Here is a 72,089-nt window from a genome sequence, read left to right on the forward strand (position 1 = left end):
CAATGCAAAAACACAAGATAAAGTATTAATTTAATAAAGTAATAATTCTAAGTCCTTTGTAGAGTAGGAGAGTTGCTTTGTCTTCCTTTCTATATGAATATTGATACACTTATTTTAAAGTACTTGTAGAAAACATTTTGTAATAGCAGGGTTTTCTCAAGATAGTTGATAAGAGAAGCCTTTGCTGTGGAAGTCTCTGATGCATGGTCAAAGGGCCTTAAGTCAAAAAAATTACTTTTTCAGGAGAGCCAAAACAAAGTTCAAAGCTCTCCATACCGATTATATATTATAAAATGTGACTTAAGGCATATTCATCATTGCACTCAGACATAAGCCCATAATACCAATCGAAAGAGTGTGTTGCCCTTGTCACAGTCAAAAAATTAGTTAAGCCCCTTTGACCCTGTACGAAAAATTTGGTCGAGGTTATTTACGTTTCATTCTACGGTGGATAATCAGAGTTCACACTATAGCAAAATCCCTTTTATAAAGTGAAGATTTGAAATGTTGACAGTGCACGTAGATGATTATTCCGAGTTTCCTTTCTTTTTTTTTTCTCGAGAATGTAACATGTTTTCCTTCTTGACTAATTTTTAAACAAAGGTGAAGAAGGAAATTTAAATACGAATATAAAATTGGCATAAAAATAATCCAGGAAAGTGTGTCAAGCCTTATACTTTTCACATTTTATGGTAATGACACAATGATGTATATATCTGAGAATGATGCTTCAAATGGTTTTCATTACATAGGAAATATTTGCTAATAACCACAAAGGATATTGGAGAAAGAAAAATCGATCCAAGGAAAGAACATGTAAACTGCTAATTTGAAATTACGCTTTTGAACAAAGAAAAAAAAAGTGACTTGTCACTTGATTTCCTTGGATTCGTAATATGTATTCAGTGACAGTAAGTTGGGTTTGTCTTCTGTGTAATGATTTACAGTATCTTAGTTGCTAACAACCGGCTAAATTAATATATGCAATTACTAACAAACCACATGATGCATTTAAGTTGCACAAACAATATGATCTCTCAACATAAAATATTAATCGTAAATTAAATAATGTACGCCAATGAATTATAAACTCTGAAAATGTGTGTAAGAGAAGTCAGAACTTATATATATAATTATGGTGGACAAAATTTTAAAATAGGAAAACTTCCTGTTGGAAATCTGTAGTTAGAAAGGCAAGAAAAAGTGGCTCCTCGTATAATTAAAACAAATGGGTACTCGAAAGGGTAATAGTTTGACCAGAGCCATTCCGAGTAGTACAATATTCAGTGATAGTATATGATTTTTGTTTGAATTCTGCAATTGATTTAGCAACATGCTGATTTTAGATAATAACCTTCGTTTGCATTCATAATATAAAAGTTAGTTTTATCATTGTAAAGATTCTAGAATTTTTAAAATAGCAATCCAGTGTTAAAACCTTAAAGCAGAAAATAAGATACAGAATGCTGTTCATATTGGCATTAAATTTCCAAATATTCTTGTAAGTTCTGTCGTAAACACAAATATAAATCAAATTTATGGAAGACATTAGATCACATAAACGGGAAAACTGTGTAACAGTGCAAGACTGTGAAACTTCTTATAAAATTATGGTGTCACTTGTTCATAATGAAGCCGCATACGTGTATACAATTTCAGGAGGTTAAACAGGCTTGGAACATACTTTTAAATCAGGATTTTTTTTTTAAGTTGCTGTACTGCGAATTTAGATTCAGATTTCTAAGCCATTAACTGAAGTTTGGAAGAATTTAAATACTTTATAAAATATATATTTTATTGCCAAAACTTTTAACTTATTTTCTTAAACATTCTGGAACAGTCAAGCTGCCTACAATGAATGAATGCGGCTAACCTAGTGATGTAAGAATGTATGTTTTATTCATGAGAAATGGTCTGATGACATCATCTAAATGTACGTTATTTTACTACTGTCTAGTAGAAGTAGGGGCCCAGTAGTTGGCAACGCACCGGTATATTAACACATGCAAGTATGTTGGAGTAAATATGCTCCTTAGATAGATTCACACATTTTTTCTTTGTACATATTTTACACGTTAAAGCACATCTTATATTTTATGTTCGCTTTACGACATGCATATGATCATTTTATAATCTAGTGGTTGTGAATTTTTAAACCATATTCAATTCGATGCAATTATCTGCTTTCTCTGTCAAAATTGAATAATTGTATGTAAAAAAAAGTATATCTCATAGCATGTTTGATCCCTCAGTTGTATGCAAAATATCAAAATAATATATTTAGGTAATTTTGGCTTAAAATTCGTGGGCTTAATTGAAAGCTAGAATTACAATTGACAGGAACATTAAGCGTATTTAATGAGGAACCAAACATACTATTAGGTGTGGAGCTTTTTATTGATTCTTATATTCATATTGAATAGTTAACGAGAGAATTGAGTGAAGACATCGAGAGGTTTTCTATTTGAAGCTGCTGTTTATTGAAAAATGTTCAAGTATAAAGCACAAAGTACAGTTGGATTTCTCAGATAATCTTTTAAGGAACCATCGTCTTTGTGTAATATTTTTTATCGCTGTTTTTCATATATATATATATGTATGTATGTACTGACTGAAGTATTAATTTCCCTAACCAAAGAAAAAGAAGTTAACACAATATAATTCTTTTCAGGTAATTTAATTTAAGGATTTTTTTTTTTTATCATATGCAGTTTTAGTGAGTACATCACAAGTAGATTAAGTGCAATACTTTTATTATAGAATAATAATTATTTATTATTGTTTGGTAAAGGATAAATTATATATTTGATGTTGAAGATGGAATTAAAGAACTGTGATCCTACTTACTACTATGTTTGTTTCATTGTAGAATTCATTCCTACTTAACCAAGTATGTGTAGCTTATTGTGTATCGCATACCACAAATTCTTCACCTCAAAGAGTATGGGGTTTCTTTACACCATAGGAAACTGCACATTAGTAATGCAAAATCTAGTCTGTGTAGACTTAACAGTAAGGAATTTATATTCTGTTTATAACAATAAAATATTGAGTTTGAATACGAGGAATTGAGGTATCTAGGAAACAGAGGCAAAGAAAGCGAAACAAATAAATGAAAAGAGTAGCGAAGAAAAAGAGGAAGGAAGGAAATAAGGCATATAAGAATGAAAGCAAGTTGTACATTATAGAAGCCACAGTGTGAAACATACCTGGAAAGGGACAAATCATGCAACTGTAAAAGAAAAATAGAGGAATTTTAAAAACTAAGCAAGAACTCGTCGATAAAGTCAAAAGAGTAAGACGAGTTATAGTACGGCCGCTGTATCTCTGGCTCTGACAGCTATACGAAAAAGAAAGCGAGGGTTGATACTACGCTGACCCACCTCCATAAGGCCCAATGAGTGACCGAGCTGTCACCGCGCTCGCATGGAAACCAGACGTTGTTGCCGCTCCGTGTTCTTCATTTTGTTTGTGCATAGTTGAATGAAAAGTGCTTTGAGATTGTGTTCGGTTATTGCGACTTCGTGTTTTTTTCTTTCTTTTCTGTTTGAGCAATTGGGTATGCTGTTAAGAATATTGTAATTAATGGGTGACAATGGCTACTTCTTCAGAACTGAAGCCAAAGAAAACAGGAGTGCATAAAGGACAAAGCCAAGAATTGATATACAGACTTCGTGAATATTTTGAGAAAGAGTGCGATAATGGTGGCCCTCTTCCTCCTGACCAGGGTGATGGACAGAGTGGCTGATGCCCTGCGTGTGGGAAAGTCCACTGTTAAGAACATAAAAGAAAAATGTCCTAAAGAACTGAATTAATCTTCTGCAGTTTTGGTTACTCCAGAAGAAGAAGAAAAAATCGACCCAATGTTAAAATGTCTCTAGATCGTTTACAGGACGAAGCTATAAGCCAACACAACTATCAATATTATATAAGGAAAGAATTTCCGACTCGCGGTAAGCTTTTTAAGTCCTTGAAAGAAGCAGGGCTTTTCGAGGGAAGGAAAACAAGCTTGAGTGTTGTGTCAAGGCAAATTGGTTTTAGGTGGAAGAAATTCTCCGGAAGAAAAGTTCTTAGATAAAAGCAATACTGTTGCGGCTCGTTGTAAATTTTGAGCGTGATGAAAATGAATCCGGAAAACTTAACGGCTGGACGAAACATGGGTGAATGCAGGACATACGAAAGTAATGCATGGATAGACGATACATGCGAAAGGACAATGAAGACGCCTATTGGCAAGAGAAATTGACTTACTTTGCTTTATGCCGGGACTGTTCGCGGATTCATACCTGAGGCAGTGTTGCTTTTTAAATCAAAGAGCACTCGTGATTATCACGAGAAAATAAATTTCACACCAAATATTAACGAGAATTCCGTAATCGTGCTTGACAACACGGCTTATCATTCCGTTCAAACGAATAAACCTCCAAATACGAATAGCAAAAAGGAGGACATGATAAGGTGGCTTGAAAGAAATAATGTTCCTGGAGTATCTATCACCAGATATGAAGAAAGCCGAATTAATGGCATTAATACAAATCTATAAGCCGAGACAGCCATCATATGGAATCGATGCAATTGCTGAGGCTCACGGGCATACAGTTATTCGACTTCCACCATATAATCCACGAAAATTCATCATTTATTAATCAATTCATTTCGATTGTATTTGCTTGCTTTTCCTGTTTATTCTTAGTGTGTGCGGTTAAACCCACGACAAATTGGCAACATTGTTTCTTCCACGTGTAGAACTGTCAGAACCAGAGACGCAGCGGCCGTACTATAACTACTTTACATTTAGAGTGTAAATTCGACAAACAATTAAGCATTTGAGGGATTAATGAAAGGATAGCGTTCGGGATGATTTTATATAGTAGAAAGTTAGAAGCAAATACAAATATATATAAATGAAATAAAGATACTACATACAATGTACACCCATACTCATTAAATTTTGGGCGTACTCTACTCTAAATGTAGGGAAATCTTTAGATAAGGAAAAGGAATACTTTGCTTTAGAACTGGTGAATTAGTAACAGCATTACTCGCTCCCATAGTAACGTTATCGATTTCATTGCTCTATTAGCAACATGTAACACAGTAAGAAAATTATCTATCCGTTTAGGAATGTAGTCAGATGCATTAATACCAACCAGAGGAAAACGTGAATCAACCTTGAATTTAGAAATTAGCAGAATAAGTACTATTTTAAATTCAATGTTTTACAGTGAAGAAGAATGAAGTCATTGCGATAGGATTCTTCAAGAAGTAAATTATGGAAAGTTGTAAAAAGTCATTCTTTATTTGATTTTTCTTTCGGCCCAATACTGACCTTTACTTCCTATGTAAACAGCACTTATTTCGTTTTTATCATGCACAATGAATTGATTCGGAACTTTGATAGTGCATAACTTGGAATAATAAGCCTGCATAACAAAATATTCCACACTCTTATATAGCAGGTCAAATTCTACCATCATGCCAAGTTTCATCCCAATCGGTTGAGTTCCGTTGATGATTTTTGTTTTGTATATGTGACTGAAAATTTGATTGCTCATAATTCAGAAACCGAAAGCCTGTACGATATATTATTTCATACGCCTAAATAGAATGTCAAGGTCACCAACATGCCAAATGTGATCCTGAACTCGTACGAAATATCCTTGATTTTTCAGGAAATAATGAAATCAAGGATGAAAATACGCAAACAATTTGATAAGTTCCCGGAATGGTGCACTAGTTCTCAACCGAATACTTTGTTAATATAGGCCATCTTCCGTTATGCCAATACTATTATCTGGATCAGTAGACAACAGCTGAAGTTGTAGGTAATTGTTGTGCAATTATAGTTACGCATGTAAGTGTTTGAGAAGATTTTCTAGGGGAGTCGAATTTTTTCCTACCCTCAAAAATAAGGGTAGTTTACTGTAGGATGAGAAAATTACGAATTCTTCCAAAACGATTTTGTTTATATTGTGCAAATTAATACAGGCTTAAAATCGAATCTCAGAGTGGAGATAGTGCATGGAGTACGAACAGGCAGCTTCGTCCTGTTACTGGCAGGTGGAAATAGTTTCGTGCGCCAGTCCAGAGACCGTTTTTGCAATGGAAACAACAGTGTGAAATGTACACGTAACAGCGTATGATGATGATTTTAATGAAGGAGAATATAACACCAGCTGAAATTTACAGAAGACCAGTGATAATGCAGCGATGAGAGAGACAGCCGCAGTGAATGGTGCAAGCACTTCAAAGATGGCCGTAGGTCTGTTACTGGCGACTTCGGTCGCTGTGAATTCCTGCCTACAGCAGTTATTCCTGGGGATTATCATCGTATAACTTGTCGTGATATTGCAAAGATGTGCAATCTTTCATTAGGAACAGTAAATACAATAATTTATAACCGTGTGCTTTCCTGAGTGCGCACGCTGGGTTCCAAAACAGCTTTTCACTATGAGAAGGGAGACATTTAGCGCCAAGTGATTCCCACCTGTTTGAACCCCTAAAAAAAAAAAAATCCTTTCGTACCAGTGCCGTGCCGTGAAGCGATGGGCCCGGGCGCCTAAGTAAGGAAGCGCAAAATTCATGAGGAAGGAAAGATAAAATAGAGAAAAAATTACTTCGAATATTTTAGATCAACAACAATATTTTTCAATCTAATATTTAATTTGCATGTGCATATACATAAAATGGTAGGAAAAAAGTAATAACAAGTGCTCAAAATCTAGGAAGAGCAGGGTTTATTTTTGAAAATTTTCTTTTCGTGCCAACCATGGTTACGCTTCTTGGCTGGTCTATCGACCTCACTCATATGTATGGGGGCTCCGTCGTATACTCTCGCCCCGGGCACTTATTTTCCACGGCACGGCACTACTTCTAGATCAACATTTCTACAGTGATGAAGGAGATTGTCCTAGAATGGTTCAGACGTACTGATAAGTCTTTCTATACCGAAGCCTTCTAGGCATTAGTTAAAGGTTGGGATAAATGTATTACTGTAGCGGGAGGTTATGTGGAAAAATATATTTTCCACTTTCTGAAATTTGTTGTACTATTTTATTTATTTTACAAAAGTCTCGGATTGACTTGAATGTCTCCGTAAGTCTAAATACACCACTGCAATAACCAAAAACAGTATCAGCAGTCACATCTTTCTCTTCTGAATAGGATAAGTTGGAACCTTTCCTACTAAAACAACGTGAATGAACAAATACAGAGGTTGATCCGTTTCCATCGGAACAATTTGCACACAGCGATGTTGTTTCACAGCAACAAAACTGTACGAAAACATGCATCAATTTCTTAACTGTTGTTTCACAGCAGTGAAAGTGCTGTAGGACCGTTTTCGGGAAGAGTACGTCCATGCAAGCTTTAGCATTTCCCACATATTAGAACAGTGTCGAAACAATGAATTGGTGGAAAACGGACCACTGTTAGTGGTATAATTATGCATAGCAACTCCTCTCCAACCCACATCACCAAGAAATCGCATTCAAACAGGACATCAATTAAACTTACAAGACTTGTGAATGAAATCTTTTTAAGTTTCACGTCTCACATTTATGTCGGCTAGGCTATAGGAGACTGTGATGATGAGGAATGTATTAAATGGTGGAATGAAGAAAACGGAAGAACCCGAGAAACCTCTCATACGGTGTTTGTCCACCACAAAGTTTACTTGGCGCGAATTGGGATCGAACCAAGGACCCCATGCACCAGAAGTGAACGCTCTATCACTGAGCCACCGCGGCCCGACTTACGAGACTTATGTTATAGAAGATTCGGAGAATCGCAGTAGCACAGAATGTTATAGCCAAACGATTACATGAACACTGGATCGCGCAATCCTCCACAAATTCTCAGGCTAGTGTGTTTCCACTAACATCACGCCACATCGCTGAGCGTAAGAGCGAGGGCAGAACACTACGAGCACCATCTAGGACCGATGGAAATGTAACAATGGTTGAAGCATGGATCTAACTAAGCACCTGTGGAAAAGTTCGGGCCATCACCTACAGAGATGTTCATGAAAAAAAAAATCCTGTAATTTTGTACCTTAATGCAAAGAAAGTTTCTCGAAGTATTTGATGGTTGTTGCAAAATGAGATCCGTGGGCATCGACCAAAATCATGTTTGGATGAGCTTCTCAAGAACATCATGGAAGCAGATCTTCAGAAAGTATTCGTGCCATTGCAGATGAGGGGTTCGATTCCTCGGTCAAAAAAGTGTCAAAGCTTTTTCAAGCCAGCCATTCTGAATGAGATTTTCCTGGGTTTTCCTCATTCAAATACCGGGATGGTACCTAACATGCAGGTCCTAGGCCGCTTCCTCCCTTCCCTTTCCTCGGATAGTGTGATCGCCGAGGAACGTCATCCCTGATACGTGACGGACTAACACGGCTATAGATGCCGAAAGCCCAGAAATCTAAATCCTAATCCTAATTGCAGACGAGTTAGACAAACACTATGCCACTTCGTTTGGCGGCACCGTGTAATCGATAAGGTGAAAAAGTTGGACTTGTGGGTGTTACGTAAGTTGGACAGTGGCCAACAAGAATCGCTGTGTAGACAGTGTGCAGTTCTCTGAATGTAGGGAATAATCGAGAAAATTCTTACATTGGATTGTCACGTTTGATAACTGTATCTGCTACGAACATGGTAAACGGTCAGGACAATAGCTGATCAAAGTTCGGGAGTTTCTAAAACCTCTAAATTATGTTGATCATAGAGTGATTTATGTTCGGGTTGATTCATCATGTCTTTTTTCGTCAAAGCCAGAACGTCACTGTGGATCGTTACAGCTTGCAAGTATACATAAATTGTCAAAAGACATGGTGTCATGTTGCGTAAACAGTGTACGTGCAAATGTTTCTTAAATGACGTTGCGGCCTCTCCATGATTGCAGTGTAAAACCTTTTCTCACACACTCTATTCTCCTGACTACCATCTCTTCCGGTATTTAGAGCATTCTTGGGAGGGAAAACCTTCTCTGATCATTGGGCGGTGCAACATGCCTTTTTCACGTCATAATCTCCAGACTCTTTTCGCCACGAAATGTAATAGCCAAAATGAGGGGTTGCAGATGAGAAGCTCAAACCTTTGCCACTGTAGTTTCTGATTAACCAGGTTTTGTAGTTTTCATTTTTTTCCCCTTTGGAAACTACTTTTCCAAAGCTTTATTATTGAAACAAATGGCGTAAACGTACGCGTAATATGGTTTTAAAAGATCAATGAAAAAGTGACATATAAATGTAAGGTTATTTATAACATATACTTCATCTTTAATATTTATCATTAAAATTTCATATTTTGGAATTTTAATTTTCATATTTTCTCATTTTTTCCCTCATATTTTACCTCTCTCTCTAGTTATTACCATTCGTCTTGGATAGTTCCTTCTAATTGGTTTATGCACCTCAGCAATAATTTGGTATATCTCAGCTTCATTTAGATTGTTTTATTATATATATATATAATATGCTTTTTTTGTTTCCACATTTAACACTTTGATAATGTGTAAGACTTACAAGTTTTATTCTTTTTGCTAATAGGATTAATGTTATTTGTTTCGGTTTTACATTCAGCGCTATATGATGTAGCCATTTATTTATAACAAAAATTAATGAAATGAATTCTTTAAGTCCCACGTTATACCGGCTAGGCTAAGGGAGACATTACCGTATAATTGTATTACGATCAGAAATGAGCGGAATGGTGGAATGAATAAAATGGTAGGAAATGGGGAGAACCCCGAGAAAACCTACGCACATGGTGTTAACAAAACTTAATATTTACTTACATATTTTATCTTATAAAAGGAGCCTCATAGAACTTTCAACATTACAAATAATTTTAAAGTTAAAAATATACAAGATAATATTAAAGTTGAATTTGAAATCAATAATGAAACTCTCGAATTCAAATAATGATCAATGGACTAAATTCACTACAAATTTTTATTTAATTGATTGTGAATATTATACACATTTCCATTATAAATATTCACATAAATTCAATGCAGTAGCGAAACCTAGTGTCATGGAAAATATAATAACTAGGAAATGAATAATGCCACATTACAACTACCAAAAATTATAAGTGAATTTCGAGATAATGTCCATTCGGAATGGATTTCAATTATCCAAAATTTATCAGAAAACATCAATAGAGAGTTTTGAAATAAAGTCCATTGGAAATATATTTCAAAGTATCAAAAATTACAACAAAATTTCGAGATATAGTTGATTGGGATAAATTTCAATTTTTCAAAATTTATCAAAAGATTTATTAGAGAGTTACATGATAAAGTTGAATAGGAATGGATCTCAATTAACCAAAATTTATCACAAGAGTTTATTGGACAGTTTCAGGATAAAGTCCATTGGAAATATATTTCTAGATCAAAAATTATCAGAAGGTTTTATAAGAGAATTTCGAGATAAAGTTTACTGGGAATGGGTTTCAGTTTATCAGAAGATTTTATTAGTTTCATGGTAGCCTTCTGGAGTGGTATCTCCGAAAAGCAAAAATTATCAGAAGATTTTATTAGTGTGTTTCGGGATAAAGTTAATTGAGACGGTATATCAAAATATAAACATTTATCAGATTTCATCAGAGAGTTTCGAAATAAAGTTCATTGGTTGTATATTTCAATTAATCAAAAGACTTTATTAGAGAGTTTCAACATAAATTTGGTTGGTGGTATATTTTAGGCATCAGAAATTAACAGAAGACTTCATTAGAAAGTTTCAGAATAATGTTTATTGGAGTCGCATTTCTCAATTCCAAACATTAACAGAAAACTTTATTACGGTCATAGGATAAGATAGATTGTGAGGATATTTCAAACTATCGAAAATTATCAGAGGGATTCAACAGAATTTCGTGATAAAGTGAACTGGGAAGTATGATGTTATCCTATTTTTCTTTTTCTATGTAGGTAAAAACAAATAGCAGCTGTCCTTCCTTCGCAGGTTTTGTTAGTTTAAAAATGATGAAACTATCCTTTTAAAATTCAACAGGAAAATATTCAATTAATGTTTTGTTTAAAAATACATTTATAAAATATCTAATAGGATTTTATTCAACATATCATAGAGAAACTTATAACTATTTGACATGTTATATATTCTAAAGATTGGTTTATTACCAGTCTTTGTTCTCAATCGACATACTATATTTATAGTTTCTTTACTTATAATTAGATTACGTGTATCATATTTCAACCTTTGAAATTATTCTTTCGTAACACATTTAGGTACCGCCTGATTCTCAAGTTCAATATTATTTTGTTTGCAGCCATATATATCCATTTAATATGAGAAACTCTTTCACAATATAAATTAAGGTAGATTGGGATATCACTAATTTACTTTCCGAGGAGAAAGAAAGAAAAAATTAAATGGACAATTATTAGCTGATGACTTAAGATGTGTAATTGTTGGTCCAAGTAATTGTGGAAAAAGTTGTTTATTGTTGAATTTCATTTTGAGACCTGGATGAATTAATAATAGATACGTTTGTGTTTATTCTTAAAGTTTATACCAACCAATATACGAGGGATCCAAATTTAACTGGAATTTCTTTGTTTCTGTTACATAAAAGAGACAATATAGAATCAACTACTACTCTTTTTGTACGTACTCCCCATGTACACGCATACACTTGTCTCATTGGTGTGAGTGTGCTCGTATCCTATGACATAGAATTCTTTGGGACAATCTTTCAGCCACTTCAGTACCGCGACTTCGTCATCGGTGTAGAATTGTTGTCCTCCCAATACTAGATATGAAGATTCCGCAACTGTTTCTGCAAGTTGGTGATAGCTGTGACCGTTGTCGGGGCCGTATTTGGACGCGCGCTGTCATGCATGATGAGACGACATCCTTTACCGTATGTGGCCGTTTACTTCTCAAAGCGTCTTTGACTGGTCCTGAGGAGGTGGTTGTAGTACGTTGCATTGACTGTGGCCCCGCATGCCAGGAAATCAGTGCATATCACTCCATCTAGTTCCAAAATACCGTCACCATCACTTTGCCAGCGGACGCTTGTGCCTTGAAATTTTTTCGGTGGCGGAATTCCGGGTGCTTCCATTTCATGCTGAAGCGCTGTGACTCTGAAGTGTAATGATGCACCCAGCTCTTATCGCAGGTGATTATTTCTACAAGGAAGCTCGTAATGCGAAACGTAACGTAACATAATTTAAAACGAAACCAGGGTGTCTAGTAAAATTCCAAAATAAAATTTCGTGACTTTTTCGTGGCCTTTTCTTTACGAAATCATAAAATTTCGTAACATTCAAGAGCAACTTTGGGTGCGAATTAGGTCGAATTTTCATGCATGCGATAGAAGCGTGCTTTGCTTACGATTTGGTAGCGTCTAAACTCGACCATAGACATTTTTGTTGGTGTATTTTAACGTTTTATAGAACAAAATTTTCCAGTCTGTACTTATATTTATACAGATAAAAAAAAAAAAAAAAAAAAAAAAAATCGTGACCCGAAAGCTAAATTTCGTGACTTTTTCTTTACTTTCATGACCGTTTTCTTATTTCGTGGCTTTTTCGGAACTTTCGTGACCGATAGACATCCTGGTAACGTCGCTAAACTTTTTCGTTTTTTATAAGTAGAATCGTTCGATGAAAAAAAAAATATTGAGAGAAATATAAAGGAAGAACCTATAAAAGGTTTCAAAAATTGGAGAAAAGAAAGATCAATACAACAAATGGATAAGAGAACAACAACCAATTATTGATGTAATAGAATTAAAAAGAGAGAGAGAGAGAATTAGTTCCAGTTGTTCATAAAACTTCAAAAGTATTTGGTCTAGGAATTAATTCGTGCGGTTGGTACGCACACATTGAAGCTGTAGTACAAACACAAAATACATAAACACCTTAAGAAAAATATTGTCCATCGCTAGCCACCACTTTCGCCCATCTGTCAGGCAATGTACGGATTCCGTGGCGAAAGAAGTCCTCATCCTTGGAAGCGATCCAGTCAGAGACCCATGTTTCGATATCTTCTGAAGAAGTAAACCGCTGTCCAATCAAATCGTTGTTCATGCAATCGAACAAGTAGTAGTCCGAAGGAGCAACGTCTGGTGAATACGGCGGGTGGGGTAAAACTTCCCATCCGACATTTTCTAAATAGGTTTTGACCGGTTTTGCGACATGTGGGCGAGCGTTATCATGTTGAACAATAAGTTTATCATGTCTGTTCTCCCATTCTGGTCGTGTTCTGGCCAGAGCTTGCTTCAAACGCATTAATTGTCGTCGATAACGTTCTCCATTCATAGTTTCACCCGGTTGCAGCAGCTCATAGTACACCACACCTTTCATATCCCACCATATGCACAGCATAACCTTTGCACAGTGAATATCTCGTTTTGGTTGTGATGGACCTGGTTCACCTGGTTTCACCCAGGCCTTTTTTCGTTTAGGGTTCTCGTAATGGATCCACTTCTCATCACCCGTAATAATTCGATGCAGAAACCCCTTTCTGCTCTGTCGTTGAAGCAGCAATTCGCAAATGGTTTTTCGTCTTTCAACGTCTCTGTCTTTCAATTCATGTGGAACCCAATGTGACATCTTTTGAATCATTCCCATGGCTTTCAAGCGTTTGGAGACTGTTGTTTGATCAACGCCTAATGCTGCTGCAAGTTGTTCCTGCGTTTGACACGAATCCTGCTCGAGGAATGCTGTCAATTCTTCGTCTTGAAATTTTTTTGGCTGTCCAGCTCGCTCTTGGTCTGCCAAGCCGAAATCACCACTTCTAAACCGTGCAAACCACTTCTGACACGTTCGCTCAGCTAGAGCATGGTCACCATACACTTCCACCAAAATACGATGACTTTCAGTCGCACTTTTCTGCATGTTAAAGTAATGCAGCAGGACACCCCGCAAAAACACTTTATCAGGCACAAATTGCGCCATGTTCACTTAACTACAAACTGGTGTTGTTGACGCTTTAATCCACTGCCCTATACTACGAACGATACGCGATGACAGGGGTTTGCAACACGTGTGTGGATACACGGAACTGTGGGACGCTCCGTTCGTTGCGCCATCTCTTGTCCACCCGCACGAATTAATTCCTAGACCAAATTCTCAAATAGATTCTAGGCTCATGTCAACTCCAAAATATAGAATGTACGAAAGTGAAATAGATAACGACACGTCAATAACAGAATAAATAAAACTAATCAGAAAGCATATTTAAAGTTCAGTTAAAGGTACAGGACCAATTCTTATAAGAAATATAGCTACTAAATACTTAAATTCTGAAAATAGGAATAGAATGTTTGGTATTTATCCTGATGGAAGGAAAAGTTATGTTGGTAAGTTAGAAGTTAAATTTTCAAATAATGATTTAATACTTGGAAATGAAAAATACGATGAGAAAAAATCCGGAAGATTACAGACACTGCTTTAAATAATGACAACGACATTTTGATAAAAAGTGAAGCAGTATGTAACTGATCGACCAGAAAATAAACATCTAGTAAAATTCTAAATAGGAAAGATTCATAAAATGTATATCGGAATATATAAGGTCAAAGTTTCCTAAATTTGGAAAAGGAATTGGAGGTTCTATTAAAAAGTATACAAATGTCACAAAAGAAGTTTTATGGATGGATGATATTAGAAAATTAATTGATTGTTTAGTTGTATTAGCTGAATAAGAACTAGCCGGTAGTGCTAATACTTATAATGAAAAAGTTTGTATTATGAACATAATTAGTTCGAAGTTAAATGAACTTGTTCCTAATAATACTAAAGGCGTTGGTTATTTAATCAGAATTATTAATATATAACCACCAAGATTTTGGAATAATCGAAAGTATGGAAAAGGATTAATAAATGATATTGATAACTTACCATTTGAGCTTCATATTCCTGAATATAATTATTGTGGTCCTTATACTAAGTTAAAGGAAAGATTACCAAAAGGAGGTTAAGGAATCAGTCCATTAGATGAATCTTGTAACGAACATGATATTGTTTTATTATGAAAATAAAAAGTTAGAAACAAGACATAAAGCCGACAAAGATTTAGAAAGTAAAGCATTTGGAACAGTATTTGTATCAGATTCAAACTTAATTACAGAAAAATTACCAGCTTTTGGTATAGTTACTGTTATAAAGAATTGGTAGGGTACCTAAATGCTAATAAGGTATTTCACATTACAAATAAATTAAAATTGTAGGATTTTATCCTTCAAAATAAATAAAATATGTTTAATACTTGATGACACTAATTAGAATAAATTTCTGGGAGATGTATTCTCCATTCAATGTGAAATATTCAGTCGAATTCATTATAAGTATTCACTCATCTAAATTTGTGCTGAAATCAACGCTTTACGTACATTTAATAACTAAGTTTTTCAACCTTTTTGGTTTACTCCTATGCAGTAGACAGCCGTGCTATTTTTGTAACATAACCATGTAAACAACGAATTAAATCGTAACCGTTTGATGAAAGTGTAACCTGTTAATCGCCGCCTGTTTGTTAAAGGACTTTCGTGCAGTACAGCGTGAATAATGGAAGATCAACAAAGTATTAATTTCCAAGAGCAATTACGTTCTATGTCACCTATTTGATTAGTATGCAAGCGAGAAAACGTGAGCGGTTAAAAACAAAATTATGTTTAGGATCTCTGAATGGCTATTCCGAGTCCAAACACAGAATTATCACGATATTTCTAGAAGATTCTGTTACATTCTGGAATAATCTAGATAGTTCGAAGACCAAATGATTGACTATATATTAAAGAATACAAGACAGCAGTGGCGGATCCAGGGGGGGTGATCGCTTCCCCTCCCAGAAGAGGACACTTTTTTTATTTTATATATAGAAATAAAACCCATCCCAGAGTTTGGAGCTCTTAAAAGTAGCTGTAAGTAGCAGTATTACAACCCACCGCCCCCTTCCCCAGAAGTCCGTCCTGGGTCCGCCCCTGCAAGACAGTTTGTTTCTTTCTGTTCCTATCGTTTTGCTTTAACGAGTTGTACTACTTCGTAATCGATAATACATAGGTGAGCGAGTTCCGAACTTTTCATCAAAAATAATAAACTACACCAATAATGACATAATTGATATTAAAATTGCACAGTTAAAAAAGAAAATATCCTTTTAAAAATAATGTCAAACAAAAGAAGTTCACAATTAAACAACAAATTGAACAATTAAGAGTTTTGGAGCAAGATGTGGATAACATCGACAAATGTATTATCTATGAAAGTGTTAAAACACTAAACAGTGAACGTGACCCTATGGACATGAATTATATTAATCAGCTGGATATAAAAAAAATCGTTGGTGTTTGTCAAGATTTGTAAGTTAGAATCCTTCTGCTCCCATTTGGGAGGAAACAGGATCATTTACAAATCTTTTTCTTCTAATTGGCTCTCCAAAATTAATGACAAACTTCGTGAAATTAAAATTTCATTTCTTTAACTGTCTCCAATTTCTTATGTGTTAGAACCCTTGTGGATGTGACGACCATGAACATGGTGAAACAGGGCAATACATAAGAAATCTTGAATTGGTTTCTTTTCTTCTAAATTTGTCACCGCCTTCTAATGCTGTCAAAGCCTGTCTCAAGCCAGGTTGAGAAAAAGCAGAAAGGAAGGCTTTCTATTCTACCAAAGAATTTATTGACATACTCGAGATATGAGATTATATGAGCTTCACAGGCCATTTTTGACATGAGCCCAGACCTTGCTTAGGTTCGGTTTCCAGCTTGGGATGGAAGATACTATATTTTAAACTATTCAAATTTACATATTTTCCGTCGCAATTGTATATAAATAAATGTGTAATTTAACTCTTATTTTTTGTTGACGTTTATGTTTTCAAAATTGGGATACTTTTCTTTTGCAATTTTAGGAGGAGTTTTATGCATTTTTAAAAACTGCCTAAAATGAAACTGCGCTGAAACCGGTACTTTTAAATCTACTGATGGGAGATATCAAATTTCAAATTATTCTAATTTGCATATTTTCTGTCGACTCATGTTTTTTTTAAGTTCACTGTTTTCAAAATTGGATATTTTGCATTTTTAGGGTTTGTTTTATGTACTTTTTTTCTAAGTGCCTAAAATGAGGCTGCGCTGAAACCGAGGCTTTTATATCTACTGTTAATAATAAAGACCAGTTGGCGTGAGTTGGTATCAAACCAGCGATCAGGAGTATAAAGTCATGCTTTTGATTAAGCAACATTACCATTCTGTGACATTCTGCTTAGGTTGGTTCATGTGTTATGATTTACCTTTCGACCAGCACTTCTCTTAAATTTGTAGCTGTAAACAATATGGTATAAAGAGGAAAATGATGTTTCACTTCTCAAGTAATATGTCTCTTATTATTTTTCCAGCTTGAAGTTCATACGAGAATCATTACGTAGAAGATAAAGTTACTACAGACAAATAAGCAAAAGAAATATCGATATTTTTCTTCCTTACTAGTGTATGTTTATTAGGATAAGAATAACGCTTTTTTGTTTCATATGATCATATCTATAGGTAACAATTCACTGATTTTTAAAGAAAGATATATATTACAACTGTATAGCAACTGTACTACCTATATTTTTTATTTTCAGTTTTCCAGATCAAAACAACATACAATCTTTATCATATACATATATTTCATACAAAGTATACAAAATTAATTTAGAAGTTCTTAAAAAATATTCTTTTTATTTAAAAAGAAAATAAAATAAAAATCCAAATACTTATGCAACGATTTTTCTCTTTGGTTTATTCTAAGTTACAGGAAAAAATGAACATATAACGCATATAGATGTATGTAAACAAAATACACTAATTCCAATGTATTGAGTTTACATCTAATCTGTAATTTGTTTGACAATACCTTAGATTGTTTCATTATTTCTTAAATGTATTTTACGCATTGAAAAGACACTATCATGTCTCTTTTTATCTTCTTTTTATCAATGGTTTCACTTTATCCGGAAAATCACTTTGTTTTTTACCTAATTTGTATGATCTCAGCCGATGCTTTATTGACGGCCAAGTTGCTTAAAAGGCACACACTCATTGTCGCAAGCAGAGAAATTCCTTTCTTTCTGACGGTACAAAGAACTCCTCCCTTTTTAACATTTCATTGGTTTCTTTTTCAATCAATTAGACCAGAAAAAAAATTCTCTTTCAAAAGTGCAATGAAAAGATATACAAAAAAGCACAAACCTGGCAACAAATGTGAATTAGACAAGACAAAATACACTACGCTGCTGTACTTTGCAGTTTTTCTAACAACTGTCTCTTTTCTTCCATCAGTTCTTCGCACCGTTTGATGTTACACAATTGTCTTTGTTCCAATGCTTTCACCAATGGTCCACTCACTACTTCAGTAATATGACACAGAGACTTCGTAAAAACTGAAATATAAGAGAAATGGACTGTACAGTAGTTACATATTAGTCATGACATGCACAGGAATATCCATGAAGTACTGACTAAGGAAACATAATTTATGTTTTATAGTAAATATCCCCGACCTTTCGACTACCAAGGAAAGCAACTGAAGAATATCAGAAAAAAACATTATAATAAAGATGGAATCAAAATATTTTCTTCATAAAAGACCCTTGGCGCTGATCAAAATCTAGGAAATCCTAGTTTACCTAAGAAGCTTTACATTCAGCAATTTCTGCTGAAATGCTCGCATGCGATCTGATCCTATAGTCCATTTTCACAAAATCGCATTAAGATTGCGCACAAATTATCTCTTATGTTCTGTTTAGATGATATGATATTTTTTTAAGAAAAGAGCAAGGTCTTTACACTTGAGCCCCCTCTCTCGTGTTATAAGTGAACAGCAAGTATAAACGAAACAAAACAAAGTCATAAAGTATTCTAGATGTGAAATTATTCGGTTGCTAATTAATCTTTACGAGAAACACTCTTGTTTATGCCTCACACCGTTCTGTACCTACATATCACAGTTAGCATAATGTGCTAGCAACTCAATAACAAAGTAGCTAAATATTGTTATAATTTACACTGGTAAAATGGAAGGCTTTTGATTCGTAGGGCTACTACAACGAAGTACGTTCAATACAATAAAGCTTATTTTCATTGGCCCTATTCTAATCGGCCTGCCAGTGAGAGTGTATTCGATACAAGAAATGGCTACTAAGATCGAAGCATGGGAAAGAATTCAACTCCTGCGAATGCGGCGTTCTTGGCTGTTGTGTTGGATGTTTGTTTCCCTGAATGTCGACACGGCACCCAGCAGACAACGACGATAGAGCATTGTTGCTGAAGCTTATGACATCCCTTTAGGATGTTTTGTACGACAGGCAGGCTTTAACAGAAGGCTACCCACAATAAAACGAGTTCACCTCGAACCACTTGCCTTTTCTCCACCACCAATTATGTTCAATGTGATGGCCAAAGCCTTGAGCCCTACCGATCGGCCGGCAACGTGTTTCCGCTATAGTAAACTCCTGCGTAGAATTAGATGAACGTCTAGCTATTACCGCTTTAACAACTTTCTGAAGACCCAGCAAGGTACAGGCACGGCGTTGAGAAAATGCTTATTTGAGAAGCACAATTCCACAGTAGTTCTTTGGTAAGGTGTCTGGGGATTCCATAGGAACGTATTAAAATGGGATTAATCAAACTCCCGTCTTTTCTGACTTCCTTGCATAGAGCACCTGGGATAATCGAAGTGGTATGGCTGGAGACCTTGTGAATGTGGATCTATATATTTGTGGTCTCGTTACTCTATAGGTGGAGGATTCGTGTGCCGTACAGAGGGCCGTAACGGTTTCGTGGAAGTAACCTGCGCTGTCTCATTATTGTACAGGTGGAGGATACATGCCATACAGAGGGTCCATAACGTCCTCCTAGAAGTAGGCTGCAGTGACTTTGACAAAGGCACTTCGATGGTAGCAGTGTTCCAGGACTACAATATCCCGCTACCACTAGACATTACTGAGAATTTTTTATCCTGCACTGCAGCATAGTCAGAATGGCTATTGTGGTCGGTAGAAAATGGATTGAGCGCTGTTGGTCTCATAGGTGAGAGTCACTATTCATCCAGGATACAGTTTCCACTTATTCCCCGCGAGGTTTCATAACAGTTTTCTGGTGTTCGTGTGATTTGTGAAGCCCTTCCAATGCGACCTCCTTGCGGATAATGTTGGAAACTGTAGCTTTCAAAATACTATGTCGTATGGCCAAACTTGTATGCGTTGGGTGATTGTTCTGTGTCACTGCTTTGCTAATGACGCGCATAGTATTAGGGTTCGAGTAGAGTGAAGCAGCGTTCTCCTTATAACTTCCGGCCGAAAACGTACAGAAGGGGTCGTAGGCATATCGTCGGATATTTATATACGAGGGCTATCCAGAAAGTAGATTACGTTTTCGTCTGTGTCCGCTAGGGGCGGGGCTAGCGCGGCCATCTTGGGGTCAGAGCGTTGCGCAGCTCAGTCGGCATCTAGCCGTGCTAGTGAGAGGTTCGTGCTGTGCTCCGTTAAGATACTGTGACGGTTTGAAATGTCTGCGTTAATTGAAAATCCCGCGAGCTGCGAGGTGCGTGCAGTAATAAGGTTTCTGACAGCAAAAAACTGTAAACCGATAGAAATCTATCGGCAGCTGTGTGAAGTGTATGGGGACAACATTATCACTGAAGGTGGAGTGCGACAGTGGGTCATAAGATTTAAAAATGGCCGAACCAATGTTCACGACGAAGATCGAAGTGGGAGACCCAGCAAAGTGACTGCCGAACTTGTCGAAAAAGTCGATGTTAAAGTCCGTGAAAATCGAAAGTTCACAATAACGGAACTTTCTTTGAGTTTTCCACAAATTTCGCGAAGTTTGTTGCACGAAATCATCAGCGAAAAGCTTGGTTACCACAAGTTTTGTGCAAGATGGATTCCAAAAATCTTGACAGAGGACCACAAAAATCAGCGAATGGCTGCAGCGTTGCACTTTTTGGACGCCTACAATAAGGATGGTGACTCTTTACTCGATCGCATCGTTACTGGTGACGAAACATGGGTGAAACACGTGAACTGTGAAACGAAATTGCAATCAATGCAGTGGGGGCACACAGGTTCTCCCCAAAAACCCAAGAAATGCATGCAAACAATGTCGGCAAGGAAGATGATGGCGACTGTTTTTTGGGACAGAAAAGGTGTGATTTTGGTGGACTTCCTGGAAAGAGGCACTACAATAAACGCTCAAAGGTATTGCCAAACTCTGCAAAACCTCAGAAGAGCAATTCAAAACAAGCGCAGAGGAATGTTGAGCTCTAAGATCTTGTTGATTCACGACAACGCCCGGCCCCACACGGCAAATGTCACGCGTGAAGTTCTTGAATCTTTTCAGTGGGAGTTGTTTCCTCATCCGCCGTACAGTCCCGACCTGGCACCGAGCGACTTCCACCTATTCCCAGCAATGAAGAAGTGGCTGGCTATGCAGCGTTTTGATGACGACGAACAGCTGCAAGAAGAGGTAACGAAGTGGTTGAAGTCGCAGGCGGCCGAATTTTTCGACGAAGGAATTTCCAAGCTCGTACATCGCTACGATAAATGCCTTAATTTGAATGGTGACTATGTCGAAAAGTAGTATTTGTGTGTGGCTTTCATCTGTATATAATAAAATTTGTTTCCTATACTTTGTTGATTTTTTATTCCAAAACGTAATCTACTTTCTGGATAGCCCTCGTATATACACACACTGTGTGTGTGTGTTTATATATAGATATAAACACAGTGAAAGAGTTCATTCTTAGTGACAAATGAAATACGATATGTATAAATCACTTTGGAATCTCAATCACATCGCACTGCGCTGATACGAAATCTATACTCGCGATTCCTTGAATCAAGAATGTCGTAACGTCGTTTTGGAAACGCTAAATATAGAAACGTACTGACTTTTATGGCGACTCAACAATCACACGAAAAGCCTTTTTTAAGTATAGCTTTCTACTTACACCTAGCTTGTAGAACATTATACTTATGTTTTTCATACAAGTATAAAAATACAAAAAGAGAATATGGTTTGAAATATTACTGATATCTTGTGTAACAAAATAAACGCAATGCCACTAAATTCTACTAGTAATTAAATAAAATTTATTATATTTTACTTGTATTTATTATTGTACTTTTGTCTTGAATTATTTAAGATATTTTATAGTTGTGTTATTAGTATATTATGTAACGTTAAATAAAGGAATTCGGCAAATATTTCCTCCGCCTGTTTATCAAAAACATGTCCTTTTGTTAATATATAAAGTCTGGCCTGTCCAGTGAAGTTTTAAACGGCCGCGGTATCTTGACCGTGCGAAGGTAGAATAATCATTAGTCCTTTAATTGTGGGCTTGTATGAAAAGTTGGACGAGTAGAAGACTGTCTTTATTTGTGATGTTGAATTTTACTTTTGAGTGAAAGGGCTTAAATGTTTTAATTTTACTTTGGACTTACCTGCACTATTATGAAGCTGGGCTAGAATGTTAAGATCTGGTAAGTGGGTTGTCATGTTGTAGCTATCTTGCTCCTCTTGAAACAGGATTTCTGGTAATTGTACTATGGCCTGCAAATGTACATATATTGATGGTTAATATTTTTACATATGAAATTAATACAGTAGACGATAGAACAAAAGGAACTTCCGTTTATCTATTTTATTTCTAACTAGCTATTATGTCCGTCCTTCGCACGGATCAGATAAAATATCCATGTAAACAAACTGAACAATGAAAGAAAAATTAAGAAGCATTTCTAAAATTGGATTTATTTTGTGTGAATGTAGAGGGTGTCCGGGAAATACGGACGAATATTAAAGTGCTATAAAACTAATATAAAATATATTGTAAAAAAAAAAAAAAAGAAAGAAAAAAAAGAAAAAAATTATAAACACATTGAGTAACTTCTCACATTTATGTATGAAAAATTGTATCCGGCATATGACCACCCAAGGCTGCACGGCAATGAGCAATGCGTTCATTGAAATTTGCGATGACGCGTTCACAAACATCTGGTGTGATGCCGTTAATAACCCTCTTAATTTCATCCTTCAGTTGTTGTATTGTCTGTGGTTTGTTCACTTACACTTTAGATTTCACAAATACCCCCCCCCCCCCCCTTAAAAAAATCACAAGGGGTAAGATCGCATGATCTGGCAGGCTATTCCTGATTTCCTCGCAAAGAGATAATTTTTTGAGGAAACTTTTCATTCAGCAGACCAACTGTTTCACGGGATGTGTGACAGGTCGCACCATCTTGCTGAAACCAAAAATCGTCATTTTCAATTTCCATTTCATCCAAAACTGGGAAAAACCAATATGAAAGCATGTGTCTGTAACGGTCGCCATTCACAGTGACGCCAGCTCCCTCATCGTCTTCAAAAAAGTACGGGCCAATCACTCCTCCTGTCCAGAACCCACACCACACACTCGTGCGTTGAGGATGCATCTGTTCTTCCACAGTCACTTGCGGATTTTCTGTACCCCAAATTCTGCAGTTCTGCTTATTGACGTACCCACGGAGATGGAAGTGTGCCTCATCTGAGAAAATTATTCTTGTCGTGAAGTTCTCGTTCTCCGCTTGTTGAGCCAATACCCATTGAGCAAATCGATGTCTCTTTCCATGATCTGTAGGCTTCAACTCTTGTGTAAGTTGAATCTTGTATGCATGCATTCTCAGATCTTTCGACAGGATTTCATGCAGTGAACTTGGTGATAAATTCAATTGTTGAGCTCGTCGGCGAACTGATTTCATGGAGCTTACGGTCACACTGTCACGCACGACAGCAATATTTTCTTCTGTTCGAACAGAACGCGATCTTCCAGTTTGCTGTGGTCTCAAACTTCAGGACCAACTTCCGAACTGATGATTCAGTAGGAGCAACATTGCGTCCAAGTGTCACACGCAAATCTCGAACGGTTGCCGTGGGACTTTCCTTGTTTTTGTAATAACTTTTAATCACTTGGATGCGTTGCTTTGTTGTCAAACGCTCCATGCCTAAATAAACACCAACCAACAATGCTCACCACACAGTCTACTAATCGGAAGCATAGAGGATAACAAACATTGTAAAACCACGGCTGCCACCCGTCATATGACAAAATGGTGCGAAATTCAAATTCGTCCTTATTTCCCGGGCACCCTATATATTCAACAAAGTAGATGTGTTTTCATCGGGATGGCCGATGGGGGCTGAATTTGAACGTAAACACTATCGGGGGTTTCACTATACATCTGAGCGAACCCGATAAATATGGATTCGACCCAAATATTGGTCATTTTCTACTACTTTTACATGTTCCGGTAAACGCCCCCGGAGACCCCCCTGGTATGAATTGTGAAAAAATCGCCACCGGCTCCCAGTCGATATCTCGAAAACTATGGATATGGCAATAATATCTGTCATTTCCTACTACTTTTACATATCCCGGTAAACGCCCCCTATGACCCCTTGGTTCCAATTTTGAGAAAACAACGCCTCTGAGGACTAGCCGATGGGGGCTGTATTTGGAAGTCAACGCCTGTGAAAGTATGACCATTCATCTCAGGGACAGCGAAAACTATGGATTTGACACTAATGTCGGTCACTTTGGATTATTTTTACACGTCTCGATGACCCCTCTATGGCCCCCGTTCCTTAGCTGAGAAAGCTAAATTTGAAAGTACACGCGATCTTGAGTTTCACCATTGAGCTCAGTGATCTCGTAAACTATGGATTTGACACTAATATCGGTCATTTTTGATTATTTTAACATGTATCAGTAACTCCCCCCCTCCCACAGGTGACCGCCGGCCTGCATACAATGGTGGCTAAATTTGAAAGTCATCTCTAATGAAAGTATCATCATTGATCTCAGGGAAAGAGAAAGCAAAAACTATGGATTTGACACTAATATCGCTCATTGTGGATTATTTTTACATGTCTCGGTGACCCCCTTTATTATGACCCCGTTCCTTAGCTGATGGGGGCTAAATGTAAAAGTAAACGCGATTTTGAGTTTCACCATTGAGCTCAGCAACCCCGAAAACTATGGATTTGACATTAATATCAGTCATTTTCGATTATTTTTACATGTCTCGGAATCCTCCGCCCCTCCCCCTGTGATCCCGGCCCGCATTCAGTGATGGCTGAATTTGTTAAACATCGCTAATGGAAGTGTCACCATTGATCCTAGCGACCGCGAAAACTATGGATTTGACACTCATATCTGTCATTTTGGATTACTTTATACATCTCGATATCCTCCCCCCCCCCCCACGGGTGAACCCCGTCCTGCGGCCAAATAGGGTGAATTTGGAAGTTAATGTGATCGCAGTTTCACCATTGCTCTCAGCGACCGCGAAAACTATGAATTTGACACTAATATCGGTCATCTTCTACTACTTTTACATGTCCCGGTAAACGCCCCCTGAGACCCCTCAGTTCGAATTTGGACAAAAACGCTTCGCCTTGGTCTGGGGCCTGAACCAACGTATCCGTTACCAAAGTTTGGTGACTCTCAGTCAACTTGTCTGGTCCACAGGCAGGTCCCGGTAAATGCTCCTCTGAGACCCCCGTCCCCCACACAATGGTGGCTGAATTTGAAAATGAAATGAAATTTTTAAGTTTTACGTCCCACGGTTATGCCGGTTAGGCTAAAGGAGACGGCGATGATGAGAGATGAGTGAAATGGTGGAATGAAGAAAGTGGGAGGAGACGGGAGAACCCCGAGAAAACCCACGAGCACGTTGTTTGTCCACCACAAAGTTCACTTGGCGGGGGCTGGGATCGAACCCGGGACCCCAAGCACCAGAGGTGAACGCTCTACCACTGAGCTCTACAGGGACGAAGCATCTTATGGAATTCCCATATCACTGTTCATGGAGGAATGATTCTTCATCTGTACACTGTGTTTCTCGTAATGTTTTACACATATTCTTTTGTGAATTTGTTTATATACATGTATATTTATTTATCCAGTGTACAATTATGATATTGCCATATTGGATGTATTTTTTTACAATTAATAGAAAATAAATACAACATATTTTGTCTGTTAACGTTTCTTTATTTGAAGTTCAACATTCCTTTTAGAACAAAGACTATAAAAGACGTAGAATCTTCAGCATATGAACTTGCATTGGAAACCAAAATCGTGTTTCCTACACAAGGTTTGCTTTACGTTCTATGCAACACTGACCTTATGAATGACAGGAGCTCTACTGAAGTCAAATCCGAAGTGGTTTTGAAGTGTAATGAAATTTCTGGTTTCATTTCAACGTTTATGTCCTTTGGGCTTAAGAAGGGATGATTAATGACACTTGGTCATTTTCGGTTATTTTAACATGTATCAGTAACTCACCCCCCTCCATCCCCCGCATACAATGGTGGCTGAATTTGAGTCATCGCCAATGAAAGTATCACCATTGATCTCAGTGAAAGCGAAAGCAAAAACTATGGATTTGACACTAATATCGCTCATTGTGGATTATTTTTACATGCCTCGGTGACCCCCTTTATTATGGTCCCCTTTCCTTAGCTGATGGGGGCTAAATGTGAAAGTAAACGAGATTTTGAGTTTCACCATTGAGCTCAGCGACCCCGAAAACTATAGATTTGACATTAATATAGTCATTTTCGATTATTTTTACGTGTCTCGGAATCCTTATACCCAATTCCCGGGGTGACCCCGGCCCGCATACAGTGGTGGCTGAATTTGTAAAACATCACTAATAGAAGTGTCACCATTGATCCCAGCGACCGCGAAAACTATGGATTTGACACTAATATCGGTCATCTTCTACTACTTTTACATGTCCCGGTAAACGCCTCCTGAGACCCCCAGTTTTGTCCACCACGAACTTGTATGACTGGGAATGGAATCAGGGTCTTTTCGTAACAGAAGTGAGAGCTTTGCCAGAGAAGTACCGTGCTCCCGTACTTGAGGTTTAATGTAGGGGTTGTCTGAACTGGGTTTGAATCAACATACCATGCAGTCCGAAAGCCAACGCCAGCTATTAGACCACAGAAATCCTTTCTTACTAACCAACTTATTGTAGGGTTCCTACTGATCTAGAGAAATCTTATTCCCTGACTTTCCCTGATCTTTGACAGGAAATACCCTGACTTTCATAACAGGTGTCGGATGATGATGCCATATAAATAAGGAGCAAATAACGGTTAATATTTATATATGAGAACATTTATTCTATAGAGACAAATAGTAATCAATTGCTTGTACGTACATTCCACTTTCCTTCCGTAAAAAGGTATTATAATGGTTAGCTAAGCTGAAATTGGTGTAGAATCAATGTTAGAAAAAATATATTTTATAAACTTTTCCTGATTTCCAGTCTTTTTCCCTGACTTCCCTGACTAGTAGGAACCCTGTATTCAAACGAATTTAACGTCACTGACATTTGCTGAAATATAAGATGTGGAAGAAGTAATGAACAGTATATCTTCAAATCTTGATCCATTAAAAGGCTCGAATAAACACATCCAACACAAAAGTTATAACAAGTAACAATTGTTGGATTGCAATTCTAAATTTGAAAATATGACTACTATTCTCATTATTATGCTTCATCTATATATTACTTTGCAGTGCTCAACTGTTCTCGTACAGTTTATATCAGTAAATAAATAAATAAAAAAAGTGTAATCAAAGTTTCTTTTAAGCTGTTATAAATACGAAAACTTTTATATGTATGTTATAATATGAAAATAAATACCTGAAGACAAGGCCGAGATAAACATGGTGAAGGCTGAATGTGCAACTGAACTTCATATCGAATATACTGCGGTGGTTCTCCTTCTGGACTGTGATTGATGGACTGGAAACAAGTCACTTGAACCTGCTGCTCCTGTAAATGTAGTTTTAATTGTAAGCTAAGGAAGAGGAATATGCACTTAAACACTTTTCAAAATTTTTCAAGAAGTCCAACTTAACGTTAAATGATCTGTGAAATTTAAGAATAATGACTAATAATTCAGTAACAAGCATTAGATAATTCGATTTTTCAGAGAAATATACCAATTATTACAATGGAGAAATTCATTTAATAATAACCGACCAAATATTAAAATTAAGAAAAAAATGAACTATTATTATTATTATTATTATTATTATTATTTGTATTTGAAATCATGAGAATCGGAAGTATTAAAAACAGCACTACTATTGCTCTTTTTACCATTATTATTATTATTATTATTATTATTATTATTATTATTATTATTATTATTATTATTATTATACAAGTGCCCTAAGAAGTAGTAAGCACCGAACATGGAGTTCAACATCCACTTTCCTTGGCTTTCCCTTATTCGGTTTCATTACACGTAATTCATGCAATGCAGTGTGATAGTGAACTAAACACGTTAGTTCGCTGGTCTTACAATGCAACGTCCCTTTCAGCGCCGAGACTATAGAAGACGTGGATCTATTATGTACACCTTAACTGGAATCAAAGTATGAGCTCCTACCGGAAACCGAACTTGGACCTCCAGCGCTAAACGTCACCACATAACAATGACGAAGTTCGATATTAACAATACAATATATGAGAAAGACCGTGGAGCATAAAAGCTTTTCAGTTGAAGCAAGTGACTTGCCAATAAATGGCAGAATACCTATGATGACATGTAATATATATATGTCATCAAAAAAATTTACAATCGTTTAAGAAAAAGTAACCGAATTTCATTTAAAACTATATCATTTTTTTTTCTTTTTTCACCTCTTTCGCAGGTATCCTCGTCAACATCCTCGCACGACTACATCCTGTTTTGACCATACATATTTCTATATTTTCATGAATATTTTTCATTAGTCTTTTTTAAATTCGGAATCTTTTTTAAATTCTTCATTATTTTAGTTCACTTAATAGGAAATTCATAGTGCTAACCGATATCTAATAATGGAACTAAGTAAAATTTTTAAAAATCTATCGGTTTCTTTTATTTTTTTACTAGCATATATTAACCGCTTCACTGGGTTGAAATAAATAATGCACATTTTTGTATCTCATGTATTTTATTGCCATTTTTCTTACCTTTTTATATCTTATAATACGAACCATGAAGCTTGTCACCATGTTCCGAAGATCATATAAGACGATGTTGTAGATTAATAATAATTTACATTTTATGCTGAAGTATGATGCCCCCCTTCCCCAATCCCCCAAGTTGTATGGCTGAATTTGGATCTATGCTGCATTGTAAGTATCAATGTTCATCTTAGTGACCCTGAAAATTATGGATTCAACACTGATATTGATCGTTTTCGATCATTTTAATGTATGTCACCCCTCCTCATCCCCCAAATGTCGGGGCTGAAAATGAATTCCTCCCCCTCTCCCAAGTTGCGCGTTTGGATTTCAACGGAATCGAAAGTATTACTGTTCATCTAAGGAACCCAGTAAACTATAAATTCGACACTGATAGTGGCCATTTTCGATCATATATATATATATATATATATATATATATATATATATATATATATATATATATATATATATATATATATATATATATATATTCTCCCCCTCCCCCAAGTGGCAGGGCTGATTTTGGATTTAAACTGGATCCGAAATGTCACTGTTCGGATCTAAACTATGGATCAGACACTAATATTAGTCATTTTCGATAATTATTATATATAGCCCCCCTCCCCCTCCTCCGTACTGCAGCACACGGCATCAGAATTGTCACTGTTAATCTCAGCTACTCCTAAAACAATGGATTCGGCATTAATATTAGTCATTTTCGATCGTTTTTAAATGTTTATCCCCCTCCCCTACGTTGTACCCTCCTCCTCCCCAACTATCAGGGCTGAAAACTATTGATTCAACACTAATATCGGTCATTTTTTATCATTTTTAAATTACTCTCCCCCTCCTCCCCTACGTTGCATAGTCAAAGTGAATAGCCTAAAGTAATCCCTGCCCCCAAAACTCAAGTATGTTGAAAATTTGATTGAGATCGGTCGGGTTGTTCTACAGTTATTAGGTTTTATTAGTTTATATTTATACGTCCCCCTCCCCCTTCCCTAGGATGTACCGTTAAAATGAAATTTAAAAAATGTTTCCAGATCCACCCCTCATATATCTTGAAAATTTGATTGAGATCGGTAGGATAGTTCAAGAGTTATTAAGTTACAAAATAGTCACTTTCAGTTTTATATAAATTGATTTTTATATATCTCCCTCTCCTTCTCCACCCCTACGTTGCTCCATCAAATTTAAATCATAAAAGCGACCCCAGGACTGAACCAAATCTATATTGAAAATTTGATCAAGATTGGTCGAGTGGTTTAGGAGTTAAGTTTTATTTATTTTTATATCCCCTCCTCCTTAACCCAACCCTTAGTTCTACCATCAAAGTGAATAGCCTAAAACCAGCCCAGCCTCGAACCTCATCCATGTTACAAATTTGATCGAGATCGGTTGGGCGGTTCAGGAGATTTTAAGAGTTACAAACATAGTGATTTTCAATTATATAAGTCTACTAATGTTCACTGAGTTTGCTGTTTTTCCATATTATACTTGATTAACTAATTCCTTACAAACAACACTATACTAACACTTCGTTTAAAGAGAAAATTCGACGCATATATATTAAAATTTAAAATGAGAAGCAGTACTGCGTCACAAGAAGTTAATTCTGAACTGTTTCGACAGTTCCTGCTACTATCTATGTCAAGAATATTACATTGCTCACGAGTTCTTTAATTCATTTTTTACAGAAACATTTTTAATATAAGTAGTGCAAGGCTAGATAAAACTGAATTCAATAATCTTGACAATTCGGTTCTTTTTACTTCGTGTTGCTTTTTTAAATACAAAGTAAAAGAAACAACACACTCCTTTTATTGATTACATTTTTCCACCACCTTCTGGGATACTTAAGATTTAACGTTACACTAGATGTTGAAAATATATGAAAAAGTTAAGAAAAGAATAATCATTTGAACACAGTAAATCTGTCTTTACTATCTAATTAAAATATTAAAATCATGAGTAGTTCATTTAAACGTGCGAAAATTCACTTTGATTGTGAACATTCACTTCTGTTGACAAAGACAGTTGCAAGAGCTATCGAAACAATTCAATCTCATGACGAAATGCACATAAGTTCTTCATTTTTCAACTTCACTAAGTTATCTTGATTTGTTTTCAAGAAACTGATTCATTCTTTTATACGCAAATTTTCAAATTCTTAGTAAACTGCACTATACACAAGCAAGTTAACCTTGTCTTGTCTTCTACTTTTGATTGCAGACTCTTCACTACTAGAAAATAAATAATAAAACCTAATCGACTGACATTTTTCGACGAATTTTCTGACTTTGAACCACAAACTTAAACTTTCAGGAAAGGAACATCATTACTAAGCAAAAGAAGCACAATTCTAATCGTTCTTGTCTTCAGTCCGTTGGAATTGTCTGGAAACTACTACTTCAGTTAACGATAAAAAATGCAACATTGTGCTCATGGTATCATGTAAATGTCAACACGAATTCCATCATACTGAGATATCTTTTACCAAAATCTAAACAATATGGCCCGCCTTTTTTTTTTTTTTTTTTTTTTTTTATATATATATATAATTTATATTTATAATGAAGGAAGCTCCCTCATGCATATCTGAATAGCGTACGAGCATTTGGTGTGATGGCTGCGGGTTCGATTTCTAGTAGGAATTTATGTGGTCCGTCCACATTAAGTTGTAGGTTCACGTCTCATGTAGCCTCACTCCTGAAACGAGAACCATTATTAGAAAAAGAATAACAACAGCATTCGTTCTAAACCTTGACGTACAAATATATTTTTAAGAAGTTGTTCAATAAACAATGTTGCGACTGAGATTCGTATCCAACTAGCATTTTGATACCGTTATGCAGACAATTACGCAAATGAATATTCGGAAATCTGAATCATCGACGTTTCTTTCAAAATCTTAGTTAATCACTGAGCTTTTCGTGACACGATGCAATTTTATTTATTTTAATACTTTTGGGCAGTACACAAATTCCAATAACGACACCTGTCTGATGAAAGTGGATAATATTAGGGAAAATCTCAATCACAAAAACTTGCGAAATTACACCAGAAATCAATGTATTAACTTGAATATTTTCATAAGTACTTACCCTAGTTCCTTTGTCTTCTGAAAACACCGAAAATATGATACCAACAAATCCTTCATCCATCATTTGGTACATTGCTTGGGTTCGAACGTCTGGAAAACAAATATTAATTTACACTATCAAGAGCAACAGAATCTGTACACAGGCATAAAATAAAAGAAACTAAATAAGAGTTTTCGTTTTATGTCCCGTGGTTATTTTATGTGAGCAAAAGGAGATGGATGAGTGGCATTTTAAGAAGAACTGATGGAATAAGAATGCGGGAGGAGACAAAACCCTGAAAAACTCACGCACACACGGCATGTTTGCCACCACAAATGTTCCGGTATTTATCTTAAAAAAATATGTTTTCACAGGAAGGTAAGAACCCATCCACACATTACTTACTGATCTAGCAGTGCAGTTGAAGAAATCGAAAAAGATGCAAGAGACCACCTAAACAGTTTGGAGAAACATTCGCTCCCCGGTTACAAGATAAAATCTTTTTTATCTCTAAGTCATTCAATGTATTCCACAGTTACGACAAGCAAATATTATAATCAAATCGGACCCCTAGCTCTAGAGATGAGCGCTATATCGCCGACGATCAAGTTTTGATATCCCCCGCTAAATTTGTATCAATATATATCACTACCGGCAAAAAGTTTAGGAACACGAGTGTATGCATTGGTATTTTCTATATATATTTCCTATTCTATGCTAATGTGTATTCAAGTATTAGCATTACTAACCTTAAACAACCTAAAACAATAGTATTTATCATGTTGAAAAGGACTATCTTTTTTCATAAGAACAATATCGTAATTTTGTACAAAGCCTGCATTTAATACATGCAACAAAAAAGTTATCTGTATTTTTCTTTTGGAGTCAGCGCTATCTAGTGATTGATGGCAGCACTCATACGTGAAATAAAACATAAAGCGTCATTTGTTTGTTGATATTCAGTTATTTATGTACGGTTTATATTCAATTGTTAGAACAAATATTTTCCATTTTCCAGGTTTCACTTCAGAGTACGCAGTGCACCTAAAACGTGGAAAAAATGGGTCGAGGAAAGACTCTGACTAATGAAATAAGAGTCCAAATTGTAATTCTTCACAAAGAGAAGAAAACGATGCGCGAAACTGCAAAAACACTACGTGTATCACTCCATGCTATGTGCGAAGCCATTCATCGCCACCAACAAACGGGGACATTTAGCGATCGACATCGTTCTGGAAGGTCCCGATCGATTTCAAAAGAAGAGGATAAGTTTATTATTGTGACTAGTAAACGTGATAGACGCAAAACAGCTCCAGAAATTACTGCAGAATTGAATGCAACTCGAAAAACACCTGTAAGCATTCGAACTGTCAGCAATCGTCTTCTAAACGCAGGATTTCGTGGTTGTGTAGCAGTAAAGAAACCTCTACTCAGACTTCAAAACAAAAAGAAATGTCTTCAGTGGGCTAGAGCACATTGCAATTGGACTGAAGAACAGTGGAATTCGGTTTTATGGTCGGACGTATCCAAATTTGAACTGTTTTTAAACAAACGTCGCCAATTCGTTCGTCGAAAGAAAGGAGAGAAAATGCTGCCTGCTTATGTACAACCCACAGTCAAACATGGTGGAGGTTCGGTGATGGTCTGGGGGTGTTTTGCGGGCGATTCAGTTGGAGATTTAATTCAAATCGAGGGAAAAATGAACAAAAACGACTACAAGTAGATACTCCAAAACCATGTGGTACCCTGCGGCACACGACTTGTTGGAGCTGGATTTACATTCCAACAGGATAATGACCCAAAGCATACATCCAAACTCTGCAAGGAATATCTGGAAAGTTTAGAGAAGAAGAAAAAGAATATGATTTGGCCGTCACAATCGCCGGACCTGAATCCGATCGAGCTTTTTTGGAACGAACTGTATAGATTGCTTCAGAAATCGACAACTACGCGACCAACAAACGTGAAACACCTGTATCAAGTTTTGTTGGATGCCTGGAAAGGTATTTCCAAAGAAACCCTGCGAAAGCTGATCCGGAGAATGCCGAGATTGTGCCAAGCTGTCATCAAAGCTAATGGAGGACATATCGATGAAACGGCAATCTAATGTTTTCTTCTGTTAGTTGTGTCATTATATACCTTTCTTTTGTTGTTTTCCTCTTTATGTATTGTAATATATAATGCCCAGAAATTGTACATTGTTTCAGTTGAATAAATAATGACGTATTTAGAAAAAAAAAAATCATCACATACTCTTGTTTCTAATTGCCGGTAGTATATATATATATATGTGTGTGTGTGTATCAATTCTGTTCGTAAATTCACAATTGGACAGCAAAGTTAAACTTCAATTAATGGAATGTCTATAACTCAATTTGTCAAATCTCGAAGTAATTTCGCAGTATCATCAGAAAAAGTTAGCTTTAATGCTAATATTTTCCTTGAACTCGAAGCTCGTAGATTTCCTTAGCTCGTATGTTGTTATCTCGAAGATTTCATGTCCCAGACATCACATCAACTGTTCATCTGTAAATCAAAGTCCCCAGAAATGTTGTGCTAGAGACTAAAAGGAAGTGGTACAGTTACACTTATAAACAGTTCTCTTACTAGTGAAACTTTGAGTTGGAAGGCGGAAATTCACTGTTGGAAGGCGGTTTCAAATCGAATGACGAAAGAATAAGATGTAAGTATCACAACTTTTAGAAAGCCTTTGGAATATAGGGAAGAGGACAAAGACTATTCTTCTCCCTCACTCCTTTCCTTCCTGGAAAATAAGCTATACTACAAAAGTCAACAAATACTACCACAATTCTATCAAGGAGTGTAAAAGTGCGGGTGGGTACCAATGATGATTTCAGGGCCAAAGAAGAAAATTCACCCTTCCTCCAGCCCATACCTCTGTTCATGCTCAATAGAAGATATCAGTATTTTTGCATACTATTTCTCATTTCCGAGTGTCAAAAGTCATTCCCCGAGAACGAATTCTTCTAAAGCCAGCATTGTCGAGTACCAATACAGTTTTACTAATGGACATTTTTTTTTTTAACCACCTCTGTATGTGCTGCTCAAATGGTAAAGAAGCGTGAATGTAATCACCAGTTTACAAACTTTTCGTCGAAAATTCCTACTAATTGATTTGGGCATATATATATTACATACAAAGTGTGAAAATACATACATACACAACTGGACTGAGAATCGAAAGCTAGTCTCCGGCTTAGCGTGCAAATGTGTTAATCGCCATACTACCCAGTCCGCTCTTTAAACAGTCATACATTCCATCACTTTTTAAGTCCGTGCTCTGTCATTCAGATTATGTAGACTGTACTAGAATTCCTGTTGTGAGTGGACAACCTTGTGTCCACAATAATCTTGGATTTTTTGTTTTAATGAAAATTGAAAGGAAATTATTAAAAAAGAAAACAAAAAGCCAAAATTAAACGCTGCCCACGGATATATATATATAACAATATGTATACTATTGTTGGCTACAATTTATAGATAATTACAACAGCTGTAACATTGAATATCTAAACGCCAACTTTATAAAACATAGTTCATCGGATAATTGTCCAGCTCTGTCACCAAAATCTCCTAAACAACCTCATCCTATCTTCATGATAAAGACTACCAATTTTCAGCTGGAATATGGAGGAATTATGTTTACTCACATATAGGGGACAAAATGAGTTAAAACTATTTTATAATTACATCGTTACTTCTGTACTTTCAGAAGTTTGTCGGGTTTTCTCATATTCGAGACATTTGGAATTCCACTTTAAACGTACACAAGAAAAACTCACAAGAAATATTAAAATCCATATCTAAATACACAATTTTCACAGAGATTTTCTCCATCAGAAGTTTGGTCTGTGGCAGTGTCGATTATTATCTACAGCCACTGACATTTAAAAGTAAGCCACCAGTGAGCAGAAAATAACTAATGACAGAAATTTATAACTGGAAACATCAGATGTTGCACAGCAAACACGAATGATGGAAAGAATTTTTCTACTGATAAATAATTACATTACACGTTTGCAATGATTTTACTCTCGACTATATAAAAAGGGTTAATAATAACTTTAATGCATTTAATAACTAATTAACGCATAGCCTATGGAACCCGAAGACTCAATGCCATATTCACAAAATTCCTCCACTGACTTCTGTTCTTAGCCAAGTGGATCCAGTTTCTATTCCTATTTCTGCGAGATCCTCTTAATATTGTCCTCCCATCTGCACCTAGGTCTTCCTAATAATCATTTCGTGATCGGGTTTCTGATTTTAATTTTGAAAGCGTCCCTATTTGCTTCCATTATAGCTATATGACCTGAACACCTGAGCCTCCTAGACTTAATGACCCTACTCTGTTAGGTAAAAGATATAAATTATGCAGTTTCTCGTTATGAAGCTTCCATCATTCCGCATTCCCGTCCCTTTTGAGACTGAACAATCATCTCAGGATTTTATCTTAAAATACTTTCAATGTGCGTTCTCCCCTCAAAGAAGCGATAATGTTTCGTAATCATATAGCACAAAAGGCATAATTATTGTTTTATATACTTTAAACTTGAAATTCTTCGACAAAGGGGCACGGTAACTCAGTGGTAGAGCGTTTACCTTTGGTGCGTGGGGTCTCCTGTTCGATCCCCGGCCAAGTAAGTTTGTGGTGGACAACATTGTATTCGTGGGTTTTCTCGGGGTACTCGTTTCCTCCCACTTTTCATTCCACCAATTCTTCCATCATTTTTATTCATTCTTCGACAGAATACGCGAAGACAAAATAATTTGGACTGAATAATAATACGAATTCTCTGCTTTCACTCGAGGTTTAATTGCTTCGTAGATATGATTTTTTCGCATGTTAATGTTGATCCTAGATATCTGAAAATGTCCAACCGTATTTATAATTTATAATATTCCAGTCACGGTAAATTTCCATGTACTTGGTTTTCTTTGCATTTACTGGCAAACCTATATCCATGCACGCGTTTAGTAAATCTCTACATTTCTTTCATTATCCTCTTATCAACCCCTATCAGATTTACATCATCAGCATAAGTCATAATCTGCTCAGTGTCATTGAGCTCTAGGCCATGGTTGCTATCTTTAATTTCCCTCACGGCCTGTTTCAGAACATAATTGAATAAAATATTGGCGACAACGCATCTCTTTGATTTAAGCCGTTTTCAACGTTAAAGCTCATGGACAATATTTTCCTACTGGAATTTTACTTTGAGATTCATTTAAACATACCTTAATCTAATCAGTTTTCTTGCTATACCAAATTCTCCAATAATGTTGTACAATGTTTCCCTCCTAACCGAGCGGCAGACCTTTATGAAATCAATAAATAATTCATGTGCCGGAGAGATGTAATCCCAGTATGACGAATATTAAATATCTCATCGAAAGTGAATCCATTTTGCCTAAATCCGCAGTGATAACCTCAAATAATTCCATATATATATATGGGGTTAATTTTGCAAACAAAATGTTTAAGAGGATTTTATAGAATGTTGACAAAAGAGAGATGCCTTAATAACTACTACAATGAGTTTTGTCACCCTTCTTGTGTTCCATATGAAGAAAATAAGTGTGTGAATCTCGTTCTACAATTTTATCCCTCCAACTAAAATTAACTACACCCAGGAATTTATATTTAATTTCTTTATAGCAACTTCCATTTCTGTTTGGTTAGGTTCTGGAATATAGGATTCTGCCATATAAATTGCACTTTCTCTCCGAATATTATCTTTTGGGTGCGTGTTTAGCATTGTCAAAGAAATCTAATGTTAGTGTGAGAATTGTACTGTCCGCTTTCTTAACATATAAGGGCGAGGTTGATAGCCTTTCTTAAGTTCGTTGATGCCTTTATACATGTTTCGAAATCATTTGTTTTTACTTTTATCTTCAAGTTCAATAACCTTAGCTTTCAAAAAGTCACGTTTCTTTGTTCTAAAAGTTTTGAAGTTTTCCGTGAAATTTAGTGCAGTTCTATCGTTTGGATTTTGTAGCCAACGCAGATTTGACTGTTTCTCTTCTCTGCTTGTTTAGGATTCCTGGTCGAACCCTCGTTTGTTCTATGTATTTCCATGTGCCCCATCTTCTCATTTACTGAAATTTTAACCCAAATACCCTTAACAGTCCATTTCGAACATTCTAATATAGAGAATCTATATGACGCTTCGATCTGGTCGATATAATATTATATGACGCTTCTCTTCTTACCTTAAAGTTAACTCTCTTTGTAATCACATGCTGATTATATCTTTTCTTTTTTTCTTTGTTTTTGTTTGTTTGTTTGTTTTTTTTTTTCAACAATAATATCTGTCTTATAATCGCGACTAGTAGATAGTGGTTAGTATCACAGTTAGCTCCTCTGAAAAACCGCATATTAATTATGCTCGACTGTTTTCTCTCTAGTAAAATGTGAACAATTTGTTTATACGTTTTTCATTCTGGTGAGATCGAAGTATATTTATGGACTAAGTGGTGTAGGAATTTTGTAATATTTATGATAAGATTTTTAAATTTTGCAAAGTTTACAAGTCTAAGACTATTATCATTACTTTCTTCATGCAGACTTTTGTTCCATATAATCGGTTTGAAAATGTCTTCCCTTCTTACTTTTGCATTGAAATCTCTTAATAGAACTTTTAGCGGGAGTTCGTCAAATACATGCTCTACTTCTTCGTAAAAATTGTTCTTAGTTTCCGTTGGGATGTATATTTAGAATAATAATACCCACCACTGATCGTTAAGAATAATAACACTAAATCTATCATTAACAAATTTAACACGTTTAATTGCTGATATTATTCTAGATAGCTCTGTTCCTAGTTAGTGATTGTTACTTCCTTCCCCATATATATATATATATATATATATATATATATATATATATATATATATATATATATATATATATATATATATATATATATATATATATATATATACAGGAGTTGGACAAAAAAATCTAATATAACGTTTACTCCATAGGATGGTAATCCAAATAGAGCAAACATTACATTAGATAGTCGTAGATAGTATGTTTGCTCGAGCGTTGACGATGAAACAAGTTATTAGTAATAGCTCCTTTCGACGCCAACTACACATAAGCAAAAATTCTAAATACAACCTTTAAAAACACCAAAGATTCAGCATCATATTTTTCGAAAGATAATAAACACCATAAACAATACAGTAAGTAAAAGTATTTTCTGTACCATGCACCTAAATGATTGGCTACTAGGCTTGAGGACCCAACACGCAAATCACAGTCAACACTCGTGAATAGACTTAAAATTTTTAATTATTAAAATACTTACAAATCCCAATATTATAGTGTGGGATATTATTTTGATAATTACATGTTGATGGATTTCCAGTACTCTGATATCAATGGATAATTACATAATTGTTGAATTATATTTCGCAGCTAGAAAATCGTGCTGTTGAGTAGTGAGTTCCTTTGGCGCCGAATAGTGTTGCCTACCGCCAAATCTCTTTAGTTCTCGCTGTTCGCGTGAGTTTCACGCGTTGAGTGACGTAACAGCAGACAGAGCTGTGATTGGCTGGAGAAACGCTAGCCAAGGTCAAACCAGCTGCCTGCATCCTCTGAGTGAGAGAACGCACACATAGAAACGTAGTCTGCTAGTAAGTGACAGTCCTTTTAAATAAAGAGAGAATTAAACTGCTTGAGCCGCATACAGCCAAAATGATGCACAAACGAGTTTATGACACTAAAACATTTGCAAAAGTATGAAAATCATACCTAGTATGGTGTGGGCCCTCCTTTTGCGTCCAAAATAGCTTGGATCCTACGTGGAATGGACGTATACAGCTCCTGAATCGTGGTGCGTGTAATTTTGTACCATTGTTCCTCCAAAACATGCTCCAGTTCCTTAAGGGATACTGGTGGAGGGTAATGAGCCCGAACACGCCTTTCTAACTCAGACCACAATGGCTCAATGATGTGCAGATCTGGTGATTGTGGGACTCATGGGAGGTGTGATAGCTCCTGGTCATGCTCCTAAAACTATGATTTCACTGTTTTTGCAGCGTGAAAGGGTGCCAAATCACCTTGGCAGATGCCATCACCATCAGGGAACAATATTTGGGCCACGGGTAGAACCTGGTCACCCTAAATGATCTCATACGCCTTAGCAGTCATCATTCCATGCAGGGCTATGATGGGACCTGCAGGAAACCACGATATCACTGCCCAGAACCATCCCCATGCTTTAAACTTGGGAGCAGAAGCCTGTATCATAGGCCTGCGACGGTATTCTCCGTACGTAAACACGACCGGTTGTTGGAAACAAGGTGAATGTCGATTCATCGGACCAAAAATGAAATGAAATGAAATCTTTAAGTTTTACGTCCCACGGTTATGCCGGTTAGGCTAAAGGAGACGGTGATGATGTGAGATGAGTGAAATGGTGGAATGAAGAAAGTAGGAGGAAACGGGAGAACCCCGAGAAAACCCACGAGCACGGTGTTTGTCCACCACAAATCATCGGACCACATTACGTGTTTTCACTGCTCATAAGTCCACGCCTTGTGGTCCTTGCACCACTGGATACGCCTCTTCACATTTACTGCTGTGACCAGGGGTTTGGCGATAGCGGCCTTGCCATGAAGTTTCATTTTATGAAGTTCCCGTCACACTGTTTTCGATAAAATCCGGTTTTGTAGGCCGGAATTGAGTTCAGACGTAATTTTCATTGCAGTGGTCTTCTTTTTAGCTGTTATAATCCGTTTTAATGCCCTCCGGTCTCTATCTGACAGAATTGTCTTTCGACCATTGTTGTGCTCTGCAGACGTTGTTTGCCCATGAATTGTGTATGCCCTCGTGACATTGGACACAGTGCCTTTCGACACCCTTACAATGTTCGCCACTGTTGCCACTGAAGCTCCAACCAGACGGGCACCAACAATCATGCCTCTTTGGAAGTCTGTCAGGTCGCTCATTTTACCGCACCACTTTCACACCACGACACTCACAGGTGAACTGGTTACTGCTGACGGAAGAGGAAGGTCCACATGACACATGAAAACAAAAAACGATCGGCAACCGCAACACGTATTGTACAGTGGAGGGCCAAACTTACGTGTCCTGTATGAAGTGTTTTTAGATTTTTTTGTCCAACCCCTGTATATATATATATATATATATATATATATATATATATATATATATATATATAATCGGTATTCATTACTCCATTTCTTTTCCACCTAACTTCCTGAACATACATATTTCTCTAATTCAATCCTTATAAATTTTAATGCGCCTGCTCTATTAAGACTTGTTATAATTCATTTCCAAATCTCATGTCTGTTTTGCTTTGTCGAGGTCGTGTCAAGTTATTAGTTCTGTTCCGAAGTTTCTGAACATTTTTTTTCTCCCCTACAGAATGATATTGCTAGCCTCACGCCAAACTTCCAAGTTACAGGATCACCGCCTTCGTCTCTCTTCGCCTGTTTATTTAATATATTCACATATAACCTCTATGTCTAGAGGCCTCTTTGATTCACAACTTGATCATGTGCCATGCAGTGGTGAGAGGAACCCACGTTATATTTAATACATACAGTAACATATATATATATCTAAACGTTTATATTAGAAATAAATATAATATTTCGACAAATACGTGACACTTATTGTCTTTTTGGGGTAACACCTCCACGAAACGACAAAAAGAAAGGAAGTAAAAATCTATCACTTCCTTATCTTTTATTTGTAGTTTTTCCAATACATCCGCTTCGCCCCGAGTGGCTTGATACTCTTAAGAGTGGAAGTACTGCCTGTCGATGCTTTGTGGTTTTAACAAAGACCTACGCCTCCAGTATGATTTCTGTGAGTAACTTGAACTGAATTTGCATCTAGTTGATATCTATCAGGTATAGTTTTTCTTTTGATGCTGACAATTGTTAACTAACTCTTACCTACATGGGAAGGCCACACTGTTATATGTGGATGTGAATGATACCATCCTAACACTCTCATTGGCTGACCCAACTCTTGAGTTAATTTCTCTGCCTGTATGGTTGCATCGGTCAATTGTTCTGGAGATATTTCGACTCTGTCCTTTTGCTTATCAGAACGGCGGAGCATCACGACTGCTGAGATGTGAGCAATCTTCTTCATATCAATCTGAAAGTTAAAACAGAAGAATATTTAATATATTTATACAGTACTTAAAAATCACTCCGCGGCAGAAAAGAGTGCCTCCCTAATTTTGTCCGCATTAAAAAAGAAAGAAAGAAAAAAAAGAACTATGCTTTTATATATAACGTCCACAAAAGATACACGATATCTACACGGAATTCACTGAAACTACTCCGCTTTATGCCTTATTGGATTCACTGAACATGATAACACAGCCAATTTTTCAAAGCAATCAGAATAATAAAGACATAATTGCAATTGTTTTGTCTATGCTTCACCTTTAGCTAGATTATATTCCTTTATTCTTTCTTAATTTTTACCCTCTTCTAAAAGATACTTACTCCACCGGAAATAAAATGGGTAGAAGGCAGGTTGTTATCCATCTTAATAAAGGAACCAAAGAATGATCCTGCAAATGGTTCAAAAATGAAATTTTGTTACACTTAGTATCTATCGCAAACACGTAACTAACATTATTTAATGAAATAAGGAGACTGGAAACGTAGAAAAAGATTGTTATGACACAAAGGAGAGAGCAAAAATTTATATAGGAAAACATGACAAGATTTTTCGCACTCTTTGACGAGATCCTGAACATTTGACGCATTTTTCCTTGGTCTCTTGACGACTAAAATCGGTGGTAATTTTCTTTTTACCTATTTTGCTGTACTTCACACAGGAATACCGTAAGGAAAAAAAAACAATCAAAGTACTACTGAAGCAATACAAACTACCAAGAAGTATTGTAAGTTTTTGTTTATTATTGTGACTGCTTTGAGAAAATTGCTTCTACCTGCTACGATAGTACGAAATATGATTTTAAATTGCCATAAGCTAGGGCACGATTTTTTCTTCCCCTCCGAGGAGTGTACAATCTCACTTCTTAACATATTAAAGACTCTGCTTAAATTGGTTAGGCACTGGAAGCACAATAGATCAAATGAAGGGTTTCCTGGAAGGATCCCAGATCACCTGATGGTATCATTCCCGTGGGCCTTCCCGTCTACCCAATCCTTCTTTTCCGTCATCATTATTTTGTATTTCACATCCGTTTCCTTTATCCTACAGAGCACGGTTCCGGGATGTTAAACTCATATTTCATTTAATTTTTTCTTAAAATATACAAACTGAAAGCCTATTAGCATACTAATCCAAATCCTTAACGAAGTACGCATTAAATAAATTTGGTACGTGTTGTGGATCATTCATTTGCCACAATATCTGACCAGAACTTTCAGACTTAAATAAATGGTGAATTCACCTTTGTATTCTGTGTCAATTTTTGTGCATAATATCATTCCCCTTTGGAAGTTTTTTCAACATCACTTATCTTTGTTGCTTCCTTTTATATCTATCTTAACGAGTTGTTTCTTTGGAAAATTTAGAGAAAATAGGATCATCCGAAAAACAACGGAGTTAAAGTATCACTTGTTAATATCTGCATTATTCATATTTAGAGTTTTTTCCTGCTCATTGTTTTTATTTATTTATTTTTAATTCTCTTTTAAGAATGATGAAAAATCACTAAGTCACTTTTAACGACTTTGTATGAATTTTACTTTAAAAAAAAAAAAAAAAAAAGTTACCAAAACTGGAGTAAAAATACATAGTTAGTGGGTATAGCAAATAATTATCTGAAACCAATGAACATATCACTATGACTTATATTTTCTTCGGGTGAAAAGCAGAGTTGATATCTTCGGAATTACATGAATTTAGCCTTTTCTGAAGAAGACGCAGGGTTTACACGAAAGTTAAAATATTTTTTGGTGATATATGTATCTCTTCAGTTACTGGTGTTAAAATACGAATAATGATTTTTTTGTTGTTATTGTTGAATATTCATTATTCAAATATTTGAATAATTTTAACAGCATTACTATACATCTTTTTGTTAGAATTAAACAGCGAACACTAATTCTTCGTCAGAATTTTAAAGAACAATTTATATTCAAGATTTGGTTACTTTAAATACAGCTTCGGTTGGAGATTTTTATTCGCTGCAACTGTTTCCTCTGTTGATGCTCATTACAAGTATCTTTCCACTCAACATTTTAGAGTATACAAAGCTATTATGGTCTTTGAATTACAGCGCAAAGGGAACATTACGTCATAGCTCTATTTACCGTTTCATTTATATATATATATATATGACAAATATGAACGAAGATCCTTTCCCCCTTCTATTTATAGTTTTTGAAATTTTCGGTAGTACAATTGGTTTAATTAAAGGATGGATCATAGCTAAAGATGCAAAAATTCAGGTCCTTTTTCTAAAGAGTTTATATGTATGAACATCTCGGATGAACATATGCGCCGCTTACGGCGAAATTTACTTATTAGGTGGAATGGGTTGCGATTGAACCACAAACAGTATGTAGGCAGTTTATTTCCGGAAATGTGCCTGGAGATGGTAGAGAAAGCTTGTTTGATATGTCTCACTCTAGCCATAGGTTTGCCCCTTCCTATCCTGCTCTTGTACACTTTATCACTTTGGTTTTCTTCTTATTTATCTTCATTTTGCATGTTTTTCCAGTTGGTCGTTCAAGTTTGAAAGTGCTTCCTGCAACTCCCCTTTGTTCTCGCTATCAGTGCTATGTCATCAGCAAACCTTGTGCTGAAAACCTGGTAATTTAATTTTACGCCCTTCTCATTTTTATCAAAGAATTCTTTCATAGCCTCTTCTATATAGACGTTGAACAGAAGAGGTGAAAGTCCACATCCTTGCCTTGCCTTACTTATTCTTGCTTCCTTCTGTTTTCTTCCTATAACAGCTGTCTGGTTCCTACAAATTTGGTATATTATTCTTCTGTCTCTGTAATCCACCTTCAGATTCTTCAACGCTCCGAACATGATATTCCAATCTACGTTGTCAAAATCTTTCTCTATATCTACAAATGCTATCGCAATTGGTTTGTCTATACTGATGTGCTGTTTCATGATCAACCGTAGACTCAGTATTGCTTCCCTTGTTCCCTTTTTTTCCTGAATCCAAACTGGTCCTCCGATAGCCGTCCTTCGGTTTTCCCTTCCATTCGTTGTGCAATAATTTTGCACAGTATGGGAAGCATGGGAAAGCAAACTTAACGTTCTGTGTTCTTCGCATTTCCGTGCGCCTTTTCTCTTCGGGATAGGGACCAATATGCTTTTCTCGAAGTCTCTTGGTATTTTCCCGAGATGTACATTTCATTAATAAGATTAAATAGTTTCTTCTTTCTTACAATTCCGAGATTCTTAATTACTTCCGTTGGTATTTGATCTATTTCTGGGGCTTTACCATGTTGCATTTTCTCCAAAGCATTGTCAAATTCGGATTGTAAAAATGATGGTCCTAATTCATTTTCATCGACGTCTTCTTCCTTCTCTATCTCTTCTTCGTTTACTCTGTCTCCTTTTTAGAGTTCTTCAATGTATTCCTTCCTTCTTTTTGCTATCTGCTCTTCTATTAGCGTTGTCCCGTCCTTTTCTATGATAATGTCTATGCATTTCTTTTTCTCACCGAACTGTTTTCTACACTTTCTATATGCTGTTTCTGTATTACCTTTGACGATATTTTCCTCAATTTCCTTATACGTTCTTTATCCAGTTTTCTCTGGCCTTTTTTACTTTTCTGTTGATGTGATTTCTGCACCTTCTATATTCCTCTTCATTGTTTGCTATCTTGAACTATCATCTTTTCTCCATCATTTGCAATATTTTTGCTGTTATCCAGGGTTTATATTGGGTTCTCGATTCTCTTCCTATGAGCTCGGCGGCTTCTTTTAAAATCCCTGCTTTCATGGCTTCCCATTTCGAGTTGATGTTATAACCTGCTAAAGCTACCTTAGACGTCTCTGTCTGTCGCAGTTGGATATTCCTTTTTCGTGTTTCATTCCTTCTTAGCTTGACTGTGTTCCACCTTTTGTTTGGTGCTATCACTCTTTTCTTCTTTAGTCGGAATTCGCTCTTCATCAAAAATAAATTATGGTCTGAGTCAACGTCTGCTCCTGCGTAACTCTTACTGTTCTTCACTTGATTTGTAACTGCCTGTTGGACCAGTATATAGTCTATTTGGTATCTTTCTTTGTCTCCTGATCTTGTCCATGTGTGTCTTCTTCTCAGGTTTGTTCCAAGAGGGTATTTGTTACACTCGGATTATGGCTTTTGCAGAACTCAACTAGTCGTGCACCTCTCGGATTCCTTTCTCCTAGACAGAAATTCCCATTACATTCTCTTTTTTCCCTTTGCCGACTACAGTGTTCCAGTCACTCATGTCTAACTTCGCTGATTCCCAAATTATCTATCTTCATGTGTTCCATTTCTTTCTTTAGATTTTCCAGTTTTTTACAGTGTAACAGCGATCGCACATTCCAGGTTCCTATGCTGCAGGGGTTTCGTTTGATAACGATCGAGGAGGTCCTGCTTTGTTTCCCTCCACTGCCTGGGACGACCCTCTGTGAAACAGTAGTGTCATATTCCCTAATGTTACATTTTCTTATGTCTCTTTCCATGTTGTTTCTTAGGGACTGAGTAAAGTGGTGGTATCCGAGGTCCTTCCACCTTGCAGTGAAACAGCCATAGAGGACATCCTGTCCCTGCCTGTTTTTGTCCACATCTGAGCCTTGCCGATGTCAATCATCTTCAGCCTCAGTGTGGTAATGGTAGAGCTGCTGCCCACTACCATAATATCTCTCTTCATCTGGCTCCTACTCCTAATGACCTAGAAACTTTTTTAGTGCCACGAAATTGCTTAATAATAATGAGAGTAGGAAGTAGTGACAGACTAGATCAATCATCTAACGTGAAAAATATGTTCTCTATAAATTTTACGTGCCTTAGTGAACATGGAAGGAGAAGGTCCTTTTGACATTTTTTGCGGGAAGGCTTATGCATCCTTAGTTACACTACTGCCTAACCAATCCTTAACTGCTTTGTAGAAGCTAAAAGTGCGCGTTGTCGTAATTATTAGTTGCAACTACAGTACTGATCCTACAAAGTTTGTTGACATCCATTTTTTTTTTTTAATGTTTTGGATCTCACTTCCGAAGATACGATATAGTTTTGCAAATATCAATTTATTTAGATTGTTTGAACTGTTCGATTAATCCGTTCTGATCTGCTTACTCAAAGTAAAGCCTGTCAAGGAGATATATTTTTACATACAATCTATTAGAAGACTCAAACACTGAAAATTGGAATTGATTGTACTTACCTCACCAATTAGCAATCCCATAACTTCCTCCTTTTCCGTTGACAACGCATGCTGCAAACACACCATATACACATCGGCTGACATATACACACACGTCAATGCCATGTTGAAACCCTCTTAATGATCCACCAATTTTTGCATTTAACTTCGAATTGCTTCTATCTGCTGATAGAAATAAAAGTAAATTATTAATGAATAGTACGCCAACGAAGTATTAGGATTCTATTCTAATTCTCCAGCAGTGCAAAAATACGAAATAAATTCTTTCAACGGTAGTTTTTAATTTACGACGGTCATTCACATAGTCTTGAAGGTATTGGCCACACTGTTGAACTTGAGTTCCGCGTTGTGGAGCAAAACCTTCTGGAGAGAGCACAGAGGTGGTCTCATTGAGTCAGTTGTGTTTAGTGATAAGGCTACCTTCCATCCTTCGAGAAAAGTAAACAAACAAAATGTGAAGAACTGAGCTTTGGGAAATTCTCATGGTTATGAAGTACATATCCGTGACTCCCCCAAGATGAAAGTGTTTTGTGGTTAACTAACTAACTCTATGGCCTATGGAACCCGGAGGTTCACTGCCGCGTTCACAAAAGCTCTCCACTGACTTCTATCCTTAGCTAATTGGATCCAGTTTCTACTTTGTATTCCTATCTCTGCGAGATCCATCTTAATATTATCCTCTCATCTGCGCCTAGGTCTTCCTAATGGTCGTTTTCCTATGGGTCTACCAGTCAAGACTTTGAAAACGTTTCTACTTTCTTCCATTCTAGCTACATGACCTGCCCACCTAAGCCTCCTAGACTTGACGACCCTAACAATGTTGGGTAAACCGTATAAACTATGTAGTTCCTCGTTATGAAGCTTCCGCCATTCCCCATTCTCGTTCCTCTTGGGTCCGAATATTCTTCTCAGGATCCTGTTCTCAAATACTTTCAGTCTATGTTCTTCCCTCAGAGTAAGCGACCATGTTTCGCAACCATACAGAACAACAGGCATGATTATCATTTTATATATTTTATACTTCAAATTCCTCGACAGAATTCGCGACGACAAGAGATTTTGAACCGAATAGTAACACGAATTCCCTGCTTTTAGTCGACATTTAATTTCTTCGTGAATATGATTTTCGTCTGTTAATATTGATCCTAAATATTTGAAAGTATCCACTTTATCAAAAGTATTATTTAATAGTTTAACGCCTCCACAATTTGCCATATTCCGGTCCCGACGCACTTCCATGTATTTAGTTTTCTCTGCATTTACTTCTAAACCCATGTCCCTGCAAGCGTTTAATAAGATCTCTGCATTTATTTCTACTGTTCTCCTATCCTCCCCTATTAAATTTACATCATCAGCATATGCCATAACCTGGTGAATGCCGTTCAACTCTAGGCCCTGGTTGCTATCTTTGATTTTCCTTATGGCGTATTCCAGCACAAAGTTAAATAATAATGGCGACAACGCATCTCCTTGTTTCAGGCCATTTTCGACGTGGAATTTCGTGGACAAAAATTTTCCTACCCGGACTTTACTTTGGGATTCACTTAAACATATCTTAATTAATCTAATTAGCTTTCTCGGTATTCCAAGCTCTGTAAGGACGTTGTATAATGTTTCTCTCCTAACCGAGTCGTAAGCCTTTCTAAAATCAATAAATAGTTGATGTACCGGGGTATTGTATTCCCACTTCTTTTCGAGTATTTGGCGAATGGTAAATATTTGGTCGATAGTTGATCGATTTCGTCTAAATCCCCACTGATAATCTCCAATAATTTCATCTGCGTATGGGGTCAATCTTGCTAACAGAATATTTGAAAGGATTTTATAGGATGTTGACAGAAGAGAAATGCCTCGATAATTATTACAGTCAGTTTTGTCGCCTTTCTTGTGAATTGGAACAATGATTGACTCTTTCCATTCTTGTGGCAATTCTTCCTTGTTCCATACAAGGAGAATGAGTTTGTGTATCTTGTTCCACAATTTTTCGCCTCCAGCTAAAATTAACTCAGCCGGAATTTCATCTACACCCGGAGATTTATGTTTCTTTAATTTCTTTATAGCGGCTTCCACTTCTATTCGATTGGGTTCTGGAATATACGGTTCTGCGGTGTGTATCTCCTTTTCTCCACGCACATTAGTTTTTGGCTGCGTGTTCAGCAAATCACCAAAGAAATCTTTCCATCTATTTAAGAGGCTATCCGTATCAGTGAGAACTGTTCCGTCAGATTTCTTTAATATATAAGCACGAGGTTGATAGCCTTTCTTAAATTCGCTGATCCCCTTATACATGTCCCGAATATTTTTATTTTTACTATTATCTTCTAGTTCCTTAATTTTAGCTTTCAAAAAATCCCGTTTCTTTGTTCTAAAAGTTTTGGAAGTTTCCCGCCTGATATCTGCGAAATTTTGTGTAGTTATTTCATTCGGATTTTGTAGCCAGCGTAATTTTGCCTGTTTTCTCTTCTCTACTAGTTTAATGCATTCTTGGTCGAACCATGGTTTGTTCCTACGTATTTCCGCGTGTCCCAATTTTTCTATTGCTGAACTTTTGATGCTATCTCTAATTTCAATCCAAGTATCCTCAACACTAGTGCACTCCGAGTCTTCTAAAGCCGAGAATCTATTCGAAACTTCAATCTGGTATTCCTCTCTTACCTGGCTCTTTTCTAATTTCTTTAAACTAAATCTCTCCGTTTTCGGACATTGAGTATTACCTTTATTCAACGATAATCTCTCCCGTATTATCGCTGCTACCAGGTAGTGATCAGTGTCACAATCAGCCCCTCTAAACGACCGGACGTCAATTATGCTAGATTGTCTTCTTCTATCTACTAAAACGTGATCAATTTGATTATGTGTTTTTCCGTCTGGTGATGTCCAAGTGTATTTATGAACGTCGCGATGTGGGAATTTTGTACTCTTCACGATTAGGTTTTTGGATGTTGCAAAGTTCACGAGTCTAACACCGTTGTCATTACTTTCCTTATGCAAACTTTCGTTCCCTATAATCGGTTTGAAAATATCCTCTCGTCCTACCTTAGCATTGAAATCCCCTAATAGAATCTTCATATGGTATCGCGGGAGTTGGTCAAATATCCGTTCCACTTCTTCGTAAAAACTATCTTTTATATCGTCACCCTTATCTTCAGTTGGAGCATGTACATTTAAAACAATAATATTACACCACCGTCCCTTAAGAGTAATAAAAGAAAGTCTGTCAGTAACAAATTCAACCCGTTTAATTGCTGGTAATATTCGTTTGTGAACGAAAAACCCTGTTCCTAACTGGTGATTTTTATTTCCTTCCCCGTAAAAGAACGTAAAATTTCCGGAATTTTCAGATCCTTTCCTTCCCACCTAACTTCCTGAACTCCTACTAAGTCCATCCTGTATTTCTCTAACTCACTCGTTACAGATTTTAACGCGCCTGCCCTATAAAGACTTCTAATGTTCCATGTTCCAAATCTCATGTCCATTTTCTTTTACTGATGTCGTGCCAAGTTAGCAGTCCTTGTCCGAGGCTTTTGTGAATGTTTCTGAACAAGTACCTTTTTTTACAGGATGAGGGTGTTAGCCTTACCCAAACCCCCAAGCTGGAGGACCACTCCTAGTCGTCTGTCCGCGACTGCTTATTCAGTATATTCGCAGCTAACCTCTATATCTAGAGGCCTTCTCCTCGATCCGCAACCTGAGGACGCGCCATGCCGTGGTGACAGGAGTGGTTACCTCTAAAAAATGTATGGTCCTATTTGTTTCCTGGAGGACACTGTAGATATATTTTCCACCTACACATGGTATAGACATGGCTTTTCCCGCAGGTGGAAGAGGATAAGAGAACATTTTATTTTCCAGCAGTACGGGGCACCTCTACAATGGCTTCAGGACGTCAGGAGGGAACAACAGAAGGTTATCAAATCAATTGATAAGGTAAGCTAATCGTGATCATCAGATTCTGCTTCCTTGCTTGTTCGGTTACCTATGTTAAAAACCAGTGTATCAGCCACTCCTACCTAAAAATTTAGCTAAACTTCCAGCACGCATTGCAAGGGGCACTTCGTTACCTTGCTTGATTATGCATGATATATTTTAATATTTGGTCTAGGAATTAATTCGTGCGGGTGGACAAGAGATGGCGCAACGAACGGAGCGTCCCACAGTTCCGTGTATCCACACATGTGTTGCAAACCCCTGTCATCGCGTATCGTTCGTAGTATAGGGTAGTGGATTAAAGCGTCAACAACACCAGTTTGTAGTGAAGTGAACATGGCGCAATTTGTGCCTGATAAAGTGTTTTTGCGGGGTGTCCTGCTGCATTACTTTAACATGCAGAAAAGTGCGACTGAAAGTCATCGTATTTTGGTGGAAGTGTATGGTGACCATGCTCTAGCTGAGCGAACGTGTCAGAAGTGGTTTGCACGGTTTAGAAGTGGTGATTTCGGCTTGGCAGACCAAGAGCGAGCTGGACAGCCAAAAAAATTTCAAGACGAAGAATTGACAGCATTGCTCGAGCAGGATTCGTGTCAAACGCAGGAACAACTTGCAGCAGCATTAGGCGTTGATCAAACAACAGTCTCCAAACGCTTGAAAGCCATGGGAATGATTCAAAAGATGTCACATTGGGTTCCACATGAATTGAAAGACAGAGACGTTGAAAGACGAAAAACCATTTGCGAATTGCTGCTTCAACGACAGAGCAGAAAGGGGTTTCTGCATCGAATTATTACGGGTGATGAGAAGTGGATCCATTACGAGAACTCTAAACGAAAAAAGGCCTGGGTGAAACCAGGTGAACCAGGCCCATCACAACCAAAACGAGATATTCACTGTGCAAAGGTTATGCTGTGCATATGGTGGGATATGAAAGGTGTGGTGTACTATGAGCTGCTGCAACCGGGTGAAACTATGAATGGAGAACGTTATCGACGACAATTAATGCGTTTGAAGGAAGCTCTGGCCAGAACACGACCAGAATGGGAGAACAGACATGATAAACTTATTCTTCAACATGATAACGCTCGCCCACATGTCGCAAAACCGGTCAAAACCTATTTAGAAAATGTCGGATGGGAAGTTTTACCCCACCCGCCGTATTCACCAGACGTTGCTCCTTCGGACTACTACTTGTTCGATTTCATGAACAACGATTTGATTGGACAGCGGTTTACTTCTTCAGAAGATATCGAAACATGGGTCTCTGACTGGATCGCTTCCAAGGATGAGGACTTCTTTCGCCACGGAATCCGTACATTGCCTGACAGATGGGCGAAAGTGGTGGCTAGCGATGGACAATATTTTTCTTAAGGTATTTATGTATTTTGTGTTTGTACTACAGCTTCAATGTGTGCGTACCAACCGCACGAATTAATTCCTAGACCAAATATTAAATATAGATATAAAATTAAGCTGTGTATATTAATTAGTAAGTCAGGCCTGACAGCATTTATTTAATATAAGTATAGCGTAAAATATATACTTTTACTATGTTTATAATATGTAATTATATATAAATATCAATTAGAGAATTATCACAATCATTTATATATACTTTTTTTTTAATATTAAGTTTCAGTTAGTTAGATCGAATATTACTCTCGCGCCCACTTGATTATAGATCTGGTAGAAAAGCTAGTTTTTGAAGATTTCTCTTTGTTACTTACTTTTCTAGTAATTTTCCATTGCTGTAGAAGTTTCCAGAACTGTTGCTAAGTTAAATTTTTTCTGTCCCCGGCAAAACATATAAAAAGGCTTTTTTTTAAATGGCTTTCGCTGTTTCAGCTAGGGAAGCTTGTAGGGTAGTGGTCTATGCCGGTAGCTGTGCAGTCTGAAGGGAATTAGCAAGTGATCTTTTTCCCGTTAGTTTGTCCTTTAGAGTAGTTACTGGATGGTCAGTGGATATGTTAGTCCTTGACTTCCAGTCCCGCTAGAGAAAGCAGTCTCTTGTCATAGCTTAGGTGAATTCTCGAGATAGGAGTAGGAATTAAAAAATAAAGTGGGAGTTTTGAGCTCTACGTCAAAATGATGGCTTAAATGGGCTCTAGCTTAATGGTTAGAGAGAATATAAAGTAATTTGTTCTTGGGGTGATCCTAGGGAGAGAGTGAACCCAGGACACTTAGGTTTTTGAAATCTCCAGGTGCTGGATGTTTTTCCCATGAAATTTTGAATCCAGGTTGCGATGTGGGTTCGATCCCCGTACAGTCAGGCTGTAGTGAAGCCTGGCTGGTATTTCTATTTTCACACTGCGACTTTCGTGTATGAAAGAATTAGTGTGCGGTTTACTTTTCTAACCTAGAGTCTTAAAATGATAGACGTAATATAATAGCTGGGCCAAGAATGACGGCTGCTACTCCTAATTCCCTAAGTTTACCAATCCTTTAAGATCTTAGTTAGTTTCCTATCTGGATTTCTCTGCGTGTTGAGAGTACAAACCAGGTGTAGGCCAGACTGTTACTGTAATGAAGTTTAACAGTCTTTGAAAGCAAGGAATATGGACCTAGAGTAGAGAGAGTACTAGTTTCCATATTACCGCAGTTCCCAAAGAAATCTTAAGGTTTGGTTTGAGTGGTGATAAAGGATCTCGATTAGATTTATAATTTCATATAAATATAAAGAGATCCGAAACGGAGATAAATTAATTTTTGTTTTTTTTACCTTACAGCATTCAAGAAGCAGCTGAATCTACTGACAGATGTAGGACAGATTGTGGCGAGAATTAGACTATTGGATTGACGTGTACGGAATTAGAAAAGACACTCATATTGAGCTTTTTAACGTAACTTGCATGTCATTGTAAATAAATAAACGTGAGTTAAAACTCTGAAATCGGGAAGATCATTTACCCTGTACTTTGTCATAAACTGAATCCTTACCTGCTTTGAACACGAATTGGAGCGCGAATCATAAAGTTCCCCCGACCCCAAATGCGTATAAATGAAGTGTAAATACAACACTCAATATAATTGTTTCACTCATTTCCTTTTTATCGTTCTCCAAAAAATCTACGATGGATGAGATAACAACGCCCCACTTAACATAGATGGATTTCAAAAGGGGTCACCAAAAGGGATTATGTCGGAAAGACGCGGGTCACACTTATACTTATATGGATAACAGAACCCAACCAACCCCTGCGGGGCTTCTAACCAATTCCTCCTCCTCCTACTACGACGACGACGTAATAAATGCTGGCCCCCATCTTTCCGACTGTATGGGGTCACTCACACTGAGGCAGTATCCGGACCCAGCAGAAGCACTGCGGGAAAACAAATGCTAAACGAATTCAACGTTTGCGATATTAAGAGTGTAGTGTTCGCGCGAAACTGAGTAGCAAATAATTTAAGAAAATAAACGAATGAACTGATGTTATCTTTTAGTATTAAGTCACATTAAAAGAGAGCGAGGTTTTTCCTAATGCTGAGAAAGTTAAGTACTTTGGAAACGAAAAGATGTCAAGACTACTTCTTCTTTCTTTTTTTTACTGGGAAAGAACAATGACGCGATCATATACTTTTGCATAAAGGATGTAATTCAATAATAGGAAATGGAATGTGGTATGAAGTTAAGACCTTCGAGAGCTCTATATGATGGAATGAAATGGTTCTTTTCAAAAGAAGGAAAGTACGAAATAAGAAATGAATCTATAAACGGTGCCGAGGACTGATAGAAAGAAGTTAACATTCACCAAGAGAGGCAGTGAGAATGTATAAGTTAAGTACATAACTGTTGCGGCAGTACCTTCGCAAGGATCAAGGGCGTCAATCCCACCGGGGACATGCCCCCCCCCCCTAATATTTCAAGTAACTTAGGTCAACTATGACCCAAGACAGGCTCAACCATGTGGCAGTTTGCTACGTTCAGGAAAACAATGTTAGACAAAGTGAATATGAAAAAAGTAGTTCAAAAGTTTGTTTCCAATTATGAAAAAAGGCAGTGATTTCTTAGCCTTATAGAGCTGAAGGTGAAATAAACTATAAAGTAACAAACTGTTTTTGTTTACATAGCAAGGAACAAAGCGAGTTAATTTAGCTAAAAAATGCACAATTTTGAACTATTTTTTTTTTTTACCTATGCATTATTGAGCCACATTTATATTAGTTATAAGCTTGTTGGCTAAAACCTGTTTTCGAAACTTTGTTTCTCAGTGCTCACTTCACATTACCTTTTATTATTATTTTGTTTTTGACATAGACTTGGTGCCATTTACCTAAATTGTAAAACAGAGTTCAATTTTATTGTTTGAATAATCGAGCGCATTGAATAATGTGTGTGTGTGTTTTTTTTTTTTAAGTACCACATTTTCCGAAAATAAAACTAGACTACCAAAGCTACAAATAAAACACAATTTTTTAAACTTATTGTTTGCTTTTTAAGTATAAAAAAAAGCTTTAAATTGCAATGTACGAATACGATTTTTTTTTAAACTTTCCGGGGAAGAACCTCCCGCATTCTGGGTGGTATTCCATATACCACTGTCCCACTGGTAAATGTCCCCTCAAAGTTTATGTGCTGCTGATGCCAATGGGAAGGATAGGGGTAGTGTATGTTTTTCGAGTGAATAGCAGGTTTTGCGTATGCTCAGCACCACTAATGTGCCTGCTCCCTATGGACGCACCCTCACGCGGACCAACCTACTTCGCCATGCCTGTTAGATAGCATTCGTGCTTTTACTGGACACCTAACACAGGCTGTTGGGGTAGTGTCATGTTGCCCAACACGAATATTTTGGAGAACAATACAAAAATAATGTGTGAAAGAATTATGATTCTTAAACAATTTCTGGTGGGCCCCTTGAACTTCATCTATACTTTCATGTCGCTCAACGCAAATCTCTTATGGGACAATAAGTAAATAGTGAAAGAATTATATTTTTTCAATAAGTGGTGTAACTTGACCTGTGTGTAGTTTAACTGTCGTATAGTACTTATAATGATTTTACGGCTTACGTTTAGAGTTGTCTCTCCTATTTTATACCTATAAAAAAACATAAAGCATTAAAACGTGCAGTGTTACTATACGGATCCATAGTATAAGTAGTAGTAGTAGTAGTAGAAGGAGGAGGAGTAGGAACGGGTTAGAAGCCCCGCACGGGTTCGTTGGGTTCTGTTCTCGACATAAAATGGGCATGCTGCTGAATCATCGAACCTTCCGCGTCTTGCAAATAGTGCCTACTTCCAGATATCTTTTCTCGTATTAAAAACGGGGGCCGCGGTGGCTCAGTGGTAGAGCGTTCACCTCTGGTGCTTGGGGTCCCGGGTTCGATCCCAGCCCCCGCCAAGTGAACTTTGTGGTGGACAAACACTGTGTGCGTGGGTTTTCTCTGGGTTCTCCCGTTTCCTCCCACTTTCTTCATTCCACCATTTCATTCATTACTCATCATCACCATCTCCTTTAGCCTAACCGGCATAATCGTGGGACGTAAAAAGATTTCATTTCATTTCGTATTAAAAACATAACTTTAATGCCAAACTTACACACCTAAACATTACATAAGAACTCAAAAAATCATTTTTCCTGTAAATTTTCGAAATTTTTATAAAAAAACGGAGGGGTAACTCTAAACTTTACCCGATTTTACACAAGTAATCCTACACTTGTCACCATAAAATACAGCTGTATTACTTAAGTCTGCCGCTTACAGAAATTTGGGCAAAACTTCACAATACACGCTCCAGCTGCGTATCGATAAGTAGGACTGCTTGTGAAGGGTATAGTAAAGTAGAGTAGGATAGAGTAGAATAAGATAGGGATAAGTAGGTAGCGGTAGAAACGGGTTAGCTTAAGGTTATGGAAGTTTTGACCTATTTTTATAAAATTAATAGATGTAATTTCTCGATTCTGAGTAAGTATAGCAGCTGGAGCGGGCGCTTTACATTTGTTCCGTATAAATTTGTCTTTCCGTGCAAAGTGTTTAATTTTACCTGTAATTTTTGCAAAATATGATGTGCCTATCCTTGACCTACACTATGAATGTTAAAGAAGAATGTATAATTGAAAATGTGGCTCACTTGGCTCAGCTAAATTATACCTGTACGACGGTAGTAACTTCATTTTTTTCTCTAGTTTTCAAACACTAATTACAATTTTTGGTGCTTACCCTGCCAGTTTCCTGCTAACTCTAGCTACAATTACTATACTGTAACAATGAAAATAAATCAATCAAATGACACTGAACTTAAAACTTGAACACAAAAACATGTAATTTACTTGTCTCTTGTCTTGTCTTGTCGTAGACCATTATCGGTCAAATAGGTAGGTGCACCGGCTCACTAGTCATATGTGCTACTAATGCAAAAATGGTCAAATGTGTACCTCAAACAGAGGATTTATGATTCAAAAGCAAAATAGAATAAAATACAGGACACAATTGGGAAAAGGACACAAGTCGGGAAAAGAGTCAAAATCAGAAAAAGGTCAAAATCAGGAAGGAGTTCAGACAGGGAAAGAGGGCGAAAAGCCAAGGTGAACAGGGCAAAAAAGTAGAGGAAAGTGGGAAGTGTAAACTGAAAAAAGAAAGAGTATAAAAAAGTAGGGGACGTATGTACGTGTAAATGCTAAAGAAAGTGTAAGTGTCAAGGATATTATAAAATAGAGGATCTGCCCATACAACAAAATCGTGAAGCATACGTCACAGCTTCGCCACACCTACTCTGCCACGTCGCGCCACTAACATCGCAATTTTTCGAGCCAACAATCATGGCGGAAACGAGAGTAACCAATCAGACGATGCTCGGTTGTTTTTTTGGCTTCATTCAGTGCATATGATGAAGATACGTATGGGCAGATCCTCTATTATAGAACATCCTTGTAAGTGTAGGGTAGGTGTATAGAAAATCCCACTCAACTCTCTTTCTCAGAAAACACCACCACACACGAGGCACTCGCTGTAAGGGCTGCTGTCGAACTCCAACATAGAATTCATCAGTATGGAATGGATACCTGGATCTGGAAACATAGGAATAGATTGGAATAGATATGTAAATACACATATTCTTCGATCCGTAACGTATACTGTAAATATAATGGCTGCAAATAGAGTGCATCCAAAAGCAAATGTGAAATAAGTTAAACTATAATAATAATAATAATAATAATAATTATAATAATAATAAAGAATTTTATTGTTGTTAAGCTATACATAGCAATAGACAACGTCAAAATGTGATACAATATTGATACGTAAGTATAAATAAATAATGATCTATAACTAAATTAATGATGGAATGACATTACAAAATAAATTACAATAACAATATACATTTTAAATACAAGCTCAACACGAGATTACAAAATACGTTACACTTCAATTGAACAATTAAAATACTCCTGTTATTACAGTATCGGGTTCGAGTCCTGGTACGTTCCCGTGAGAGAAAACCATGTATTACAGTCCTGCGTTTGATTCTCGTCTGTCCCTGTCTGTTTTCCATATATAACAGTACTGGGTTCGATCCAGGTACGTCTCACATAGGGATTAACCATATACTAGAGTATTGAGTTCAATTCTACTCACTCCCTTTCGGGATAAACCCTTTCATTACTGTATGTGGTTCGTGTCCTACGGTCCCAAAGTGGGCTTACGCTTTTACTATGGTCTGGGGTTCGATTCTCCAACGCTCGAATGTCTTCTTCAGCATTAACTAGTGGGTTTGATCGACCATTGCAACTGACCATATAGCCGCTGGACAACAGGTTCAGAGTTCGGTCAGAACGTTTCGGGAAACCGGCACAAAGCTAACTCTAATTGTATTCTTTAGCGCTGATGCAATTTATTAATGTATGAATTACTAAGTTGCATGGGCGCTAATCACTCGTGCTGTAAAGAAAAATAAATTAAGTTGTTCCTTAAAATTAACACATATAAATTTAAATCATAATTATTATTTTGAAAGGATACTCGAATTTCTATCTTTGCTTTTAATTCACAACACTAAAACTTTATGAACAAATAATACATCACTTTTATGGCACTTCAAATGAATACTTGGTAATGATAATTATATTTTGATTTAATACAATTTGGGCCCGTTAATTATCGAAGACGCGGTTGACACGGTTGCCACGAATCATTCGTTATATTTCGTCACATGGTTGATTTGTGTTATTCACTAGCACTCTTTACTCACTGTGACGATCGAAAAGGAATTGCCATTGGCGGCTCCAGAGGGTCTGTCCAGAAGGTTGCGGGTTGGTTTCCTCTCATCTTCTTTTTGATGAACAGGTGGTTCTTGCTACTTGCCTACACCATGTCGCTGCTATGATTATTATATTTACTTGCAAGCGAATATTTTGGAATTGTCGATTATCTTCATTATCACGACATTGGTTTCAAAGTTATGTTTTACACTAACAAAAATTAAACGTTATTTCAAATTGTTTCTTCATTTTAGTTGCACGCACCATGCTCAACGTGGTTGTTTCGACGAATGGGTAAGTCAGACTAAAGCACCTTTTCTTTCCGTCTCTCTTGTTGCTAGGCAACAGTGCACTTTGCTACGCAGTATGTTGATGTCAAAAGCTAAAAATAACTATGACAATCCCTGCATTGGAATTTTTAGAGACGACGTTTGTCCATTGTGCTGGATTTTAGCTCCTTATATGGGAAGGAGAGAGGAATTCTGCGATCTCCGTGGCAGTTGAGACGCACATACATGTATGCACATTCGTTTGTTGGCTGAGAGAAAAATTCTTGAGAGAGCTTTTATGCGAGGTTCATTTAAAAAGTTAAAAATTTCTTCTTAAAAATTGACTGAGCTGAACTGTATGGTTACACTGTAAAGAATAAAAGGGCGTTGCAACTAACCAATTGTACAACTTACTTTTAAATCTATCTATATGTTCATCTTTTAGTGATGCAGGCAACTTGTTATACAATTTTATTCCAATTGTCTCATAACTATTTAATGTTTTGGACAGTCGTTGATATTGGACATTTATGAATTTACTGCTTCTAGTATTATAGAGTGGATATCTTGCCTGAGTTGTAAATTTTGGTGATTACTTTTTATATAGAGAAGTACTGTGTAAATGTATAGAGTGATTATTGTCATAATTTTAAGATTGATAAACAAAGGTCTGCAATGAGCTAATTTGTCTACGTTTGAAATAATTCTGATGGCCTTTTTCTCTATTAAAAAAATGCTATGCACATGACAATTGTTACCCCAAAATAATATACCATACAAAATTATACTCTGAAAAAAAGCAAAGTAAGCCGATCTCACATAGTTATCAGGAACATGATTTTTTAGTTGTTTTAGCAGATATATTACTCTTGAGAGTCTTCCAGAAATATAATTAATATGCTGTTCCCACGATAACTTGTTGTCAATATATATACCTAGGAACTTCACACATGTTGAGTTATTCTCATCAGGAACTTCTTTTAGACTAAAAGTCATATGTTGAGTTTTTTTCTCGTTAAGTAAAAAACCATTAGCCTTAAACCAAATCACAATCTGATCCCATGTATTTTCAGTTATAGAATTAAGTCTACTAAGATCAGGACTAGTATTTAGGAAGGTCGTATCGTCAGCATATAGTATAGAGTAAGCAGATAAAAAGTAAGGTAGATCATTTATCATTAGTAAAAATAGAAGTGGCCCAAGCACTGAACCTTGGGGTACTCCGTATTTAACTGATCCAGTACCAGATTTATTGTTATTTACAAAAACAATTTGTTTACGGTTTTCTAAGTAAGACTTGAATAATCTAAAACTTAAACCCTTGATACCGTAGTACTCTAATTTTTTAAGGAGAATTGTGTGTTAAACACAATCAAACGCTTTTCTTAAATCACAAAATGTTGCCTGAACAAAATCCTTGTTTTCAAAGCCTCTAATAACCTTCTTCACCAACGAATCAATCGCTCCAACAGTAGATGTACCCTTTACAAAACCAAACTGTGAATCACTAATTATGTTATACTTATCAAGATAATCACATAACTGCATATGTATCACAGTTTCAAGAATTTTTGAGAAGACTGGTACCAGAGAAATTGGTCGATAACTAGATGGACAATTCTCGGGTCCCTTTTTATATACAGGCACAACTCGTGATAATTTTAAAACTTCGGGGAAGATTCCCTGTGTTAGACATTGGTTAATGCAATGGGTAAGCGGCAGAACAATACAATCAATAACTTTTTAAATTAGATTACTCGACAATCCATAAACATCAACACTGTTTGAACACTTAACGTTATTTACAATGTTGAGAACTACTTGGGGAGATATATTTCTGAATACAAAACTATCGTGTATAGGACTTACAGATTGTTCCATTAGATTAACTGCTGTTACATCAGGTTTGTCAATATTATTGTGTACTTCATCTACAGAGTTTACGAAATAATTACTAAAATGTTCTGAATTGGGGTAAAGACAATCCCGATTACTCTTAACTATAGAATTAATTACATTCCAAGCTTGTTTACACTTATTAACAGACGATTCGATTTTTGCCGAAGTATTCTGCTTTCTCGCTTCATTAACAGCTTGCGTGTATGTATTCCTAGCTTTCAGATAGACTGACCTAGAAACATCATTTTTCTCTCTCTTATATTTGTTTAAATGTAACATCACCTCACACTTCATTGAGTAAAGTTGAGGGGTATACCAAGTGGAATTATTTTCTTTCCACGCTTTTTCAGTAGGCTCCGATTAACTTTACAAATTCTTTGTGGATGAATATGTCAAAGTTATATAGGAACAAATTCAAGAAGCGTTCAAACAGTGCATTAGAGTCATTATAATTCGACAGCAATTGAAACCAATTCATGTTGCAGAGTGAACTCTTAAACTCAGATATTTTACCCTCAGTGATTGGCCTAGAGACAACTATTTTACATTCTGTGGACAAGATATCAACCTCCTTACTTAATAGTGCGTTATCCAGTTTTATCCATACTCAATCATGATCAGAAAAGGAAATATTGATACATCACAATGAATTTGACATAAATTGAAATTTATAAATATATTATCAAGACAAGCTAGACCTCTTGTTGGCTTCATATTTGTAATACTATAATTAAATTGCTTTTACATTTTTTAATTCATCTACACTGTTCTTTGTTATTGTTACGTCAAAATCAGAGTTTAGATCACCATCTATGACTATCTTAAAATTTCTAAAACTAGACCTACTCAATAACTTTAGCAGTTCCTCGAGCCTATCTAGAAAGACTATTGAATTACCGTTTGGGGATCTGTATAGTGATACGAAAATCAACTTAAAACAATTAATAACGATACCTGTGACTTCGAAATCGATTTCAGTACATAGAAAGTCAAGGTCTAATTTCTTACACTTAAGTGAGAGCTTTTCTCTTACAAAAATAGCTACCCCACCGTGAACACGGTGATCCCTACAGAAACTATTAACAAGTACATAGTCATCTAATTTATTAAACACAATTTCATCCTCTTTGCACCAATGTTCACTTAAACCTAAGATACCTAAATTATTCCAATTCCCAAAGTCATTTAAAACCACATGTTTATTATTGATCCCTTGAACATTAAGTACCCCACTTTAAAATCAATAGCGTGGTGTTTTACATTATCGTGTGATGCTATAACCGCTTGCAGATTTTTTGCTAAGTCTGCATCATTAAACTCTTTTGATCTAAAAAAATAGCATGAGCTAGAGGTATTGCATCACCTGAGGTAGTAGACTGTGAGATTATGAGCTGAACAAATTTATTACATATAAGGTGCTTCCCATTGCTGTTTAAATGTAGCCTATGTCTTGTGAAATGTGACCTATCTAGGCAAATCAACATACTTTACATTTGGGAAAAACTTACATATCTTTGTTATTTTACCACATGAACTATACAAAGACAGTTGTGCTATTCAGCTGGTTCGCACCGGTTCGGTAGAACCAGTTGTTAAAATATTTCGAGTTCGCAGAGCCGTTTGTTATATCCAGTCATAAACACACACACGCATCTGAAGAGAGAGTTTGTTGAATATAGTTGTTTCCAAAGTTAAACCAAGTTTTCTTATCAGCAGTAAAACTGTCAAATTGTAATTAGCAGACACGTGTGGTTTGTCAACCAGTTGGATGTTGCCGGTATTACAAAAGCTTAGCCGCTCTCCCTGTCATCAGAGCAAACAATGAAGGCTGAAACTATTCTCTGTGCTGAGTGTTGCAAACCAATAAGCAAATAAATAGAACAAGAATAACCATTCAAAATAGGAATAAAATACGTACAGGTCATTCAACGAAGTATTTTTGTTCTCTATTTATATAATAATAATAATAATAATAATAATAATAATAATAATAATAATAATAATAATAATAATAATAATAATAATAATAATAATAATAATAACGATTATGTGCTGATATTTTGTGCCGGGCTATTGTTTATTTTCGGTAATGCTCGGAAAATAGAATCGATCCTGGACCCTTTGTTGGACCGATATTGTATTTTTACCCTATGAATCGGGTTATCCCAATTGATCCGTATGAATCGGGTTTCCCCGATTGACCCGTATGAATAGGGTTGGCCTGATAACCCTATTTTTATGAAAACAAGCTTTGTCATGATCGTGAATGGTGTGTTGTTTAACCTTATTATCGTAACACAAATTGTTCTAATTATCTTCTACGAGCACGTAACGAGTCTATTGGGTCAAACGGTCCAAATAGGCCAAACGGGTTTATGAGGTAAAATTATATAAGGATCGAGTGAACCAAATGCAACGGGTATCGGACGGGTGCCTGTTCACCCGGAAAGTTCAACCACTGATTGCAGCTCAAAATCATACTTAATTAAGAGCTCTAATTGTTTGCACATACTTTTTTTTAGTTAGCCAACCAAGGAACTTGCGGTTACATAAATATAAATGCTCAAATTTTAATTATTGCATTATATTATTGCAATGAGCATGAACATGATTTACTATTAGGAGTTAGCGTGATGCACTAATGTTAGTCTTTTATAAACATTATTATTATTATTATTATTATTATTATTATTATTATTATTATTATTATTATTATTATTATTATTATTATTATTAAAGCTTTCTATTGAGTACCTAGATCCTCATATTTATTAATGTAGGCAGGTTAATATCTGAGTAATAAAGCTATCATTATTAATTTCCTTTGTGTAATATACTAATTTGTAGTTTGTCCACTTTTCATACACGTGATGAGTCACATTATAAAGAAACTGACCAATTATTGACCTACCTAACTATATCATAAAGTTAGAAATAATGTACTTAGCTACGAGGAGAGCAAACAGGCGGAATCTTTATTAAGCCTATTGCTAACATTATTATTATTAGCAATAATAATAATGATAACTAAATTCCTAGCGCAACAGCATTTTGGACGCCTAGACTTAATGGCACTCATTCCGGTGTTGTCAGCAGATCGGCTACCCTCGCTGTTAATGCTGGCTTCCTAGACTGCAGTTCGCTACTTTTTACAAGTGGCTTCCCAATTGTCCTCACGACGCTGGGCGGACGCCTGAGAAAGGCCGTTGTCATAGAAACCACCGTTTCCATAACAACGAATCCTGTTACGGTTCGACAATCTAAAACTGTAAAGGGCGAAGAAGAAAAAAAGAAAGAAAGCCCCGTAACAAATAAGATGCATGGGATAAGTCGTGATTGGGAACCCTTCACCCCTGTTGGGGGGATATTCATGAAGCTATCAGCTTATGTCTAATTATATATATATATATATATATATATATATATATATATATATATATATATATATATATATATATATATATAATTAATTTCTTACTTTCGAACCTACAAGGTTCAATCCAAATGAAAAGACTTTTATATCGGAATTCCAAAGAAAATAAAAGAAAATAAAATAAATACATGACCGTGTTTATTATATATGGAATTCCCAGTCGCTACTCCCTTTTCAGTTTTATTAAAATAGAAAAAGAAGTAAAGAAGAGAAGGGAAAGTTGGGATAGGAAGAGAGGAAGATGAGAAAATAGGGAAACTGTTACTGGATATTTTTGAGAAATATGGTAAAGGAAAGTGAATAATTATCGAATTGGGATCAGTTCCAATAGCTATTGGGTGAATATTTGGTATTAAGGTGATCAAAGGTAGACACATGTTAACCCATACCTCCCAGACCTAGATCCATTTAACCCCAACTACCGAATTATCCCTATCTAGCTCTGAGATAGATGAGAAAGTTTAATTTAACAGTTTATTCAATATTTCAGAAAGTTCTCGACTAGTATCCAATACTTAAAGGATAAATGATGAAGTTGATGCATGCTAGAATCGACCGCAGAAAAAAATCAGAGTAACATATATTTGTCGAAGATTTTGACTCTCGAAATTCTCCCATGATGATCGTTCGTTCAGGTTACTTCGGTCTTTTTGTTTCCTTTATAGAGCCAACTTAAATTAAGTTAGTATTGACTTTCAACGACTTTAATTGCCAACTACCATTAATTATAGTAAGTCACACATATATGTCAAAACAATTGGTGCACTTAATACTAAACCTACATTTCACTCACACTCACATTCATACAGGACAATGTATACTTCAGGTTGCATTTAGTTGAATTAAACTAACCTAACTACATTTCTATAGACATTTATTACATTTCAAGAAAACTTAATTCGACAGCACAGGAGAAATTTCGATACATGAAAAGAAAATAATACTAGTAATAACAATATGGTTTATAGACATGCATAGAAATTTGTTACTTTTCAATATCTAATAACACATTTCTCTTTGTAGAAATATTAAAAGTTGAATTACGTTTAAAAAATCGACAAAACGAAAGACGAAGAGAAAAAAAATCAAAGGTCAACGTTGAACATATTTAAAATTCAGTACAAAGAATACATATCAATGTGAAAGAGGAAAGCAAAAAATATAATTGGTTAATCATTTTTCTTAAAAAAAAAAACACTTTGGTAGCATTTTTATTGAGTTTCTGTCCCAAGAGGAGAAATTTCGACAATTTTATGAGTCCTTTTCTCACGTCGATAATAACTCCTTTATCAACTCTCTTTATACACTGTGATTGGTGTCCATGAGAGTATTTAATCGTTTGTCTTAACTACCGACAAAAAAAATAGTTTCTTCATATCATATTCCTTCTTGTTATTAATGATATTCCTCTATGTATTAAAACTTTTCAAATTCTTTTTTTTGCCGACGATCTCAAATAGTACTCCAAAGTAAGTTCAATTGATGACTGCGTGAAACTACAACAAGATCTAGAGAGTATTCAAATGTGGTGTGATAAGAATAAATTAGTCCTGAATGTTTCCAAATGTAAATCTGTATCTTTCACGAGGAAAGAAAATCAAATTAACTTTACGTATACAATAAGTGGCACTTCCTTGTCTACCCCAAATACTATTAAAGATCTAGGAGTTATATTTGATAGCAAATTAACCTTTACTCAACACATTGACGCGATAACGAGTAGTGCATATAGAAACCTAGGTTTAATTTATAGAATAGGACAGGATTTCTGCAAACAATCAACATTTATAAGGTTATATTTTTCATATGTGAGGTCAAAATTAGAATACTGTTGTACTGTTTGGACACCAAATCTCATCAAATACACTGATGCAATAGAAAATATACAATTTAAATTCTTAAAAATGCTTACATACAAGAAAACCGGTTTCTATCCAAAGTATGTCTCCTATGAAGACTTGGTAAGGAATTTTAATTTTCAAACATTAGAAAAAAAGAGATGTGCTTTGATTTGTTGTTCTTACATAAATTATTAAATGGTAAAATTGATTGTCCAGAATTAGTTTCAGAAGTATTATTACGTGTCTCAACAGGTAAGACTAAAATAGCAAACGCTGGGACATTCTATTGTAGAAAAGCTAGAACAAAAATATTACATAAGTCTCCTCTGTGGAGAATGTGTGCTTCATATAATGAAATGATTAGACTTCATGTAATAGATGTATTTAATATGTCAGAGAACAAGTTCAAAAGAATTATCATGCAATAACTTATGTATAAATAGATAACGTATATTTGTGTATGTATAATAGTGTATGTTAAATAATTCTGTATACGACACTATCACTGGGCATTAAGTCTGTTGTGTTGTCTTTATGAAATAAATAAATAAATAAATAAATATATTTTTCAGTTCGTCACTTGACGCACTTGGTATAAAAATTCAAAATTTATTAAGATTAAAAAAAATATCGAATCCAGTCCCAGACATTGGGAACATATTTCCATTATATGACACTTCCACAGAGTTGGGTCTCCGGACCCATCCCAGGTCCTGTATTCATATCACTAAATTATTAACCACATTTCAGTTCATCGAATTTTTTCTTGGTCTAGATCATGTAGACAAAAGATTCTAGTCACTGAACTGACGAACGACAAATAGTTAGGTTTCCGATCGTAGGGGAAGGATTTGGAGCACACTGTTTCATAGTTTACTGATTTCACTATTGTCTTACAAAATAACTTTAGATACGGATTAGGGTTTTTTCTCTTACGACCTGCTACTTGTTCTATTTACATGCAACATTTAACATAGTGTTAAACTTTAATAGTTACAAACATTACTAAGAAATCAGTAAGGTGTCATTTATCACAAATTACGCGGTAATACTTTAAAATCACAAATAGTTGGTCAAAATCGGGTGTCAAAAATCTATGGCAACCTAAAACAACCAGGGTAAATACCGAGCCCTTACATACATATTCGCATGTATATATATTCATATTACTCAATATAATAAATTTTATTCTAATATCAATCTTAATATTTCGTCGACACTTATTTTCTACATAACCTTTTCATATTCAATGAGTATTCACATTTTCTTGGCTCAAAGCAAAACAGAAAAAACCCTGACTAACAAAAATTCCTTTCATTTAATGAGGTTGCAACATCGAAATGTATATATAAACCCGATAATCAATAATAATTCAATTTACTAAAATCCGCGTATAAAGAAATGGTTGATGTTATTTAATAAGTTGAAACAAGAGATGGAAATACAACAAATAGAGCAGGCACGTAACTTTTCAAACTATGTAAGCATATATATATATATATATATATATATATATATATATATATATATATAGATGTATATACAGAGAAAGAAAAAAATCAAGGCTATTTGAAACTAGTGGGCCCAAACTACTAATACATACACACCATATAACCAATCAATAGAAAGAAAACCAGAAATCAGTAATCAATGGATATATAGTTTGTACGATCGATGAACAATAATCAAGCTTCTGGGTATCTGAAATCGTATTGTACCTTCTCGTCAGCCCCTCCCATGGTGGATTGAGTATCGTGAAAAACAGTATGTAACGTGTCACTATGTGCTCCGTCTTGGGCCGCTGGTTGTAATAACCAGGACAATTATTTAGTATGCGGGATTCGTAATTTCTATATATAATGGCTATATTTTGCAAGTAAGCATTTAAAAATTTCCATGCAGAATTATCGGGAGTTATTCGATATTTAGAGTAAATTTCAGACTAGAACTAGCTTAAATATTACCAGTAAGGTGCTATTATATACATAAATAAAAAATTGTGAATGAATACTAAGGTAATATGGATAAGTAAAAGTAACTGATTTTCTAGCTTGATAAATTTTATAACAAAATTCATGAAAAATTAAATATGCAATACAGAAAAATCTTCAATGAAATAACAACAATTTTTAAGCAAAATTGAAAATCCAAAAATATATATCTGAGTTGACTGGAACTATGCTTTCTTTTGAACCAGAATACAACTTTCGATAATGAATCCAATAAATATAATAAATATAATACCTCGTAATCCTTATAATTCCAATATGAATTCAATATTTTGATCTGCAGGAAAAATTTAACAATATATATAGAGAATATTAAATAATCAAGATTTAACACTCACCCAATTAAATATGTTTTTAACAACCATCTAACGCCTTCAGGAGGACTGTTTCGAATAACCTCTGTTAACACGCTTTTCATATTATCACACCAATTATAGATATTTCGGTATCGAATAGAGAACTCTCACAAATTAATAGGTTGATTTTTTGATAACTATTAACAATTTCACATAATTCTTGAAATTTATATCACGACAATTTTTCGACTAAACCACTTCCATGAAAACCGTTAAAGATTCACATTAAGCAGAGATAAACCTTGCCCAGTTCGACATATCGTTTCGAATGGCTGTTCAAGCTACCTACAGCTCATTCGAACGTATGTGATTTCAGAGATTTCCGCTAGAAGCGCTCTTGTACCCTGAAGTGTAGGTACTGAAAGCGTAACCTTCTAGGATATCATTGACATTATAACTATTTTTTTTTATAATGTGATCTCATCACAAATATCGCCCTCCCGGCTATAAAAAGTTGGCACAACTTTTTATTTATATTTTAAACCATAATTTTAAAGTATTTTTATTCTAAACTTAATTATGAATAGATAGATCACATCACAAATATCGCCCTCCCGGCTATAAAAAGTTGGCACAACTTTTTATTTATATTTTAAACCATAATTTTAAAGTATTTTTATTCTAAACTTAATTATGAATAGATAGATTCGGTTAATGTTTCTAGGTATCTATTACTATTAACTTCCACCAGCTAATTAATCAACTACTGATTCTAACTAACCTTCACTCTCACTCTATTCACTACATACCAAGCGAAAAAAATGAACTAAAGAAAAAAATTTCCCCCATAAATTCAATCACACCACCTTATATTCTATTAATCCCAACTACTCTAGTTAGTTAATAAATATTAGTTATTACTAATAGTCCCTATCTATTCTTAAAGTTTTACAAAAATTCATTCTCAATATGTTTCTATATATATTCTCAGGAGGTAATCATACTCTTTCTTTTGCAATTAATTTCATTAACAATAACAATATTCATTATACTCATCAAACATAGCACCATCATGATTCCAATCAATCTTGAGCTTCGTTACATCTGGTTGAGCTTCGTTACATATATTCCATAAAATTTTCCACAGCGGAATTTGGACTAATACAATTTTTTACAAACATTTTCGGGACATAGATACAAGACATCCAGATCTGGAACACTAACAAAAACATATATTAGAAACACATTAAAATATTTTAAAAACAATTTAATATATTATCTCTACTTATATAAAGTTTATCTGACTAGATGGTTTGTAAGATTTTTTTCCCTATAATTCTGACAAGATTATTTATTTCTACTATTTTTTTTACTTCAGTTGGAATTCAAGTACAGAAATATGCTTAATACATTTAATATTTATGATGTATTTCCTTTCCTTTCTCTATACTTTTTTGTCAAACTAACATGACTCTTACGGATATCCCTGGGATTGTCTACATTAACAACTCTTATGGTATACCTACCTAGAAAACATTCGATCTCGAATGGTCCACACCATTTCGCACACAAAGATTTTGTTCTTTTATCTTTCATTGATGATAATACCTGTGATTTAATTAACACCTTGTCACCAACATTATAATCATTATCTAGCCGGCGTTGATTGTATATTTTCTTTTTACGTTGCCATGCTCTTTCCATGTTATCTAAAGCTCGATTCCATAACTCGGGATCCCTAGGATTCAAATCCAACATACTTATTTTCCACTTAATGTCCAGTGGATTACAAACATTATAATTAAATACTAAATCCATAGGACTGCATTTCGTATCCTCATGGATGGCATTATTGACAGAAAATTCAATTTCCCACAAGCCTTTATCCCATGAGCTTTGTTTCTTTCCAAAATATATTCTTAATGAATTTTTTATAGTTGAGACGTATTTTTCACTAGGATTTGAAGCTGGGTGATAAGGGGATATACTAATGTCCTTAATACCATTTGCATAAAGAAAATCTTTGAATTTAGCCGATGTAAATATTGAATAATTATCATGACATATGCTAAAAATAAATCCATTTCTACACATTAATTTATATAACTTATTGATCACACTTTGTGAAGACAAGACCTTAATTGGTTCTAAAAATACTCTTTTAGAAAATGAATCGACAACTATCAAACAGTAACGTCCTGACTTACTTTCTACTAGTGGTCCTAGTGAATCTACTAACCAGAGTCCATTAACTACATTCTCATACTGAGATATTAGCTTTCCAGTAGGTTTCCTATTATGGCTCTTATTTAGTTGACAATCTGAACAAGTGGATACGTAATCTTTTATTTCCTTCAATATCCGATTCCATGTAAAACGAGCACAGATCTTAGCTATAGTTTTATTTATACTAGCATGAGAACCTGGCAAAATATTTGAATGAAAGAATTCTATTATACTAGGAACTAATTCCTTGGGCAAACATACTTTGTATGGATTTCTTATGACTCTTGTTTTCTTACATAATATGCCTTGGATTAATTTATATCCTTCTACTTCCCTTTTTGCTCTTAATTCCTTAATAATATTACCTAATTCAGGGTCCTTTAATTGATGTTCTTTTATAGATATATTAGCAAAAGGCATATTCCAAAGGTTAATTAGACAATAATTATTTACCTGTTCGGAGTGAGAAAGTTCAGTTTCCATTTCCT

At 35.9% G+C, this 72,089-nt stretch overlaps 1 protein-coding gene across 3 annotated transcripts; it reads right to left on the bottom strand.

The window, feature by feature from the left end:
* Positions 1-17,983: 17,983 nt before the first annotated feature.
* On the bottom strand, positions 17,984-57,860 carry LOC145660663 (lys-63-specific deubiquitinase BRCC36-like). Of its 3 annotated transcripts, none has more exons than XM_081725981.1 (7): positions 57,590-57,856; positions 47,499-47,660; positions 42,085-42,292; positions 32,143-32,231; positions 27,719-27,850; positions 22,463-22,571; positions 17,984-18,400 (listed from the first exon to the last, which is right to left on the bottom strand). In XM_081725981.1, the coding sequence occupies exons 2-7, from the start codon at positions 47,601-47,603 to the stop codon at positions 18,246-18,248; spliced, it is 798 nt and encodes a 265-aa protein (XP_081582107.1). In that variant the 5' UTR covers positions 47,604-47,660; positions 57,590-57,856; the 3' UTR covers positions 17,984-18,245. The 3 variants fall into 3 exon arrangements, with proteins under 3 accessions (XP_081582107.1, XP_081582106.1, XP_081582108.1); XM_081725980.1 differs by having other exon boundaries at positions 47,499-47,663; positions 57,590-57,855; XM_081725982.1 differs by lacking the exon at positions 47,499-47,660 and having other exon boundaries at positions 57,590-57,860.
* Between the last annotated feature and the right edge of the window lie 14,229 nt (positions 57,861-72,089).

Source organism: Thermobia domestica, chromosome 9 (assembly GCF_964235325.1).
Source record: "Thermobia domestica chromosome 9, izTheDome1.hap1.1, whole genome shotgun sequence".
NCBI classification, from domain to species: Eukaryota; Metazoa; Arthropoda; class Insecta; order Zygentoma; family Lepismatidae; genus Thermobia; species Thermobia domestica.

Coding starts and splice junctions, on each gene's coding strand:
- LOC145660663 (XM_081725981.1), bottom strand. CDS start 47,603: ATGGCATTGACGTGTGTGTATATGTCAGCCGATGTGTATATGGTGTGT. Junction 42,293..47,498: donor TGGGATTGCTAATTGGTGAG/GTAAGTACAATC, acceptor TTTAACTTTCAG/ATTGATATGAAGAAGATTGC. Junction 27,851..32,142: donor CAGAAGACAAAGGAACTAGG/GTAAGTACTTAT, acceptor CTACATTTACAG/GAGCAGCAGGTTCAAGTGAC.